Consider the following 72,089-nt stretch of genomic DNA (forward strand, 5'->3'; position numbering starts at 1 on the left):
TTACTGTTGTAGAGACTTCCAAAATTGGGAAGTTTCTGGATTTTTGTGATATTATAGCATAATTAGTTTGAACACTGAACAATAAAAGTGGTTTTGTTTGTTTTCGATTTGTATGTAGACTTAAAACTTATAATAACTTAAAGTAATGCTATTCAAAAAATACAACTTTGTGATGAGTTGGCAACACTTTTCATCCGGTAATATTAACCAATACGGAGCTAGGTGTCCCACTGCCTACAGTTGCTTCATGCAAGGTTTTGCTTCCCTCCCTCTTTTAGTTTTTCTGTTATCACGGTTGGACATTATAAATGACGCACCCTATATATATATATATATATATATATATATATATATATATATATATATATATATATATATATATATATATATATATATATATATATATATATATATATATATGGGAACCAGAAGGCGACCCGCACACTGAGAATTAGTCGATGACGTATGGAACCGGCCGGACTAGCCATTTATGTCCAACCCATACCTCCTAGTGGTACAGACTGGTAACTTGCTGTCCACGGTCAAACTTACAGGTTTCACTAACGATAGGAAGGCGAACAGGGAGGGCTATCACCAACATGCCTGGCCGACACGGTAATTTTTGCCAAATACCTCCAACTTGTTTAAACAATCATGATAGGACACAATAAGCCAAGATCCTCATTCTCCGGAAGCCGAACTGTGTCTGGGCAAGGCAACGTTCATAATCACATGCTGGCAGAGGGTGCTAAGAATTCCCGGAGTTACGGACTAGGTTGCCATTTAAAACTGACCATGGCTACATACAATGCAAGATCCCAGGCTTCAGAAGCAAGATTCCAGGAGCTGGAAGAAGAGCTACAGAAAGTCAACTGGGACATCGTCGGATTGAGCGAAGTAATCCAGTGAAACTTGTGGAAACCGGAACTTGAATAAAACGGAAATCTGTCTATAACGGAAACTCCTCACAGTCCTTTAGCGTATATATATATATACTAGGTAAAGTGCTAGTTCTTCGCACAGTATGACGAAGTTTGAGAAAAATATTTGAATCCCCCAACTCCCCATATAATGCTCATTTCAACGATGATTACCCGGTTTATCTCGACTGAATCTATTCTTTGTTCATGTCATACTCACAGTGACATTTTATTTTTAACTCCCCCTCACTTCCCATACCAGTGGGGGCTATATTTTACGGTAATGGCATTGGGAGTCACTATTCATCTCCGTGACCCAGAAAACTAAGAATTCGACACTAATACCAATCATTTTCGATTATTTGTATATCTCATCCCCCTGTGACCCTCTTGGGGATGATAGATGTATCTCACCCCTACAATAGTTTTTCCTGGTTACAAGTAATGTGTGTACCAAATTTCGTTAAAATTGTTCCGCGCGTTCCAGAGTTATGCTAGACAATATATAGATACATACAGACACAGCTACATACATTATTTTTTACATATCATCCTCCTGTGGCCCTCCTAGGGATGAAAGGGATATCTTTCGCCCATCGAAGTCCCCACGCGCGCAAGGCAACGACCCTCTCACTACCCTCGATTCTCGTGAACTGAGCTGCTTCCACCTGGCTCCTGGGTTTTGTTGTCCCAGTATCCAGGTGGCGCGCTCCGATTGGTCGAGGGCAGTAAGAGGATCGCGCCCCCAGCGCGTGAGGCTTCATCAGCTTTATTATTCTGAGAAGCTACAATTGTGAACATATTGTTATGTAAATTATATACAATTTGAGCAATAGGTAACAGAAACCAGACTCTACATATTCTCTTTTGAAAACAGTATATCACAGCTTGATTACGACAGATATTATTTACCCTACGGGGGTATGCGAAGATGACTGCAAAGGCAGCCGCGAGAAATTCCATCACAAATATAGGGAAGACACGTAAAGCTGTCCACTGAAAAATCACTGATCCTTCTTGATCCACCACTGCGAGATCTGTGGGTGTAGCATCCGTGTGCCAGGTGAGTTCCGGCGTGGAATCTTCCCAAATTGGAAGAGAACGAGATTGCACATTGGTGATCACCTGTATGACAAATTTAAAGATACTATATGGTATGTATGGTCATACAAGAACGTGGTATGTATAAGCTTTAATGTATGATATTTTAACGAACATTCGTAAGACATTATAATATTTAAACATGCCATTAAATGTGTCATTGTGACTCTATATTATGTTTGAAATTGTAAAAAAAAAAATACATTTTTATCTAAAAGAAGCTGCCTGAATGAGAAATGGAAGAAGAATACATATTGATTTCGAAGTTACGACTACTTACTTTATAAATTTATACTTTATATCTATTCTCAGGTTATCGAAATGACTAATGAAAAATATATAACTACAGTAGTTATGCAAATCAAAGAAATATCAGTCGAAATGTTAACTTTTGTGTAAATAAATTTATAGTTATAAATACATTTATAAATAAATTTGTAAGTGCAGAAAAAGGAACATGCCATACACATCGTTATTTTAGAGAACCTAACCTATTCATTGAAAACCATAGAGTGAAAATTGTATGTAAGAGAATAACACTTACACATATAGTAAGAGAATATATATACTTTATATATACTGTATTATAAGTAGGCAATCTGTGATACTTTTATTGAAGTTATAGCACTTGTTCCAAAGGACCAAACTGAACATGCCCATGAATATATTATAATGAAAGAAATACAAGAGAATATGAAGATAAATATGTGAGTAATGTATTGGCTTATTACATATTATTTAATCTTAAAAAGAATGTAAATGTATGTCGAGGAAATATTATCTTGTAAAGGACAAACTGCGTTTTTTTTTTTTTACTAAGATGACTGCAAAGCGGGTAACTGTAGCAAATATTGTTGGAAAGCGGGTCTTTGGGGAGCCAGTTTATTTTCTTCTTTATTTATTTTGTTTATTCAGTTATGAGTATTTCAAGTTTGAAGTTACCGACGAAGTGCCTGTGGTGCACCATCATATAAATAGCCCACTATGAGAGGGATGCACTGTACACAAAAGCTCTTTCAATTTTCAAAGGGCCTGTGACACATCCATAAGGTGTCTGGCCCACAACAATCGATTTTGATTGAACTTGGTAGACTAATAGGACACTTTGCAAAACTAATGTAATAGCAGGAATTTGTCGAAAGCTGTAGTTTCTGAGATACAGTCGATTTATTAAAGACGACATTTGTCGTGATATCTCGGGAACGGCTCCACGGAAAACTAGGAGGCGATGTGTCCTCATATCACTTTATTTATTCCTCACATTTATCGGTACATTTCTCTTCATTTGAGTCAGCAGTCTGTGCATCATCGGTCAATATCTTCTGTTGTATTTTATCATGATCGAGGTACCTTCCTTATTATGATAACTAACTTTCACCCTTTTTATAATTGCCATATTATTAATTAATAATGTCTCTTTGAATCATTCTTCCTTTTCCCGCCAGATTATATTAGTTGCTTAATTTTGTAAGTGAAATTTCCTCCCGCCGATACTCACTCATTTCTTAAGCCTTTAAGATCCTGGCTGGTACTCTGCCATTTGTGATGCTCCAACTTTTCCATCGTATGTGCCAAGAAGTGGACATCAACTAAATTCTTTCTGCTTCAGTTCACTTCTAAAAAGGTCAGCTCTTGGGTCGCCATCTTAATAGAAACTACACTGGTATAACGCATCTGATTTGCTTTCGAAGAACAGCAGCTAAAGGGAAGCGGATGGTCATCGACGGGCACTTATTATCTAAAACTTCATAATGTAACAACACGAATGCTTTACAAACCAAGAATCACTAAGGAAAAAAATGTATGTTCAATATTGAATACAACTTTCTTTTCTTCTACTCCCAATTTTCTTTCCTACGACGTGACATTTCAAGGAAGTGTTATGGCTTATTGGTTTCACAGGTTCTGTAATACATAAATATGATATCTTAATATAATAATTCTTCAAACTATTAAAGAACATAGAAAACAGCTAATTAATAAATTAATATTACGAACAAAGGAAAGGAAATTAAAAAACAAAATTTAACGATACTTTTGGAGCCGTTACATTGTGATGAGTAACTAATTGGAACTGGAGTTTACTATTGTTCGAGAATTGAGTTCTTGTAATTGAGAATCAAGAAATTTATGCTGGGATATGTTCGACCATTTGGTTTAGCGCTGTCCATGTGGTCTTAAACTAATGTGGCATAAACATGATTTATGAATGCAGTATTTAGATAGAAGGTCAGCTTAGTAAATTTAACTATCATCATTATGAAATCTGTTTCGAACAAGAAATATTTATTTTAAATAATATAGTTATGACTGATTTTGCCATCCCTCAAAACATGCCGCCTCATCCAAATGCACGTGTTGCATGTGGCTCTGCAAATTATTTAGCACAAGTTAATACATAATATACCAGTTGGGACCTATTTTCATATTCTTATTTCCTACATATGCTTCCCAGAACAACAAGAAATAAAAATGAAACCAGCTAATTTATGATTATCGTACTGTATCGAACAAAGGAATAACATATTTTTTTACTATATTAATCGAGGCATTCATTTTTTAACGTTCGTTTTTCTTTAAAATTATTTCTAATAAACGTTAGCAAAGGAAGTAGTATATTTCACACTCATAAAATAACAAAGAATTGGTAAGTTGATTTAGATTCTAACTTGAAATTAAAATTCCGTAAAAAGTTATTTGCCATGTTATTTCTATTATTATCAAGAAGTGATTTATAGTAATATCTGTAGTGATCATGGATCTTTTTTCTAAAATTTCAGTGAAATATATGACTGGGAAGATATTTATCTTGTGTTGCAATCAAGTATTTAATAGTCTTCAATTAGATATTGTAATTATCTAGGTGCTATAGTGCATCCAAAAGAATTAAAATAAATTCATACAAATACTTCAAAAGTAATTAAATTATTATCGTGTTTTGATTTTTAAAAATGTGTAAAACATTGGCACATAAAAATACTAAATAAGTTTATTGTTAGAAACAAATAATTTTCTTCTTTCCAAGATGTGGTTTCTATCACAATATAACTCAAGACTATTTGTAAAGTATATTAACTGTGCTCCAAACGAAAACAAAACTTAATTTGAAAAAACAACAGGTTCAGTTGGTAGTTTTAGCTACACAGGATGGAATACCTGAGGTATGTAATTTTTGATTATTTTTATCATTTGGATGAAAATGTAAATTATTATGTTTAATTTTGTTTGATTTGAATCTTGAAATACGCCGATTTAGTTTTTCGATAAAAATTAGCTATCCTGGTACATTTTGTGATATTAATCTACGACATTATAATTAGTAAGAAGTTGCATCCTTCGGCAGTGGAGAACATATAACACCTTTTCACATGTAAGTTCATAATGTCATAAAGTTCATAAAGTTCATAATTTACATGTGATTTTTTTAATTATACTATTAAATGTTTAATATCTCAACTAAACTAACAATATTACCTTTACTCTGAAAAGACCCCTTTTTCCTCCACATACCACATTAACGATTCCCTATAACTAGCGAAGAGTTTTTCGCAACAATTTTGATATTTTTTAGCGTTAATTATCACAATTTTCGCATTTATGTCGCATTTATTTTTTAAATGTAACACAAGTTTTTTTTTTAAAAAAAATTATTGAACTTGTAATCAGTATGTTTTTGGTAATAAGGTATATATTTAATACAAAATGAGGACATACCTTGATTAGGTGCACATTCTAGCTAATGTATTCACTGAAATATAGAAATTAATGCAAAAATTTAAAAAGTTTCTATAACCTCATCTTTACTTAAACGATAACATGCACAAAACATTACCAATTCCTCTTTTAAGTTTGTTCTCCTGTCAGTAACAATCATATTATACTTGGAAAAGAATCTCTCGGCATCAACACTCGAGACTTGCAACCATATAGAACGTAACGAGCTGACAGCAAACGCCCTGTGGTCAACTTTTAAATTGTTTAACAATGACACAATGTCAACTTATCCTCACTGTTGAGAACTTCTTCGATAACCTTGCTTTTAAGTTCATGGTAAGCAACCAACATATCGTGAACATTTTCACCACAAAACACAGTCAAGGATTTAAACAACAGTTGAGCTTTGTTGATGTCTACATCTTTATGAAATGAAACAGTTTCTGGAGTAAATAAATCGTAGAGCTTTTTCGTAAATGCAACGTTTTTTAAGTTAAATAATATTGGAAATGCGTTTTTTAGTTATTATTAGCAGTATTTAACAAAAATTCCTCTTCTTCGTTTTCATTTGTATTTATCGCTAGTAATGCCAAATTTTGCTAAAATTTGCGATAATATGATCGTGATTTCTAGCTCTGAAACGAAAACTTTGGGGTTTTCTGAAACGTATACGTACATATCACATTAACATTTTTTTTAACGTTTCGCACATATCACATTAACGAAAAAGTTTCGTCTCTACCTATAACACATTCTGCTAATTATAATGATCTTGGTGTCGTCTTTGATTCGAGACTCACGTTCTCTAACCACATCTCCTCAATAGTTAAGAAATCAATGCATATGTTGGGGCCTCTTTACCAATTTACTGAACTATGTACCGTGGTATGTTTAGCAACATTCTATAAAACTCAAATAGCTCCCAAGTTCGAATATTGCTCTTCCATATGGGCCATGACCGCATCTACACATCTCTCTAGAAATGATTCTGTTCCCAAGTTCTTTATTGCTATAGTGCGTTTTCGTGTTATGACATTTTCAATATTACCTAAGGGGGAACTCTTGCGATATCTTAATATAAAGACTCCGGGAGATCCTAGAAATAATCCTTACTTGAAATTTCTTCATAAAATAGTAACGGGAGCTTAAGATCAGACACCTACTTCAGGAACTGTCCTAACATGTCCCTTCCCGCATAACCCGGAATACCCACTTATTCCATGTTCCCCGCCGTAGGTCAATTATACAGAGGTCTCTTATTCACAGAATACCGAACTATGATAATTATCTAACAACTGATGTAGACATTTTTCTCGAGCTACCCGGTGTTTGACAGAGTAACTAAATGGGTATTGGCCAAATAATGTTACTTTTATACTTTTTGTTGTTATTGGGGGCCACGGTGGCTCAGTGGTAGAGCGTTCACCTCTCGTGGTTGGGGTCCCGGGTTCGATCCCAGCCCCACCAAGTAAACTTTGTGGTGAACAAACACCGTGTGCGTGGGTTTTCTCGGGGTTCTCCCGTTTCCTCCCACTTTCTTCATTCCACCATTTCATTCGTTTCTCATAATCACCGTCTCCTTTAGTCAAACCAGCATAACTGTGGGACGTAAAACTCAAAGATTTCATATAATTTTCTTTGTTGTTATTGTTGTTGATATTTTATTTTATGCTGTCTCCCTTTTTTTCCTGTTTGTTAACATTTCCTTGTGAAAATGGCAAAATTATGTTGTACTACTATGAGCAAAATAAATGACGCGTTTCTTTATTTTGAAGTTTTTTGAAAATATCCAGTGGGAGTGCTGTTGTGATTTTTATCACTATGGTTATTTTATTTATTTTTTACTTGGGAAAGAATCTAATTGTAACATATGTGTAAAACTCATGACGATACCAAAAAAAGACAAAATGTCGTTGCATTTGCATTAGTGTCTCTAATTTTTGTTTGCAAACAGTTTCGTAATTATTTCCTTTGTGCTGACTGATGCCATAACGAATATTTCTCAGTAAATGTTAATTCTAATTTGGAGAATTTTATAGTTTCACAATGTTTCTCACTATATAGTCATCTATCTACGTGTTTGCATATTTTGATAACCGATTTCCCTATTAAATGTTTAATTTTCCCTATAAATATTTGTCTGAAATTAAAATTGTTTTGAATTTACTACATAAGGAAAGTTGCCCGAAGGAGAACTCAAGTAATTGATATTCTACGTAAAAGCAACCTGTTGTAGAGTGATGATGCTTCTTACCTTCAGCACATAATCTTAACGTTAGAGAGTCAAAGGGAGAGAAAAATTCTTTTTTTTCCTCCCCTATGACCACTCATCTTAAAGCTCTACATGTAATGATGCGTGTCACATAATTTCGGGTCTCCAAAGACATTCATATTTATATTATTATTATTATTATTATTATTATTATTATTCCTGAATATGCCACCCTTACATAATGTAGTAACTTTAGACATCTTAGTTTAAAATGCTTTCTTTAGTAATAATTTGAGCAACCACGTCAAAAAATTTAAAATGTATGAGGGGGCACGACGTTTTATTTCCCCCCCTCTCTTTTCAGCACCCTCCAACAGAAAATATATAATTTCTGACAACCAGGGCAGACAAAATGAATAAGAAATATATTTAGAGTATCCTTTCCTCCTTCGTGAATGGAATATCACGTAGCATTTTTTATTCTACTGAAGAAGACCGTAGGACGTTATGGTTAGGTAACAAAAGAAATACTTAATATATTTATAGCGCCCCTTAACTGTAATATTACCTCTTCTTTATTTGTTCGAGGCTGCCCTACACAACCAAGGGTGACAAAAAGAATAGGAAAAGTGTCTAAAGATTGCAAAACACTTTATATTTTGTCAGAAACAAGGCAGTATATACACAGCATTGCTTTCGTTAACAAGTGTTTCACCCTGGAGTCGCTTATAAAATTAAGCAGAATAACTTTTGCCGGTCATTGTTCTAGAGGGATTGGTCCAGGATGGTTTGGTGTCGGGCTAATAATGATGAGTATGTTTATTTACATCACCGTTAAAGAAATAGCAAACTTTCTAAAAGGAACTTACTTAGGAAACAGATCTTACTTCTACTTAGCCAGAGCCCACTCGGCCAAAAAATATACGGAAAGTACGCAGGGGCGGAGCAGGTCAATTTTTCACACGAATAAAGTGACTAGTATTAACCTATATTTTACATTTTATCATAGTGTTTTTAATATTTTAAACAAGGAGCGTCATATCAGATTTTGCTTTGGGGAGGGCAAGACCTCTTGATATAAGTAACATTTCGCTTTTTTCACTGATTTACTAATATTCTAATCATAAAATCTATATACATCTCAAACTCAGGGGGGCAAATGCCCCTCACTGCCCTCCCTAAATGACGCCACTGTTTTAAGCCCATTTTTCAAAAAGAAATCCATTACCTAGGAAAACTTCTCAAAGAATATGGCCCGCTATAAACAATACGAACTCCGCCCCCCTTCGCTTGTTCTAGTGGCTACCACGATTGCCTTCTGTGGTATCGGGTCCAATTCCCGGTGGATTACTGTTGAACGATAAAAGTGTTTCAGATTCCACTATAATTAGTATCCACATCTGCCTTGGCCATTAAGGCATAACCATGGAACGCTAAACTCAAGCAAACAAACAAACAATACTTAATTCCCGGCATTCTTTATTCTACATGCGATCTCTCCATTTTTAGATACAGCTCGCTTAGTACTATGAAACTTCTTCCATAGTGAAATGGAAAAATATCATGTAATTCCCAATACTTTACAAGAATATAAAAAGTCAGTAGAAAACACATTATAAAATTTTATCTTTGAGGCTGGTTTGGCGCCCCTCTTTCCCTGGCGCCCCGGGCAGTCGCCCGGCCCTTGGTCCGCCCCTGAAAGTACGGACGAATAACTACGGACTGCGGAGGAGAGGTTAACCTTCATGTTATGCCACTGGTTTGACGTGTTTGAAATGTTCAGCAAGTGATCGGTTAGTGAAATAATTTCGACGGTTACTGATGTTTATAGTTTAGCTAAGACAAAGCTACCTAACCAAATACATTTGATATCGCGATGTCATAATTTGATTTTTCCTCACATAAAAAAGATAAAAACAATAGTAATAAAACCCCTTACTCGTACTGGGCTCCTAACTAACTAACAACCTAATTCGTACAGACTAGTTGCTCTGACCAACTGAGTTTCGATTTCTTACGCGAAAGTAGTCTCTTATATTAAGAGGCATGCTTTTCATTATCAAAACTGTTCGAAGTAATACGAACATGGCTTAAGAACAGAGACGGAAGTGAATTACCACTCGATTGACCCTGAGGGCAAATCACCAAAGGGTAGCTATAAACGTAAGTTCAGCATGCATTTCTGTGGAGTTCTGTTCAGTATTCCTATCTGCAAGTCATGCTTGTTCGTAGGAGTAATATTTTAAAAAACCTAACCTTTCGATAGAGCACAATGGCACAGAATCAGAGGAAAGAAATTCTTGCCTTTGTGAAAGTGGGATACCAGCATGTGCAATAAAACTGACGCGTCTTCTTGAAGTGATATTTTATCGAAAATAACTCGTTTTCCTTTATATAGTCTATCGGAAGTTTTTGAGGGTTTCAAAATGAGGAAACTTTACTGACAAACAAGGACGCATTTAGGGGTGGGTCCAGGGGGTAGGGACCCCCTCTGAAATCCCAACTTTTCTGTAAATGTAGCCTAACTTTTCTGTAAATTTTGGGGATTAGCTTTTAAAATTTTAATATAATTTTGTCCTAATATTGAAGTCGGACCCCCAGATAGCTTTGGACCCCTCCCGAAATAAATTCCTGAATACGTGAATGCTAACAAATATATTTTCAATATATTCGTTAAATAATAAAGTAAAATAACTAAATTAGGAGCAAAAAGCTTCAACACGGGCTAACTTTTGTCCACTGCCAATTTTGTTAAAAGGGATATTAATAGCAAAAACTGCTAGTCAATGCTGAACCTTGGAACGTCATCCCGAACAACAAGCCTATTATTGAGAACTACATATGAAACATGTTATCAAAACTTATCCAGCCTTTATCTGACATGAAATTATTATATACACCAAAATGCACTCACCTAAAATGTGTATCTAAACATTGCTCTATGAAGCAATGAAAATTATTTATCGAAATATGTGAGCAGGAAACTCTAACAGCCAGCCATTTTATTTAAATCGTAATAAACCCTGTAACCGTTCGTTACCGTGAAGACAAAGCTTGATAAATTGGTAAAGTGTTGGAAGAATGACAACTCAATGTTCGTAGGTTCGAATCTATCCAGTAACCACAACATTTTATTATGTCTAACGATGAAATTAAAAAAATGTTTAACCGTTAAGACAAAATTTTAAAAAAGTCTGAAGAGAACAATACTAAAATAGTAACACAATGACGTCAACCAAAAATTATTTCATGCAGCGTTTGGACGAAATTACAGCTGTCAACAATTGCAGAAGTAAAAACAGGCTGATGGGTGTCATGCAGTCTAGACTTCTGAATGCATTTACTTCCTCAAAACTTCCGTTTCGTCATTGGTATGCCGTTAATCATTGTAAAACCTTTCAATTGGAAGTGAAATGACACAAACTAAATCAGTTTTAAATAATAAATGTCTATGTGTCTCTTATATGTAGTTCTGAATTCCTTTTACTTTGAAGTGACAAATGAGAGAAGAAAGTATGGTGATCGAGAAAAAAATCAAATTTGAGATTTCAACGAATTTACATGTATTATAGCCCGTAATACCGAAAAAGTTATTTTTCTATACATGTCCATCTGTGCATTCGTCCGTTCGGTACACTTTTCTGTGCATTCGCCTAGAGGCCATACCGTTCAACTTATCTGCACCAAATTTTAGTTTAAGATTTTCATAGTATTTCCTATAGTTTCTTTTATTTCCCTCCTACTCCCAAAACAAGGATAGTTTCCTGTACGATGAAAATAGAAAAAATATATTTTCTCATAACTGGCTCTAACGATCTTGTTTTCTTTCTTTTTTTATAAATCAATATTTAATTAGCAACCCTATTTTGTGGTATAAGGCATTTATCTGAGAAAAATCTGCAAGGGGTAGCTTATAGTTCGGGGTGTTTTTTCTAAGTGATTTTCTCAAAATGGACTCAAGTGTTTTCGTTCATATTTCATAAATAAAAATTTCATTAATAACTTATCAATATGGCATAACTCGTTTGTCCTTAAAAAATGCGAGGGGTAGTTTATTCTTGGTGGAGTGTTGTCTGGGCGATTTTCTCAAAAACGACTAAAAAGAGTTTATTCATATTTCAAAAGTAAATATTTCGTTAATAACCGAACAATATGGCAAAACTCGTTTGTTCTGAAAAAATATGCGAGGGGTAGTTTACTCTTGGGGGTGTTTTTCCTCCACGGTTTTGTCAAAAATGATTCAAGCAATTTTGTTTATATTCAGAAATAAATATTCAGAAATAAATATAAATAAATATAGTACCTGAGAATAAATAAAAATAAATTCTGATTAACTATTTACGATATGTACTTTGTGTTGTACTACTATGAGCAAAATAAATGACGCGTCTCTTTATTCTGAAGTTTTTTGAAAATATCTCCGTTTTCTTTATATGTTCGAAATCTCGGAAAGTTTCCTCAGCAGGACAGGGTAATAACAAACCCATTTTTAATATTTGTGTTAGATATTAGTTTAAAATAAATAAACTAGAAGCTAAAAACATTAAATTGACAGAAATCTCGAGAATTACCAACTCTGCTAAAGTGAGAAATTTTGAAGAACGCGAGGGAATTCTGAAGTTCAACACGAAGCAGCGACATCTATGTCATTGAGAGAAACGTGGATTAAATCTACAAACGAAAATTTTAACAAAATATTTCTAATATGTCTTATTACGTGCATTATCTGCAAACTCCAAATATATGACTATATTCCAAGTATTAACGTAAAGATAGAGCAAAAAGTGGAAATTATCTATGGAAAAGGACGAATTGGTAGCGCGACCGTAATGAAAAATCGTCTTTACCGTAGAATAGGCTAAGATAACGTAAGAAAACAAATAGCTCAGTTAGTTAAAGCAACGGCTCAGTGTGCCGAAGGTGGTGGGTTCGAACCCCCTTGGAAGTGCAGTTGTCAATTTTATTATTATGGTTATTTTAATTTTTTATGTGGGAAAGAATCAAATTGTAACATATGTGTAAAACTCATGATGATACCAAAGAAAGAAAAAATGTCGTTGTCGCACTTGCATTAGCGTCCCTAAATTTTTTTTTTGCAAACAGTTTCGTAATTATTTCCCTTGTGCTCACTGCTCACCATATGCTCGCTGGCGCATAACGAATGTTTCCCAGTAAATGTTAATTCTAATTTGGAAAATTTTATAAAGTTTCACAATATTTCTCACTAGATACTCTTCTATCTACTTGTTTGGATATTTTGATAACAGATTTCCCTATTAAATGTTTAGTTTCCCCTAGATGTTTAATTACGAAAAATTTTTACAATGTATTTGTATTGGATTGAAATTGTTTTGAATTTACCACATGAGATAAGTAGCTCGAAGGAGGAAAATCAAGTAATTGATATTCTACGTAAACGCAACCTATTGTAGAATCATGATACTTCTTACCTTCAGCACATAATCTTTACGCTAGAAAGTCAGACAGAAAAAAACTGGTTTTTCCTCCCTATGACCACCCATCTTAAACCTCTACATACCATTGTTCGTCTCACAAAATTTCGGTGCTCCGAAAACATTCATATAAAAATAATAATAATAATAATAATCCTGAATATGCCATCCTTACATAATGTAAGTATATATCAGTTTTTTAGTTTAAATCTTAGATATCTTAGTTTAAAATGCTTTCTTTAGTAATTATTTGAGCAACCATGTAGGAGGGGCTACGACGTTTTATTTTACCCTTCTCATTTCATTACCCTTCCAACAGAAAGTAATTTCTGATAAGCAGGGCAGAAAAAATGAATAAGAAATATATTTACAGCATCCTCTCCCCTTTCGTGATTGGAATATCAAGTAGCTTTTTTATTCTACCAAAGTCGGCCCTGTGCGGTTAGGGGTAGGTAACTAAAGAAATGCCTAATATATAGCGCCCCTTGATTGTAATATTACCGCTTCTTTATTTGTACGAGGGAACCCCTACACAATCAAGGGTGACAAAAAGAATAGGAAAAGTGTCTATTCATTCCAGTGGTGGATCCAGCATGAACTCCAAGGGGGAAAGGAGTGAAAGATTCTTTGATGATGTGAAGCTGTCACAAATTACCACTTAACTAAACTAAACATAATAGTGGGGTGAACCGGAACCCAGTCAGTTTAAATTTATGTAAAAGTTTAATTTTTGGCTTCATATTAAAATTTTGGTTTCAAATGAGAATAACAGTCCAAGTGGTCAATTATCAAATCTCGTGGGGCTCTTCAGTGTAGGCCAATACGGCGCCCTTATGAGAAAAGGCAAAAATATTAAAATGTTTTTAACTTTCGAATTTTTCGTCTATTTTAAAGAAGTATTTGGCTTCGTATTAAAGTGTTGGTTCCAAATGACAATTTCAGTCCGAGTGAACAATGGTCAAATCCTGGGGGGGTCTCTCCCGTATAGGGGGCTACGGCTCCCTTATGGGAAAAGGCAAAAATATGTAAATGCTTATAACTTTCCAATTTTTCGTCTATTTTAAAGAAATTATTGGCTTCATATTAAAGTCTTGGCTGCAAATGACAATTTCAGTCCGTGTGGACAATGATCAAATCTCGGAGGGCTCTTCGGTGTAGGGGTTTGGGCTGCTTTATGGGACAAGATTCACGTAGTTGATATTGCAAAATTGTTTTGTATACATGAGTGGAAACTTGCGCCATTTGGTTAATTTTACCTCTTATATTTTACAGATTCAAATTCGAAGCAATAGTTACTTAGCAAAACTAAAAGCAGGCACTTACTAGTTGGACGATGGTTGAGTCGGACGGTTGAAACTCATTAAGCTCGCTTCAATTATTATTATTATTATTATTATTATTATTATTATTATTATTATTATTATTATTATTAATAATAATAATAATAATAATAATAATAATAATAATAATAATAATAGAGCATTCAGCTTTGGTGCATGGGGTCTGTGGCTCGATTCCACTTCGCGCCAAGTGAAATTTGAGGTGGACAAATCCCGTGATATGGGTTTTCTAAGGATTTTCCATTTTCCTCTTAATTTCTTCATTTCACCATTTCATTCATCATCATTCTCCCTTAGCGTAGGTGCATAATCGTGCAACGTTAAACTAGATATTCCATTTAATTTTAATTTTAATAATAATAATAAAAAATTAATCCAACTGAAAGGACTGTAATTTATGTTGACGGCAATTATCATAAATATGCAACCATTATAAAAACAATGCTTTGAGTAGAAAGATAATCCTTTTCAAGTGTTAACGAATGCGCATGAGATAAGGCATGTCTCGAGAAAGAGACGAGACACGCTTTGTGACATTCAAAATAAGACGTGACAAATGTTTAGGACACGAGATAGCTTTAAAAATGTATCGTCTTGTCTGGAATGTCTCGAAAACAAAAGTCTAAGTTTTAAAATTATTTTTCAAGATCTATTCTCTTAGAAGTAGCTCTCTGCCTTAAAATTATTAACGGCATTTGTGATTTAAAAAAGATAAACAATGCCTAAAGTCAATAGTTAACTTTTCGAAAAGAAGCTTCATTAAGGGTGAATCTGAAAAATGTCCACAAACTTCGAGAGATGATTCGTGACATCAAAAGGAGACAAATGGTCCTCTTGCAGTTTTCGAATTCAGCTTCGTTGTTTAGATACAGAGTTGCCAACTCGTCGTGTTTGAGAAACCCACTGGAAATAAATTCAAATCCAAGAATAAACTACTACTCACATATTTTTCAGGTCAATTGACTTATATCATGTTGCAAGGTTAAATATTTATTTATGAAGTGTGTACAAAATTTGCCAGTGTCTTTTCTGAGAAAATCGTCGAGAAAAAGTCATTTTCAAGAATAAACTACCCCTCGTAAATTTTTCTAAGAGAAATATCTGATACTGCAATACAGGGTTGTTAATTAAATATTGATTAATGAAAAATAAACAAAATTGTTAAAACCATTTTGGAGAAAATAGCTTTTTTCGATTTTCGGCTGTTAGTAAACCACACTTATTTTAGGCGGTAGGAAAAAAATTAAAAAATCTTCTGTAGGGATACTATATAACCCTAAGTTTAAAATTTGGTGTACATACGTTGAACGGTATGGCCTCTAGGCGAGTGAACAGAAAAGTATACCGAACGGACGGACCGGAAGGACGGGTATCGAAAAATCACATTTTCGGTATCTAGACGCCATGAAGTATGAAAATCTGTTGAAATCTGAATTTGATATACTATTTTCACAATCACCATATCTTCTTCTCTCTTTTGTTGCTCGAAAAGAAAAGCCAGTTTACCACAAAAAGCTAGGGAATTTACCAAAAAATATTCAATTACAGGGCTACCGCATTAAACTTTTTCAGTTCAATTTCTTAACTGTCTTACGCCGCAGTTGTTACTGAAGTGTGTCGAGGGGGCGCGGTGGCTCAGTGGTAGAGCGTTCACCTCCGTTGCTTGGGGTCCCTGGTTCGATCCCGCCTCGCGCCGTGTGGACTTTGTGGTGGACAAACACCGTGCTCGTGGGTTTTCTCGGGGTTCTCCCGTTTTCTCCTACTTTCTTCATTCCACCATTTCACTAATCTCTCATTATCACCGTCTCCTTTAGCCTAGCCGGCATAACCGTGGGAGGTAAAAGTTAAAGATTTCATTTCATTTTTTCAAATACATTGAATGGCAGATTATCGAATAAAAAGCTTCGATTGAAGAAAATCCACACTACAAAACTAACTCACACTTTGAGCACATTTTCATTAGACATATAATAGAGCAATTAATGCAATCATTGCTTATGAAATATGAAAAAAAATCAAATGAATCGTTTTTGAGAAAGTCATTCAAAAAGAACACGTCAGGAGTAACCTACCTCTTGTGAATTGTTTCGAACAATGAGATATACTTTTCGTTATTAATGAAATATTTATTTGCGAAATTTCAACAAAATCGTCTGTCGTTCGAGAAAATTGTCGGGGAAATAACCTTGACCCCCAAAATAAACTATCCGCTGTAATTGTTTTTCATAGAAATGAATTATACTAAAATATAGGGTTATTAATTAAATATTTATTTATGAATTATCAATAAAATTTCCGAGTAATTTTTTAGAAAATCGTGAGGGAAAAATAACTCCCCGAATAAACTCTCTTGAGGATTCTTTCAGGGTAAGCGAGTTATTCCATATTACTAGGTTTTTAATGAAATATTTATTTCTGAGTACGAACAAAATTGCTTGAATCATTTTTGACAAAACCGTGGAGGAAAAAAAACCCAAGAATAAACTACCCCTCGCATATTTTTTCAGGACAAACGAGTTTTGCCATATTGTTCGGTTATTAATGAAATATTTACTTTTGAAATATGAATAAACTCTGTTGAGTCGTTTTTGAGAAAATCGCCCAGACAACACTCCACCAAGAATAAACTACCCCTCGCATTTTTTAGGACAAACGAGCTATGCCATATTGATAAGTTATTAATGAAATTTTTATTTATGAAATATGAACGAAAACACTTGAGTCCATTTTGAGAAAATCACTTAGAAAAAACACCCCGAACTATAAGCTACCCCTTGCAGGTTTTTCTCAGATAAATGCCTTATACCACAAAATAGGGTTGCTACTTAAATATTGATTTATAAAAAAAGAAAGAAAACAAGATCGTTAGAGCCAGTTATGAGAAAATATATTTCTTTTCTATTTTCATCGTACAGGAAACTACCCTTGTTTTGGGAGTAGGAGGGAAATAAAAGAAACTATAGGAAATACTATGAAAATCTTAAACTAAAATTTGGTGCAGATAAGTTGAACGGTATGGCCTCTAGGCGAATGCACAGAAAAGTGTACCGAACGGACGAACACACAGATGGACATGTATCGAAAAATAACTTTTTCGGTATTACAGGCTATAATACGTGTAAATTCGTTGAAATCTCAAATTTGATTTTTTTCTCGATCACCATACTTTCTTCTCTCATTTGTCACTTCAAAGTAAAAGGAACTCAGAACTACATATAAGAGACACACGGACATTTATTGATTTAAAACTGATTTAGTTTGTGTCATTTCACTTCCAATTGAAAGGTTTTACAATGACTAAGGGCATACCAATGACGAAATGGAAGTTTTGAGGAAGTAAATGCATTCAGAAGTCTAGACTGCATTACGCCTATCAGCCTGTTTTCACTTCTGCAATTGTTCACAGCTGTAATTTCGTCCAAACGGTACATGAAATAATTCTTGGTTGACGTCATTGTGTTACTATTTTAGTATTGTTCTCCTCAGACTTGGTAGAAGTTTTGTCTTAACGGTTATACATTTTTTCTTTCTTATTTCATCGTTACACATAAGAACAAAATGTTATGGTGAGTGGAGAGATTCGAACCTACGAACATTGAGTTTTCATTCTTCCAATATTTTACCAATGGACCAAGCTTTGTCCTCACGTTAACGCGCGGTTACAGGATTTACTAAGATTTTAATAAAATGGCTGGCTGTTAGAGTTCCCTGCTCACATATTTCGATAAATAATTTTCATTGCTTCGTAGATACGTAGAGCAATGTTTAGATACACATTTTATAGATACAACGTTTAGAGTGCATTTTGGTGTATATAATAATTTCATGAGAAGTAAAATCTAGATAAATTTTGATAATATATTTCATATGTAGTTCTCAATAATAGGCTTGCTGTTCGGAGTGAAGTTCCAAGGTTCAGCATTGACTAGCAGTTTTTGCTATTAATGTCCCTTCTAACAATATTGGCAGTGGACAAAAGTTAGCCCGTGTTGAAGCTTTTTGCTCCTAATTTAGTTATTTTACTTTATTATTTAACGAATATATTGAAAATTGTCAGCAGGCGCGTATGCAGTAATTTATTTCGGGAGAGGTCCGACTTCAATATTAGGATAAATTATCATAAAATTTAAAAGTTAATCCCCAAAGTTAGGTTAAATTTACAGAAAAGTTGGGATTTCAGAGGGGGGTCCGGACCCTCTGGACCCACCCGTAAATGCGTCCTTGTTTGTCAGTAACGTTTCCTCATTTTGAAACCCTCAAAAACTTGGGATAGACTATATAAAGGAAAACGAGTTATTTTCGATAAAATATCACTTCAAGGAGACGCGACAGTTTTATTGCACATGGTGGTATCCCAAGTTCACAAGGGCAAGAATTCATTCATTTTGGTTCTCTGCCATTGTGCTCTATCGAAAGGTTACGTTTATAAAATATTACTCCTACGAACAAGCGTGACTGGCAGATAGGAACACTCAACAGAACTCCACAGAAATGCATGCTGAACTTACGTTTATAGCTACCCTTTGGTGATTTGCCCTCAAGGTCAATCGAGTGGTAATTCACTGCCGTCTCTGTTCTTAAGCCATGTTCGTATTACTTCGAACAGTTTTGATAATGAAAAACATGCCTCGTAATATAGCAGACTTTTTTCGTGTAAGAAATCGAAACTCAGTTGGTCAGAGCAACTAGTCTGTACGAATTAGGTTGTTAGTTCGAGCCTAGTACGAGTAAGCGTTTTATTACTATTGTTTTTATCTTTTTTATGTGAGGAAAAATCAAATTGTGACATCGCGATATCAAGTGTATTTGGTTATGTAACTTTGCATTAGCTAAACTTGAAACATCAGTAATCATCGAAATTATTTCACTAACCGATCAGTCACTGAACATTTCAAACACGTCAAACCAGTGGCATAACATGAAGGTTGACCTCTCCTCCGCAGTCCTTTGTTATACGTCCGTACTTTCAGGGGCGGACCAAGGGCCGGGTGACTGCCCGGGGCGCCAGGGAAAGACAGGCGCCAAAGAGCCACAAAATTAAATTTTATAATGTGTTTTCTACTGACTTTTTCTTTATATTCTTGTAACGTAGTGGCAATTACGTAAGCATGGAAGAGAGAGTTTCATAGTACTAAGGGGGCTATATCGAAAAATGGAGAGATGGCATGTAGAGTAAAGAGTGGCGGGGGAGTAAGTATTGTTTGTTTGTTTGCTTGAGTTTAGCGTTCCACGGTTATGCCTTAATGGCCAAAGGAGATGTGGATACTAATTATAGTGGAATCCGAACCACTTTTATCGTTCAACAGTAATCCACCGGGAATTGGACCCGGTACCACAGAAGGCAGGCGTGCTAACCACTAGACCAAGCGAAGGGGGGCGGAGTTCGTATTGTTTATAGCGGGCCATATTCTTTGTGAAGTTTTCCTAAACAATGAATGTCTTTTTGAATAATGGGTTTAAAATATTAAAAACACTATGATAAAATGTAAAATATAGGCTAGTACTGGGGGAAGGGAGCCAAAAAGTCACTTTGTCCGTGTGAAAATTTGGCCTGGTCCGCCCCTGCGTACTTTCTGTATATTTTTTGGCCTTGCAGCTTGTGCGGTCCCCACGCCATATGGTTGCGGGGGCGCTATTTACGCCTATGCTTCGGACGTAATTCAATAACTGCTTAAGAAATTCTACCATCAGCGTGAAAACGGGAATATATATTTTTCCAATAGTCCCATAGAACTTTCACTCAGAACGCCAGATGCAATTAAGTAGAAGGAGGATCTGATGTTTCCTAAATAAGTTCCTTTTAGAAAGTTTGCTATTTCTTTAACGGTGATGTAAATAAACATACTCATCATTATTAGCCCGACACCAAACTATCCTCGACAAATCCCTCTAGAACAATGACCGGCAAAAGTTATTCTGCTTAATTTGATAAGCGACTCAAGGGTGAAACACTTGTTAACGAAAGCAATGCTGTGTATACGCTACCTTGTTTCTGGCAAAATATAAAGTGCTTTGTAATCTTTAGACACTTTTCCTATTCTTTTTGTCACCCTTGGTTGTGTAGGGCGGCCTTGAACAATAAAGAAGAGGTAATATTACAGTTAAGGGGCGCTATAAATATATAAGTATTTCTTTTGTTACCTATCCATAACGTCCTACGGTCTTCTTCAGTAGAATAAAAAATGCTACGTGATATTCCATTCACAAAGGAGGAAAGGATACTCTAAATATATTTCTTATTCATTTTGTCTGCCCTGGTTGTCAGAAATTATATACTTTCTGTTGGGATGGTGCTGAAAAGAGAGGGAGGAAATAAAATGTGCCCCCTCATACATTTTAAATTTTGTTACGTGGTTGCTCAAATTGTTACTAAAGAAAGCACTTTAAACTAAGATGTCTAAAGTTACTACATTATATAAGAATGGCATATTCAGGAATAATAATAATAATAATAATAATAATAATAATAATAATAATAATAATAATAATAAATATGAATGTCTTTGGAGAGTCGAAATTATGTGACACGAATCATTACATGTAGAGCTTTAAGATGAGTGGTCATAGGGGAGGAAAAAACAGGATTTTTATCTGTCTGACTCTCTAACGTAAAGATTATGTGCTGAAGGTAAGAAGCATAATCATTCTACAATAGGTTGCTTTTACGTAGAATATCAGTTACTTCAGTTCTCCTCCTTCGGGCTACTTACCTTATGTGGTAAATTCAAAACAACTTTAATTTAAGACAAATAAATTGTAAAACTTTTCCGTAATTAAATATATATATATATATATAGGGAAAATTAAAGATTTAATAGGGAAATCGGTTATCAAAGTGTTAAAAAAGTAGATAGAAGAATATCAAGTGAGAAACATTGTGAAACTTTATAAAATTCTCCAAATTAGAATTAACATTTACTGGAAAACATTCGTTATGCACCAGTGAGCATGTAGTGAGCAGTGAGCACAGAGGAAATAATTACGAAACTGTTTGCAAACAAAAATTAGAGACACTAATGCAAGTGCGACAGCATTTTCTCTCTTTTTTTCGGTATCGTCATGAGTTTTACACATATGTTACAATTTGATTCTTTCCCACATAAAAAATAAATAAAATAACCATAGTAATAAAACTGACAATGGCACTTCCATGGGGCTTGAACCCACTACCTTCAGCATACAGACTAGTTGTTTTAACTGATTGAGCTATTTTTTTAAGACTTTATTGGCAATTTAATTACAGTTACATTAGGCAGTTACAAAAGTAATCCAGAAACAAAGTGCCGAAAAAAACTATATAGAAATATAAATTGGAATAAATTAAAAGAAAAAAATTAAAATTAAAAAAAATAAAAAAATAAAAAAAATAAAGAAGGAACAATTGACAATTATGAACAGTAAATGTAAGTGTTATGAAGGTAAGACTACCAAATTATTGCAAAGAGTTTATAGTCATCACATTAAGCTGTTATTCAGGCGAGACAAAACATATTGATTAAAAGATAGATAACAATTCAATGTAAGAAAAATACATACTAGGTTATGAAACTAAGACAACCAAATAATTGGCAAAATGTTTTCGTTTATATTGCACAGGAAGTTTTTGCAAATGGTGTCGCAGATAAGACAAATACACATCGACATGATACGGTCGATGTGTGGTAAGCACATATAGAAGAGTATATGCAGCGAGCCAAATTACACTGTTATTTTTTGCATTAGGGAAATAATGAAAATCAGGATAAATAAGAATATTGTTAGCCGTAATGTAGTGGGGAGACGAGCGACAAATCTTACTTATAAGTAGGCTAAAATGGTGCCAGATATTTTGGATCTCTGTACAAAATTGTAAGCGATGCTCAAGAGTATCTTTGTTATTGCAGTGAAAACACATATTGTGATCCACCATTCCTAAGTTAAAGAGGCGGTCTAGCGTTTCGTATTTGTTGTTGAGAATGAAATACCAGAGCGATTTTTGCTGAGTAGTTAAGAAAGGAGCGTTGATATTTCGCCAAATATAAGGCCAGTGAAGTTGTGGCTCTTGCAATTGAATATGAGGCGTGACGAAGTGTTGTGTCTGCACATAACGGCGATAAATTGCTCTAACAGGCATGAGGTCTAAGTTGCTTCGGGCAATCAGCCCATAGGCTATATCAAGAACTGGTTCTCTCAGGTGTGGGAATTTATGGCCCCAAGGAAAAATATTAATAGGTGTTTGAAGGTCGACACAAGCTAAACAAGCAGAGATAACGTTACTAGATACACTGCTCTTATCATTCGTGAACACGTCGATGGTTCGTTTCAATAGTAGTGCCTGACCTTGGAGCAATATGTTTTGAAATCCTATGCCACCTTGTGCCGGAGGTAACACGAGTTGCTCACGTGAAACGCGAAGCACTTTATTATGCCACATAAAGAACAAAGCTTGACTCGTGAGGAATTTGTATGTTTGTAGGGGGAGAGGAAAAATAGAGCAAACAAACCACAGAAGGCTGAACGTTTTTTGTTTGAGAAAGAAATTTCTACTGATCATGTCCATATTGCGGGGTTTATGTCGTATTAGAAGACCACGTATTTTGTGTGCTATGATATCATAATTGAAAGTAATGGTTTGTTTGATGGTATTGAACCATTCAATACCCAGGATTTTGACGGAATTAACTGCCGTGTAGTACGCACTATATTGATCCTGATATTGTGGATGAATACAGAGGAGCTTTGTCTTTTGTTTATTTAATCTTGCTCCTGAAATGCTTTGATACGCGTCTATAAGATTCTGAATATTTCGAGGGTGGAAATACTGTTCACATAGAAGTGTACATCATCTAAGTAACTCGCGACTGAAATAGAGGCGTGGTAAATTTTGATGCCATTGAGTTTGGTCTGCGCCGCGTATATTAGAGGTGCGATTGAGAGACTAAATAGAATACTGGACATGGTGTCAAATTGAAGAATTCCAGTACACAAAGGGATAGCGGAGCTTAAACCACCATTAAGTTTCAATTTCGTAATTCTGTTGTGATACACTCCCTGAAGCATGGACAGAAAAGTGCCATTAAATCCAAATTTGTGTAGGACTTTAAAGAGATAGTCGTGTGATACCCTATCAAAAGCTTGTGAAAAATCAGTGGATAGAATGGCCACAGGAGTGGGGGCGGCAGTCTCATGATAGGCTATAAAATCTCTTATGTTAGCTAAAGCTTCATAAAGTAACGCATGGTGTCCATGACCGTATTGACAGGAACTAAGCAACTCTCCTATATAATGGTTCATACGAAGCGCTAGACATCGTGTTAAGATTTTTAAATCGGCACATAAAAGACTGATCGGGCGGTAATGATCAATAGACGTAGAGTTAGACTTTTTAGGTATTAAAACAGTAATACCCGTAGAGAGAGATTCTCCTAAAGTAAAATTTTCTCGATATTCATTGAAGAGATCCGTGAGAAAGGGGGCAAGAATATCAATGAAACTAAGATAAAATTCTAAAGTAAGAGAGTCAATTCCAGTAGATTTGCCACGTTTACCTAATCTAATGGAGGTCTCAACTTCATCGACGGTAAAAGGACTGTTTAGATACTCTTGAGCATTAACATCTAGGATTGAAGGGATATAGTCCAAAAGAGATTCATCTTCATTATTTACAGTAGGTTTTGCATACAATTGTTTATAATACTGAACAAATTGGGGAAGTACCTGCAAACCTGCATAAATTTGGCCATCCTTGCCCCTAATGGATGAAATCAACTTTTGTTTGCCTCTGTATCGTTCTTTTTGAATTTGTACAATACTAGCCTGTTCCACGTCAGCGGCCGGGGCAATTTTGCTGCGAACAAAAAAACCACGCATTCGTTGGTTATGCAATGGCAATAGATGGGCTTTGATTTCTTGTATTTGAGGCCTGACCATTCGGCCTCGCAATTGTTCTTGCATGTATTCCTTGAGTAGGCGCGAGTAATAGTTATATTGAGTATTATATGCTTGGTCCCTTTGGATACAATATTGCTTACTTATGGATCGAAATCTAGGTTTAACTCGCTTATCCCAAAAATACATAAGTTTGCCCTGATAGCGTGATATTAATGGAGACAAGATTCTCCATTCCTCTCGAATTAAATGCTGATATTCAGGGTCCATAAGTATAGAAGTGTTAAAATACCAAAGAGGACTACTTCTCAAAAATTTTGACACTGGTAGGGTTATTCTCATAACAAGGGCATAGTGATCGCTAAAACAGACAGGTTCGAGGGTAACATCTGGTACTTGTGCTACTAGTGAGCGACTTACGTAAAAACGGTCCAAGCGACTGGATGATTTTGAAGTATGAAATGAGTGACCTGGGTCAGTGGGTCGAAAGTGACGCCACACATCAACTAGATTATATGTGTCTACTATTCGCTGGAGTTCAGGAGAGAAGTTAAAGTTGGGAGTCTGGTCAATAGGTTGTAAACGGAATTATAATCTCCACCTAAAATACAAGGGTTGGCACCATTAAATAAAGCCTGTGCAAGATCAGTGTTGAAGAAATCCTGTCTCTCTCGCTTTTTGTGAGACCCAGATGGCACTTAAATATTTCATAATTTGATGCGGTCAAGCATTCCAACGGAGATTCGTTCATTTGGGTGATCATTAACGGCCTTAAACTCTAGATCATTACGGTAGATGATAGCTGTACCTAGCCCATTCTCCGTAAAACGAGAATAGCATGTATGATGTGAAAGATAACTATACTCTGGAAGGGCTACTTCTTGAGCGAACAACACATCAATATCTGCTTTGTAGATAAAGTCTCTTAATGCTTCTTGTTTAACAGGAGAAGTAAACCCATTGAAGTTAATGGTGGCAAAAGTAAAACTATACATAAAGATAAACATAAACAAAAATAGAGTGAGGCGAAATGTTAAACACTGCATAAATGGCTGTAATATAGACCACAATATAACAAGGAAAATAATTATAAGTCGTCCCCAACGGGGATACCAGCTTTCAGCTTTTTCAAAGTGGCCCAGGTTCGGGCACCTGAAACTTGGGTAACATCGGAAGTATGGCTTCCTTTAGAATTTTTCGAAACTCCACTAACAGTTGTCTTTAGTTTGGAAAGTTTACGTTTTTCGTATACAGGGGCACTGAGATCAGATTCACTAGCAGAGTCACTGGTAAGGGGTTTTATCCTCGTCGCCAAAAGTGCCTTTACATCGCCGTGACGGTTATGTGACAGCGCAGTACTCTAAGGAAGGGATGGTTGCATAAGAATTTGTGATTAATTTTGAAGAGTTTTTATTTTGACTAGGGAAATAACGTAGGTATAGGGAGTAAAGGCACAGATTTGAAGCATCAGTGCACTGTCATCTCTGAAAAGATTCGTATTATTGCCTTATATGTTAAGTTAAACACCACAACATCTGTCACTGATAGCGTAGATCATCTTACTTTTAAAATTGCCTCTGTAGCCTATTTCTGCATACATTAATCTCCAGACATGATGTATAGAGAGGAGAAAGAAAGAGATACAACATCTGTAAGATTTATGTAATTCACTAAGGAACTATAGGAAACGACTGAGCTAATTACTGCTACTAGCGCTTTTTACTCTTCAGCGATTTACTACGACATGTTCCCAAGACACTATTGTAAATCCTAAATCTGTGCGTGAATTATTTCATTCGCCTCACTGTAACTATTTGAGAATGGAAACTGATTACGCTGAACGTGAATATGTTTCTCGTAAAGCAAGGGCCGTAATAAATGTAAATAAGGTTCTCAATATTATATAAAACACATAAGTATTTATTCCGTGTATAGAATAATATAATACAGTAACTAAGCAACATCATGATTACTAACGCCCGCAGGATTTTTCCAACGGGGGCAGGGGAAGTCCGATACAGAGTTTTTCGTTTTATTCCCTATATATATTAACAGTCATAACATTTATCATTGATAGCGTATATCGTCTTTCGCCACTGTAGCCTATTATTCAGAACATTCATCCTCCAGACATGATGTCGAGAGAATAGAAAGAAATAGATATGAACAGTGGTGTAAATAATTTTACTGCGCCCTGGATCGATCGATCATCGATTTACTCATACTCCCCCAGGCCCCCTGCCCCAGGTATTTCAGCTGCTGCGTTATATATATATGGTTCCATGTCAAAAGGGCCAGACAAAAGGGCAAAGACAGAAAGACCCGAGTCAAAATGGCCACATCTCCTTAGTTGGGGTAGAGAATAAATCCAATGATATCATTAACAGTGAAATGCCTCTTTTTGGCTTCAAATAATAAGTAGGGGTCGAGGGACCAAAGGCTCAGGTCGAAACTGAGTGCAATTGTTTGCTTCCTACTTATGAGATAAGTTGAGAGCAACACCTTTTGGATGCAAACCAAATATTATAGTTAACTATTATCCCGTTTCATTAGTCAGCTCATGTTAAGGACCCTTGATTTCATTCATGGTAAAGGCCTATTAGGAGGATTACTAGGAATACTAGTCTAACTAGAGATCAGGATAGTGTATTAGTGTTGTTAATAGTAATTGTTATTGGTAATAGAAGGGCAATTTCTACATCGAAGATAAGAAAAATTACGGCAATGAGGAAGAATCGTAGGGAGAAAGGAATTCGGGCTGAAGATTTGGGATCAAATCCGCACTCAAAGGGGGAGTTTTTTTCTCGATCGTTAATAACTTTCTTAGAAAGAAGAGTTGAAATGGCCATAACGATTAAGCAAATAATAATAGTTAGTAAGCCGGTTGTTAAGACTGTATTAATTGCCTATTTCATTTAATGATCTTTTTGATTGGAAGTCAAATATACTATATATATTAAATAGGCTTAACCTCCTCATAAATAAATAGAGATGTAAAGGAATAATCATACTACATCAACAAAATGTCAATATCAAGCAGCGGCTTCAAATCCAAAGTGGTGAGTAGGAGAGAAATGTGATAAAAGATGGCGTAATAAGCAAGTCGCTAGAAATGTAGAACCAATAATAACGTGAAGACCGTGGAAGCCTGTTGCTATGAAAAATGTTGAGCCATAAACAGCATCCGCGATGGTGAATGGTGCCTCATAGTATTCGTATGCTTGTAGAGCAGTAAAGTATAACCCTAGGAGGATTGTGAGTAGTAGGCCTTGTGTGGCTTGCGTGTGATTGCCCTCTATTAGTCTATGATGGGCCCATGTTACGGTAACTCCTGAGGCCAGTAGAATTGCAGTATTAAGAAGGGGAATGTGTATTGGATTAAATGGTACAATGCCTGCTGGAGGTCAGAAAGATCCAATTTCTACTGTTGGTGCTAGTCTACTATGGAAGAAGGCTCAGAAGAATGATACAAAAAAGAATACTTCAGAAATAATAAATAAAATTATGCCTCACCGGAGGCCTAATGTAACTTGTATGGTGTGTAATCCTTCATATGTTCCTTCTCGAGTTACATCTCGTCATCATTGAATTATAGTTAGTAGTGTGATTAGTATGCCTAGGAAAAATAGAGAGGGGTCATATTGGTGGAATCATTTAGTAAGTCCTGTAGTTGTAATTAAGGCACCTAAGGCCCCAGTAAGCGGCCAAGGGCTTTGATCAACAAGGTGGTAAGGATGGTTTTGTGGTGCTGACATAAGTAACTTCTCTTGAGTATAGTGTAACTAGAACTGCAAATACATATGATTGAATTACTGCGACGGCAGATTCTAATATTAGAAGGGCAATTTGTCCAATTATTAGTAGGGAGAGTATGGAGAGAGATAAAGAAGGGCCTGTATTACCTAGTAAGGTTAAGAGAAGATGTCCTGCAATTATGTTTGCTATTAATCGAACGGCTAAAGTTCCAGGCCGAATGATGTTGCTAATTATTTCAATGCATACTATGAATGGTATGAGAGGGGCCGGAGTCCCAGAAGGAACGAGATGGGCAAATATGTGTTGAGTGTGATAGATTCAACCATAGATTATGAAGCTTATTCAAAGAGGGAGGGCGAGAGTTAGTGTGAAGGTTAAGTGACTAGAACTAGTAAATACATAGGGAAATAGGCCTATAAAATTATTAAACAAGATGAAGGAGAATAGGGAAATAAATAGAAAGGTTCTTCCTTGATAACTAGTAGGGCCGAGAATAGTTTTGAATTCCTTATGGAGAGTTAAGGTAATTTTATTTCATAAAATGTTTGGTCGTCCCGGTAAGAATCAGAATGGAATTGGAATAATTAGAAGCCCAATTACTGTTCTAAGTCAGTTAAATGATATATTTATAATTGAAGTAGAGGGATCAAAAGTTGAAAAAAGGTTTGTTATCACTTTCAATTTATGGTTGTTTTCTTAATATTAGTGTCGCTTAAGGAAGGATCGGGGGTATTTGAATTAAAATATATAATAGATGCAAATAGAAGGTAACATAGGGAAAATATAATAAATAAGATAAGTCATTTTAGGGGGGATATTTGTGGAATAGAAAAATACTATTGAGTAGTAATTTAAGCTTGACATGCTTACGTTATAATTTAACTAATTTTTCCATTGGAAGTAATTGTTATTTTACTATCTTTTGGTTTAAGAGACCATTGCTTACTTTCAGCCATCCAATGAAAGTTCTTGTATTATTTTTGTTATTCATTTAATGAATACTGAATGAGGGCAGGCCTCAACAACAATTGGTATAAAACTGTGATTTGCGCCACAGATTTCTGAACATTGACCAAAGAATAGACCTGTGCGTGTAATGTTGGCTGCTACTTGATTTAAGCGTCCTGGGGTAGCATCCGCCTTAATACCAAAGGCGGGCATGGCCCATGAGTGAAGAACATCGGCGGCAGTAATTAGGATACGAATATCAATGTTAATAGGTAACACAATACGATTGTCTACATCTAGTAGACGAAATGAATTGGGATTTATTTCATTATTAGGGATTATGTAAGAATCAAATTCTGTTAAGGAGAAGTCAGAATATTCATAACTTCAGTATCATTGATGTCCGATTGTTTTAAGGGTGATTGCTGGTTGATGAATTTCATCTAGTAGATATAGGAGTCGTAAAGATGGGAGAGCAATGAAGATTAGCGTAATGGCAGGCAAGATTGTTCAAATAGTTTCTAGGGTTTGCCCTTCTAACAAGTTGCGGTTAATATATGTGTTTGGTAGAAGGGAGGCTAGTAGATAACCTACAAGAACTGTAATTATGGTCACAATGAGTATTGTATGATCATGAAAAAATGTTATTTGTTCTATTACAGGGGATGCTGCATCTTGAAGACCTAGCTGATTTCAAATGGCCATTTCTAAGGAAGACGATTATTCTTATATTTGGGGCTTAGGCCCAATGCACTTATCTGCCACCTTAGAAGTTTGTTAGTAAGGGAAGTTCTGCATAACTATGTTCTGCAGGGGGCAGGTTTTGAAATCATTCTAGAGATGTTGTTTGTTGATCTGAAAAGATTACTGGTCGAGCTCTTGCGAAGGCTTCTCATATAATAATTACAAGTACTAAGACAGCGATGAAAGAGAGGAATGAGCCAATACTTGACACTATATTTCATGTACTATAAGCGTCTGGGTAATCTGAATATCGACGAGGCATTCCTCTTAGTCCTAAAAAATGCTGAGGGAAGAATGTGATATTTACTCCTATAAATATTACTAAGAATTGAATTTTTAGTCATGTGGGGTTTATTGTTGTTCCTCTAAATAAGGGGAATCAATGAATAAGTCCCGCTATGATAGCGAATACGGCACCCATGGATAGTACATAGTGAAAATGTGCTACTACATAGTAGGTGTCGTGGAGAACAATATCTAAAGATGAGTTTGCTAGTACGACTCCTGTGAGACCACCTACGGTAAATAGGAAAATGAAGCCTAAGGTTCATAAAATTGAAGGTGAATAAGTTATTTGTGCTCCATGAAGTGTGGCGATTCATCTAAATACCTTAATTCCTGTAGGAACGGCAATGATTATTGTGGCTGCAGTAAAGTAAGCGCGAGTGTCAACGTCTATACCGACAGTGAACATATGGTGAGCCCATACAATAAATCCTAAGAACCCAATTGCTAGCATTGCATAAATTATTCCTAAAACACCGAAAGTTTCCTTTTTACCACTTTCTTGGGTTACAATATGTGAAATTATGCCGAATCCTGGAAGAATTAAAATGTAAACTTCAGGATGGCCGAAGAATCAGAATAGGTGTTGATATAAACTTGGATCTCCTCCTCCTGAAGGATCAAAGAAGGAGGTATTAAGATTTCGATCAGTTAAGAGTATTGTAATAGCTCCTGCTAGTACGGGAAGGGATAGAAGAAGCAATACGGCAGTAATTACTACAGATCAAACGAATAATGGTATTCGTTCTAAGGTTATTCCGGGAGTTCGCATGTTAATTACAGTTGTAATAAAATTTACTGCCCCAAGAATTGAGGATACACCAGCTAGATGGAGGGAGAAAATAGAAAGATCGACAGAGGCTCCGGCGTGAGCAATAGCTCTAGAAAGAGGGGGATATACAGTTCATCCTGTTCCCGCACCACTTTCTACAATTCTTCCTGTTAATAGTAGGGTTAGTGAGGGTGGCAGTAATCAGAATCTTGTGTTGTTTAGACGGGGGAATGCTATATCAGGTGCTCCTAGTATTAAAGGTACTAATCAATTACCAAAGCCTCCAATTATAATAGGCATAACTATGAAGAAAATTATAATGAAAACATGAGCAGTAACAATTACATTATAAATTTGATCATCACCAATTAGACTACCTGGTCGACCAAGTTCTGCTCGAATAAGAAGACTTAGTGATGTTCCTACTATCCCTGCTCAAGCCCCAAAAATTAAGTATATTGTACCAATATCTTTATGGTTTGTAGAAAATAATCATCGTTGCAAGTGAATTAAATAGGGTGGCCGAAACATTAGGTGATAGATTGTAAATCTATTTATGGTTAAATAAACCTCCTATTAGGTTTTATAGTCAATATTTATGATATCGGACTGCAATTCCGGAGTAGTAGTTAATATACTAAGACCTAAAAGATCGCCTTTTATTTATAGCTTTGAAGGCCATTAGTTTTTTTAACTTAAAGTCTTGTTTAAAGGATGTTGACAGTTAGAGGTAAAATGATTATGCCTCTTAATGAAGTAATAATGAATATTGATCTAATTGATGTTTCTTGATTTTTTTTCATTAAAGATGTTCATGTTTGGTTATGGTGATTAATAATGAAAGCAGCATAGGCGATTCGTATATAATAGAAAAGGGTAATTAGTGCTGTTATTACTATTAGGGTGAGGATAATAAATGATATCTGTTCTGCAGTTTTTATAATGATGATTCATTTAGGTAAAAATCCTAAGAATGGTGGGAGGCCACCTAAAGATAAAAGACTAGTAAAAATAGCTAATTTTGTTGTTACGACGATTTTATTAGAAAAGGTTTGGCTAATGTGAAATATTTTGTTTATTGCGAAAAGAGTGACTGCTATTGTTGAGAGTAGGGCATAAAATAGGAAATAGAGGGATCATGCTATATCACTTAATAGTAGGGCTATAAGTATTCAGCCGGTGTGATTAATAGATGAGAATGCTATGATCTTACGAAGTGATGTTTGATTTAAGCCGCCAATTGAGCCAACTACTAAGGACAAGGCTAAGGTTAGGTAGATTAAATTTGTGGGTTTTAAGCTGTAGGAAAGTAGGCCAAGGGGAGCCAGTTTTTGTCATGTTATTAAAATAATGCAGTCTATTCAAAGTATGGCTTCTATTACTTCGGGCATTCAGAAGTGGAGAGGGGCTGCACCTATTTTAAAAAGTAAGGAAATAGTGATTAAATAGTATGTAGTTTGCAGCCCTATGTAGAGTAAAATGATTGCTATTAAAAGTAAAGATCTTGCAATGGCTTGTACTAGAAAGTATTTTAAAGCAGATTCGGTGTGACGTTGATTATTAGTCTTTGAAATCAGGGGGATGAATGATAGGAGATTAATTTCAAGACCAATTCAAGTACCAAATCATGATGAGGAGGTTAGGGAAATAAGAGTTCCTAACACGAGTGTTCTAGAGAATAAAAGAGTTTTAGGATTAGTGAGCATTAGAAAAAGAAGAGTAATCTTCATATGCGGGGTATGAGCCCACTAGCTTATCTTAGCTTATCTTTCTACGCCTTAGTGTAGGGTGCACGTTGATTTTTGATGTCAAAGGTGAAAGTTTAATTCTTTTAGGTATAATAAGAGTATATTGAAATACTTGATTTATCCTATCACGATAATCCTTTAATCAGGCATCTTATTATTTAATAATTATATATAGCGGTATATGAGAATTTAAATAGATCAATATTGAGTTATGATAATTAAATTTAGAAATATTATATATTAATAATAATTAAAACTTGAAAATCTATTAAATCCTCTTAATTAACCTGAAATACCGGCTAAAGGTATATTAATAAGCTTAACGTATCCAGTATATGCTAATTTTTACAGCATATGTGTAAGGAGAAAATAAATATACTTGTATAGGATACAATTTTGTTTGAGGGGGGAAAAAACAAAATTGTATCCTAGACAAGGGGGAAAATAGGGTTTATTTAATACTAATTTTTATTAATTAGATTAAATACATAATTAATAATTATTTATTTTAGCGTTATGGATTAACAATAAAGTATTATCCTGGCTTTTCTTCTCTTGTTTAACTAGTTGTACATGTAACCTTTTGGGTAAGAAGTAAGCATTATTGGTCTTAAGGTAAATAATGGGGTATGATTAGTCGCAGTACTTGTTTTTGTTTATTAATTAGTGTTTGAAGCAGTTAAGGTTTAAGGAGACCCGGCGAAATTCGTGCCAGCCGCCGCGGTGAGACGAGGGGGTTGAAGGGAAGAATTAGTGACGGTTAAACTATAGTTATAAATTTAGATTGAAGGGCTTGTTTTGTTTATTTTTAGGTGAAATTATTATTTAAAATAATGAGTTCTATTTTTGAAGCTATGAAATTATTTTTTAAACTAGGATTAGATACCCTATTATTTTTAATGTAAAATGTAATACCTGGGTAATAGTAGTTATGTTCTTGAAACTCAAAGGATTTGACGGTATTTTAGGCTGTTCAGAGGAATCTGTCCCGTAATCGACAATCCACGATATATTTTACTTACTGTTGTCAGCAGTTTGTATACCGCCGTAGTTGAAGGTATTAGGGAGAGATTAGGGACTTTCATTACCTTTATTGAGGAAAACTTCAGGTCAAGGTGCAGCTTATCAGTAAGAGGAGATGGATTACAATAGAATGTTTATACGGATTTTATTATGAAATTATTTAAATGAAGGTGGATTTGAATGTAATGTTAGTTATGTTACTATTATGAGTGTGGCTCTAAAATATGTACACATCGCCCGTCGCTCTCATTTGTTTAGGTGAGATAAGTCGTAACATAGTGGGTGTACCGGAAGGTGTGCCTAGATTGAATTGATAGCAAAATAGAGCTTGTTAGTTGAGCTATTCGTTTACATCGAGGAGGTTTCTGTGCAATTCAGATTATTTTGATTGAAGGAGATACTTATTATATGCATATATATTAGTTAAGATTAAGTGAATCAACTTTAATTGATGTTATTGTATAGGGTATAGAATTAATTTGTTAGTATTATAGTTAATTAGTACCGTAAGGGAATGTTTAAATAGGTGAAAATTTTTTTGGAGGAAGGAAACATGAAATGTTGTACCTTTTGTATCAGGGGACACTGAATAATATAGTTATATAATTATTTCCCGAAATGGAAAGAGCTAAAATATTATGATATTATAGGTGGCATATTATTTATAAATTTTATTTTAGTGGTGAGATGCCTTTCGGTTTCCATTATATCTGGTTGTACAAGAATTGAATTTAATTCAGCTGCAGTTAGACTTGTTGTGAGGTCAGTTCATTATAGTTTTGCTGTGAGTAACAGTAAGGGGGATTTGCTCTTTACTTTTGTTTATTTATAATGTGGTTTATATTAAATGAAAGATGTGGGCTTAGAAGTAGCCATCATTTGTAATTTTGTTATAACTTATTTAAGTTATTTATTATATTTTATTACATTTAATTTATTATTGTACTATTTGTTTTAAATTAGTTAAGACAATTTATAATGGTGTTATTAGTATATTAGTGAGAATGATTAAAGGAATTCGGCAAAAATTTCCTCCGCCTGTTTATCAAAAACATGTCCTTTTGTTAAAATAAAAGGTCTGACCTGCCCAGTGAGGTTTTAAACGGGCGCGGTATTTTGACCGTGCGAAGGTAGCATAATCATTAGTCCTTTAATTGTGGGCTTGTATGAAAGGTTGGACGAGTGGAAGACTGTCTTTATTTGTAATATTGAATTTTACTTTTGAGTGAAAAGGCTTAAATGATTTAGGAGGACGATAAGACCCTGTAGATCTTTATATTTAAATATTAATTTTTGTAGTTGATAATGAATAAATTTATTTGACTATTGCGTTGGGGCGACGAGAAGATAAATAAACTCTTCTTAATATAATTACTTTTAAGTATTTCTGTGATCCTTTATTAATGATTAATAGACTAAGTTACCTCAGGGATAACAGCGTAATTTTTTTTGAGAGTTCATATCGACAAGAGAGATTGCGACCTCGATGTTGGATTAAGATTTTGTCTAGGTGCAGAAGCTTAGCATATAGGTCTGTTCGACCTTTAAAATCTTACATGATCTGAGTTCAGATCGGCGTGAGCCAGATCGGTTTCTATCCTTTATTTAGAGAGTAGTACTTTAGTACGAAAGGACCAAGTACTAATAATATTTATTGTTAGAGAATAAAAATAATAGCTATTACTTTGGCAGATAAGTGCATTAGATTTAGGATCTAAGAATGAATGAGTTGAGTCCAGGTAATAATGTATTATGATTATATTATAGGTGTAGTTTCTTACTTGATTTTAATTATTTGTGTTTTAATTGGGGTTGCATTTTTGACTTTATTAGAACGAAAGGTTTTAGGATATATTCAAATTCGGCGAGGTCCCAATAAGGTAGGTATTTGTGGTTTACCTCAACCTTTTAAGTTATTTACTAAGGAACAAGTTTTTCCTACTATATCTAACTATTATCCTTACTATCTAGCCCCTGTTTTTAGTTTATTTTTGTCTTTGTTGGTATGATTAAGAATTCCTTATTTCATCAAAAGGGCCCGGGTCGAAAGGTCTCCGCAACAAAAGGGCCCGGGAATCGTTTGTTAACACAACGCAAAAATTTGAGATTTAGATAGCAATAATAAATATAACAATTATAATGATATCTGCAGAATTTTTGTGTAGACTGGTACGGAATGACAAGCAACGTCAGTAACAGAGGCGACTCTTGAGCGAAGTGACATTGGTAAAAATTAACATTTTACGAACGCAATCCACAAGAAATTAACTGCACAAGTGTATGATGGAATTTCATTTACTGTGGAAAACATTAACGGTCTCAAAACAAAAGATAAAAAACACATCAACCACTTTTTGTTCATTGTTATGCATATTGTGATTATTATTATTATTATATTACTTTTATTATTATTACCATTTTTATTAATAATAGAAATATGCAAGGTCAGTGGTAGCCCATGCCTTCAAACCAGTATACGCCACTGTTTGAAACTATGAACTCTACAGTAACGTCGGTCGTCTTTCGATCATTTTATGTTCGAAGGTGTGCAAGGGTGTCTTACCCCTTCCCCCAAAGCATGAAAAGCAAACAATATTTTCGCGAACATAGCTAGAGGCAGAGAGGGAGTGACACAGAACACACACAACTCGCTGTGTAGCTGCAAGAGACCTATGGGTAATTATAGTTGCCCTCTTGTTACAAGGCGTTCAGTATCAAGGTCAGTTCCTGCAGTTGAACACGAAGTTGATTGTTAGAAAACAAAATCATACAACTAGTCTCTTCTGTCTACTTTTCACGAATATTTTTCACCTTTATGCGTACAGGTCACGTCTGGCATAGATTTAAAAGGCATGCTATGTCAAGTATATATTCCCAAAAAGATATGAGTACTCAAAAGGCAAAAAACTGTAGCTACTTTTGTTTTCCTTTTTCTATTAGCCAGTAGAAGTGTTGTTTCAATATCCTTCTTGTAGCTTGCTTAGCATTCACTCCCTCTTTTTAGTTGAGCTTTCGGCTATGAATACTAGGGATGGCCACATTTTTTTCGAAAAATACTTTTTCGAAAAATGAATTTTCCGTAAATGAAAGGGGAAAACGAAAATTTTTTCGAAAGTATGACAAATTTTTCGAGAAACGAAAAACGAATTTTTTCGAAAAAGGGAAAACGAAAACTACCGAGAAACGGAAAACGGATAATTTTTGTAAAACAAACTGAATTTATTTCATTTGTTAGTACTTCCAAACTATAGTATACTATGCATACGTACAGGAAGTCTTATAGAACGGCTATGTTCATCAGTCTGCCTATCCATCCGTTCGTCTGTCAGCTGGTATCAGAGCAAGAACGGTAAGAAATAGAAAGAAGCATAGGTTTGCAACACGAATAGATTCATCTAATGCATTTGACTTTTATTTAATCCAGAAGTGGTAGAGATCTATCGCTTTCTGCTACATTGTTGATCAACACAGAACACAAACGGTAACATATAGAAAGACGCGGTTTTCCAGAACCAATTCAGTGTCCCAAGAATATATTCAATGTTCGCCCTTATTACACTTGCAGCTTAAGCTATGCCTAAGTGTCGGAAGTCTTTAGAATGGCTTTGTCCGTCTGTCTGTCGAGAGGTGTCAGAGCAAAACAGTAACAAATATTGAGAAGTTGTTTCTTGCGGTCGATTTAGAGCCCCTAAAATAGGTTCGATCTCCTAAATTAACCCTCCATTTAAAACCGTAAGTGGTTCATATACCATTTTTGTTTTCAATTTGTATCGCTATAGAACAAAAAGAGTAATAGATAGCGAGAAGCGATTTATTGCAAACAATTTAGCGTCTTAAGACAACATACAACTATCCACAACATTCAATCAAAACCAGAAATTGTTTATATTTACTATTATTTCCGGTTTCAATACTGAATTACGAGATATCGAGATGTAGATTTTTGCAATCAATTCAACTATCTAGAATTAGCTCTATCTTTTCCATTAATCCTCTATTCAGATCGGAAGTTGTTTAAAATAATCATTTTCGGTTTAACATTGATCGATATAGAACAAAAATAGTAATAGATAGCCACAAGTGTGCTTTTTTTTTAAACGAATCGACACAGCGTCTCAAGAGTATATAAGCTATATATCATCTCAACGCACAATACTATCGAAATTGAAATTGGCAGAATTTACTGGTATATTCAATAGGGATTCAATACGGATTTTTATAAAGCAAAAGCTTGAAGAAATAGTGATGCGGTTTTTCGCGATCGTCTAAGCGTTCTAAGAATAGGCTCTACCTTCTCTCTTGATCTCTATTCACACCAGAAGTGGTTCAAATTAACGATTACAAGTTTCAACATTAATCGCCACAGAACAAAATTAATAATAGATAGCGACAAGTGGTTCTCCTACAATCGATTCAGGTTCTCAAGAGGAAATACAATTACAATCCGCAACACTCCACAAGGGCAGAAATGGTTGAAGTTTATTACTATTTTTGATTTTATAGGTAATACTAATTTCTATAGAGCAAAATCGGTCAGATATATCGAGATTCATTTTTTAAAAAATTAATCCAGCATCCCAAGAATAGATTCCACCTTCTTCGTTAACACTTTATTTGAACCGAAAGTGTTCAAATTAACCATTTCCGGTGTTAACACTTATCGCGATAAAACAAAAATTGTAATGGATAGCGACAAGCAATTTTCTGGAATCAATTCAGGGTTTTAAGAGAACATATCGTCATAACCTGCTTCACTCTGCTGTAACCGGAAATGCTTGAAATTTACTACTACTTTCGGTTCTAATACTTATATTCATAGAACAAAACTATAAAAGATACACTGTTCAACAAATTTTAATCGAAAGTATATAAATTCTTTGAAATTGCGATTTTTACATTCATTTAAGCATAATATGAAAGGAAATGATAATAGAAGAACTTTCTTAGCTCAGGTTGTGAAAAAAACGCCCTTGTACAACAGTAGCTGTATATATACAAATGTATTAATATTTATAGAACATTTAAGCAAAATCCTTGTAAAAACCTACATTTCACTTTTTATCTATTTCACTGTGATGTGATAAGCTGGGGAGTTAAGAAGTACCCTAACCTATAGCTTTCTATACCCTTGTACTTCCTTTTTCAAAATTGCGCAAATACCAGTTTCACAGCGATACAGAAAATAAAGTAACCGTGGTCAAGTTAAACATTAATAATTCCGTAATAAAAATCAGTATTAACATCAAAACATGAAAAATATGTACAAATACCTTTTTGTGCAAGAACTACACTGCAATGTAGACAAAAGTTTCAAGTGATCCCTTGTACAGGATTATGTTTATTTTATTTTGAGCGTCTTCGTTTGGCTTGCTTTTTGTAGGTTACATCTGGAGCATCCCTTGCAATAGTCCAACAGTAGTAGGCCAATATGTTAGAACTCCACTTTCCCTCATATCTCTTCTCCATGGCTGCAATATCTTGATGGAAACGCTCACCATGTTCGTCACTTACTGCTCCACAATCTTCGGGAAAGAAGTTTAGATGTGAAAGAAGAAAGTGGAGTTTCAGAGACATATTACAACCAAGATTTTCGTAGCACAATAACAACTTTGCTACCAGTTGTTTGTAATTTGTTGCTCGGTGTCTTCCCAAGAACTGTAAACAAACACTCTTCAAGCTTTCCCACGCAGCTTTCTCCTCACCTTGGAGAATTTCGTCGAACTTGTGATCTTTGAATAGTTGCCTAATCTGTGGCCCTATCAAAACACCATCTTTAACTTTGGCATCACTTAGTCGAGGAAATTGTCCTCTTAGGTACTTATAGGCCTCATCCTCTTGGTTTATGCTCTTAACAAAACTTTTCATAAGACCTAATTTAATATGTAGAGGGGGAAGCAAAATTCGGTTACGATCTACCACTGGTTCATGCTGCACATTTTTCACTCCCGGCTGAAGAGTTTCTCTGGTACTCCAATCACTTTTGCGGTAATGAGATCCACGATCTCTACTGTCCCATTCACATATAAAGCAACAATACTTTGTATACCCTATTATACCTTTGTATACCTACTATTACTTTAAGGTCAGCACAAATGAGCCACTGAAAATCGTAATATTTAATGGCTTGAAGTAAACGTTTCAAGTTTTCATAAGATTCCTAAATATGAACTGCGTAACCCACAGGAATTGAAGGAAGTTCATTTCCAATGTGTAAAAGCACTGCCTTTAAACTCACCTTGGACGAATCTATAAAGAGCCTCCACTCCGTACGTTCGTAATTAATTTTAAGTGCCCTCATGAGACCATTTACATCTGTACATGCCACAAGTGTGTCTTCCATAGTAAAAAATGAAGTGAACATCTTCTCCCTATTCCGATACACTGAAATATTTACTTTTTCCTGCAATAAATTCCATTGCTTTAAGCGTGACGCTAAAATTTCGGCTTTGCTTTTCGAGAGGTCCAAGTCTCTGATTAGATCACTTAGTTCCTCTTGAGTAAGTCTATGTGGTACACATGGAGGTTCTTCTACAACAAACGTAGGGTCCTTCGAAGTACTTGATTCAGGAGCTTCAACTTCTTGATCATCATCAGAAAAAAGATCGTATTCTTTAGGTGGGTCAGGAACAGGTAGTCCTTCTCCATGTGGAATAGGGCGCATTGCAGAAGGAATGTTAGGATAGATCAAGGCCCGCTTCTTCTTCGTGGAAATTCCCTTTTTGACGGAAGGAACCATACAAAAATAACAGTCTCTGATGTGGTCGCTTGGCTCCCTGCAAATAATGGGCACTGCAAAAGGCATTGAGCACCTTTCCCATTAATCCAATTTCTTTGATTGCTGGCACAAGTGCTACAATGTGGGGTGCCCAAGATTTATCTTGGTCTCCAATTTTACAACCAAAGTAATATTGATAGGCTTTTCTTATTAGTGGTGTTATAGTCTGCTTTTGTGAGAAAAATGTCATTTCCCCACACACGTAGCAGAAGCTATCCGCACTGTTTACACAATTTCGCGACATTTTTGTTTATTGAAATCCTCAAAATGTCACTTGAAATAGTTCCGACAACTATTTAAAAATACACATTCGAAATACCAGTATTTTTTCGTACTTGTAGTTGTATTTTTATGTCCTGCACTACACAAACGTCACACCCAAAACGCTGATAACTGCACTAAACGTATCTTTCCTAACAATAGCAGAACACTACTGAGATAAGGAACACAATGAAACCAAGCGTTCATATAGTTTCTCCAGTGTTGCCGGATCAGTGTAACATTTTACCCCAAACGAAGCGAATATATTTATTTTTAAAGCGTTATTATTAGACAAGCCTGTAAAACGAAAAGTAGAGCTAATATTCGAAAATAACTTTCAAATTCGTGATCAGCACCACAAAATCAATAAGAATTAGCTGATTTTGTTCAATTTACATTTTCGTTGTTGAACAGTGATATCGAGAAGTTTTCTGAAATTAGCATCCTAAAAATAGATTCCGTCTCCTCCCTTAACCCTCTATTCAAACCGGAAGTGGTTCAAATTAGCCATTCCTGCCTTCAATCTTTATCGGCATAGAACAAAAACGATAAGTGATAGCTAGTAATGGCTTTTTGATACGGATTCAGCATCCGAGGAACAGATTCTATCTTTGATCTTATTAATCTATTCCAACCAAGAATTTTAGTTGTGCCACTTGTTGTACTGAAGTTTGAATATTCAATCCGCATGGATTGCAAGTCTGCCGTAGTTTTACACTGTGAAACGAAACTCATTTGCTTCTCTACAAAAACAGGAAGTAGGAAAAATGGGGTCTAGGTCAAAACCCCCACAGTCAAAACCCCCACACTCAAGAAATGTCAAAACGCCCACACAAACGGTCATAACCCCCACACAAATGAACAAATCTCCCAAACGGACGAACGGTCAAAACCACCACAGCCAAAACCCCCCACACTCAAGAAATGTCAAAACGCCCACAAAATCGGTCAAAACTCCCACACAAATGGACAAAACAGCCACACATAGCAACGGTCACAATCCCCACATAAATGGACAAAACCCCCACACAAATGGTCAAAACTCCCACATGCAGAAATTGTCACAACTGCCACACAAATGGACAAAAACCCCACACAATCGGACAAATCCCCCACACTCTGAAATGATCGTGATTGCACGTCTTTGTTGCGGCTCTTTATGACGCCCACTTTAGTGTTTCTGTCATTAGAAAACAGTGCAAGAAGAATAGTTGCAACATCAGTTTAAGTGGAATAAAAAATGTTATTAAAAAGTACAAGGGCAAGATATGCAACCAGGATCTTTTCAGAGTGTGGGAGATTTGTCCGATTGTGTGGGGGTTTTGTCCATTTGTGTGTCAGTTGTGACAATTTCTGCATGTGGGAGTTTTGTCCATTTGTGTGGGGATTTTGTCCATTTATGTGGGGATTGTGACCGTTGCTATGTGTGACTGTTTTGTCCATTTGTGTGGGAGTTATGACCGTTGGAGGTTATGACCGATTAGTAGTGTGGGGGTTTTGGCTATGGGGGTTATGACCGTTCGTGTATTTGGGAGATTTGTCCATTTGTGTGGGGGTTATGACCGATCGTGTGGGCGTTTTGACATTTCTGAGTGTGGGGGTTTTGGCTGTGGGGGTTATGACCGTTCGTGTATTTGGGAGATTTGTCGATTTGTGTGGGGGTTATGACCGTTTGTGTGGGCGTTTTGACATTTCTTGAGTGTGGGGGTTTTGACCGGTTCCCGAAAAATGTATCACAATCAGGGAGGATCCAGGGGTCGATCGTCTCCCAGAAGAGAACACTCTTATTTTATATATAAATAAAACCCATCTCAGACTTGGAGTTCGTAAAAATAGCTCTAAGTAGCAGTATTACAACCCCCCCAGAAGTCCGTCCTGGATCCGCCCCTGCTCACAACTCCCGGTTTCAGTATTGATCACTATAGAACAAGCATGATAATAGCGAGAAGCATGAATTCATGACCTTCGCAATAGACTATCTCTAAGTTTTATACTGTGGTAGAAATTTACTACCACTTCTAATTTCAATAGTGATCACCATAGAGCAAAAATAATAAGAGATAATGAGATATGTTTATATATATGAATCCAGGATTCGAAGATTGTCATATCGATCGCTATCCCTCTATGTAAACCGGAAATAGTGAGAAACTACCATTTCCGATTTCATAGAAAAGACGATAGCCGGAAGCAGTTTTTGATATGGATTCTGTGCCACAATGGTAGTTTCCATCTCTAAGTTTAATGCAACCGAAACTGATAAATACTTACTATATCTCTGGTTACAATCTTTTTTTCTCATAGAACGAGAGAAGTACTAGGAAGCGACAAACGTTTCTTTTAAATATATAATTTCATAATTCCAAGAAAAGATTTCAAGCCCTGTAACTGGTCTAGTGGCTAGCGCGTATTCCTTTGATGCACAGGGTCCCGAGTGGGAAAACATTGAAGGTGTTATGGTGGTTCGGATTCCACTTTAAGATGTAGGTCCACGTCTTGTATAGTCTTGCTCGATACTGAAAAAGGACGCTGAACTTCAGCAAACAACCAAATAAAAAATATTTCATCTTAGTAGTATTCTTCTACTGAAGTTAGTAGCAGTAAAAACTAATACGAAAACGAAGACCCACCTATTTAAAATTTGAATTCTCGTTTGATGAGATTATTATAGTCAGATACTTAGTTGTTTGTCCTACCGTATATAAAACATCTTTAGAACAAATAAACCATTCAATAGTATTTTGTTAGGAATTAAATTGCCTATGTTTGAAAGCAATCAAATTGTTTTTGATACTGACTTAATTAGTTATAGAAAATAAGAGAAATGAATGGGGGATCTTAGTGAGAAGTCTTTAGTATCAGTACATATAATCACTTCATGTTTCATATTTTGTTAAAATCAATTGTTAAAAGTCAATTTATTACAGAGTTGCCTGATACTATCACGATCAGTTTATACAGGATCCTCCTATTTGGTAATTTGTTAGTCTTTTTACATTATAAAATATATTGTCGGGCTAATTGCTGTATCGCCGGACCAATTTTAGGAAATTTACCGGGTCAATTGGAGAATTTATTTAAGTTTATGAGGTAGAGTGATTGAAAGTCAGGTAAGGGGAATAGTAAAAGCTCAGATAGTGATTATATTTGCTGGTTGTTTTTGATATTGTAAGCGGCACTGTATGTGGAGGCGGATGGACTATTTCGCGGAGAGGTACATTTGTTTTACTATACGGATCCATAGATTGTAAAATGTATAGATAAATTTGAGCAAATTTTTAATTTGCCCATTTCATGTCGAGAACAGAAACCAACAAACCCCTGTGGGGCTTCTAACCCGTTAATACTACTATCACTACCCCTACTCCTCCTCCTCCTTCTCCTCCTAATACTACTACTACTGCTACTCCTACTCCTACTTATACTATGGATCCGTATAGAAAAACTGCGCACCTAATAACATAATCTAACGTAACTTAATGTAATCCAACCAAATATAACAGAATGCAGTGTATTTTGCTCCACTTTTTCGATTTTCAAATTGGTCCGGCGATTCAGCAGTAATGCCATATTGTCGATAACACATTAATAATCACTATTAGTAAATAATTATTTTTTAATATTCTGTAAAATATAAATTTTACACTGTTTACCATCGTGAATTATTATTTCTAATTTATATCCCTCAAGAACCGAGAACCAAGGGTCTGTCGATCACAATATTTCATGCTGAGCTCGCACGCGTACCAGACTCGTTAAAGTCTATGACCATATCAACGTTGGCCAATATCGGATGAGATTAACGCGTTTTAATGAAATTTATTCATTTAACTAAGTTCAAGTCCAAATTTTCTGGACAGTATTTTGAAAAAAAAATACTGCTACAGGCTAGTCAGAGCATCAATGCAACTGTGTACTGTCAGCAGTTGAGCCGTGTTCAAGAAAAAACTCAAGACTCTGGAGCCAGCACTTCTGAATCGCAAAGGAGTCCTCCTGTTACAGAACAACGCTAAGCCCCACCCTGGCTAGGATGACCCGGGACACCATTCTACACTTTGGATGGGAAACACTATTGTATCCGCCATACTCCCCGGACATTGCACCGTCCGATTACCACCTGTTCCATTCCTTGGACAATCAGCTTAGAGGACGCCAGTTCAAATCCCTAGTAGAGGTGCAAAATGCACTTGATACCTTCTTCGAATCACGGTCCACCAAGTTCTACCGCGATGGAATACATGGCCTTCCAAAACGTTGGCAGAAGGAGACTATTTTTGATCTTCCAGGTATGTTTTAGGTTAAATATCGATGTTTGAAGGTGTTGGGTGAAAAAGCGATAGATCTTTCTTGGTTACCATTATAGTTACTAAGCTCGTCAAGATCTACCGCCTTACCAAGTTTGGTAAAAATTGGATGAGTTCCATCTTTCACGCTTTAATGAAATTTCTTGATTTCACTTATTCCAAACCTAACATTGATAGCTAATAACTCAGGAATAAAAAGTCTGTACATCGTAATATTTTATATGAGCTTCCATGCATACCAAGCTTGTCAATATTTACGATCCTACCAACTTTCATCAAGATCACTTGAGTTTAATCAAATGCGACTTAGTGAAATTTTTTGATATCACTAACTTAAAACACAAATTTCATTAGCAATAACTCTGGAACCAAATTCCCAAACACCATAATATTTAACGTGTGTACTAAATACATCGCAGTCCATAACCATACTAATTTTGGTCGTGATTGGATGAGTTTCGTCAATAGTAGGCACTACACACTATCCTTTCATTAGATCCCAATCCAAGGAGCACGGTAGCTCAGTTTGAACGCTTTCCTCTTGTGCATTTGATCCCAGGCAAAGTAAGTTCGTGGCAGACAACATCGTGTCCGTGTATTTTCCCGGAGTACTCCCATTTCCTCTCACATTATCATTCCACGAATTCAGAAAAATTTTCGAGAAACTAAAAATCATCGAAAAAGGGAAAACGATTTTTTCGAAAAACGATTTTTTTCGAAAAAACGAAAAACGATTTATTTTTCGAAAAACGAAAAACGAAAGATCTTTCGAAAAAACGGAAAACAATTTTTTTTCGAAAAATGAAAAACGAAAAAATTTCCGAAAAACAAAAAACAATTTTTTTCGAAAAACGAACGAAAAAACGAGAAATGAAATTTCCGAAAGTCGAAAAACAGATTTTTTGAAAAGGGCCATCCCTAATGAATCCCACCGCGACAAGTCGTGGTTCTTATGATAGTGGCGTATTTTCGTCCGGAGAAATTATGAAAATAATAAATAATGTAGAGTCCAATGCGTAGTTTGTACGAAGATTCTAGCATCAATTTATGTGACACACATACCTCTTTTCATATAACATCGCTGCTGAACGGGACGTTAAACTCTAAATCAAAACTCAACACATACCTCTTTCTACTTAAAAATATTGTGTGGTATACAATATTCGGAATTCAAGATGGCTGCCATGATGTGCACTAAATCATTTAACGCAGTTTATACACCAATGCCAAATTGTAACATTTGCTTTTCCTCCGTCTATGCGTCTCTTTGTTACAGCCCTGTCATAATACATTCCCTATTTGATACATATGTAAAACATAGCACACCCTGTCTCAAACAGATGAAGTGTCAAAAATGAATTCACATTCTCATTTGTGGGAATATTCAAGTCTAAGTTGAAGTGTAAAATCATAACCTTTTACATTTAAAACAATATTGTGTGATATGTGATATGGCGGAATTCAAGATGCCTTCCATGGAGACCACGCTCCAAATCAATGCAATTGACATGTCGTTATTATTGTTTTGTCCCAATACTTTTCAGTAACCCTGTATACAGATCCACATATGTCTTCTCACAGCAAAATTAAACTAATGTTTTCCACAGAATATTTTTCATACTAATATGTATTTTTATACTTTGATCCAGGAGTAGAAATGAAATTTTAGAAGTAAGGTAAAAGTCAGCAATAGATAAAGTTTGATTGGGCTATGTCACGAGAATACAAACTCAGAAAGACGGTAGTTAGGGGCGGACTGGCCAGGGCCCCTAGGTCGCAATCGCGCCGTAGGACCTCTACGAAAACAATGATGAAAGAATAAAGAAAGAAAGAGAAAGAAAAGCTAAAGCAAAAGAGAGCTAAATAATTCGGTAGCTCAGTGTTATTATGCTACCAACACACACTCCTCTTCCATCTTTCCATCAATCAGTAAGTTATCTTTTTTAATAGGGTCCTTTTGTTACTAGATTTGTGGCTAGCCCATCTTTCACTATGGTCTTTTATTATCAGAAACTGTGATTTAGTTTGCACCTGGGGCCTTGGGCCCTTCTTTCAATATATTGGACAGTTGAGGCCTTCTTTCATTTCATTGAGCTGTTGCTGTCCTAGGCATGTTTTTCATCATGTTGAGCTGTTGGGACCTGGGACCTTTTTCCATAATGTTGGGTAGTTGCGGCCCTTTCAAGGTTGAAGTCTGGTGCCTGGTTTGTAGCTGGGTTCATATTTAACCATAGGCTGATTGGTTCTTTATGGATCTTAATACATCTTGTAGGTCTATATTTGATAATTCAAAAATGGAAAAACAGCGCATTTTAAAAAATTTATTTTCTATCAAAAAGTTTACAAAATAACAGGAGAAAACAGTGGGAGACGCCAAGAAAGCAGACATTTTCAACATAATGGTTGATTCTATCCAAGGTGTTTCAGGGCTTAATCAGCTGGCTATAGTAATTCTCTACGTTATAAACGGTCAAGTATTTTAGCGGCTGTTAGCAATTGTCATAAACAGCTTGGGCGTCTCTGGCGAAGGAACGAGGGGGACGCGTCTATCCTATATTTTGAAGTACAAAATATTCAATATTTTGTTTTAATTTAATTTATTTACTAACGACAGAATAACATATAAATAATAATAATTATATTTATTTGTCATATAATATTCAGGCTGTGTAACAATTATAACAGAGTTCTTGATATACCTCACGGAGTCCGTGAAGGTAAGCAGAAATATAACAAATGGAATTAAAGATAATAAACAGGTTGGGCTAGATAGTATCATTTAAATAACTTTCTTTGATGTCCTCCCCAAATTGTATATGCCAGAGACGCCAGTGGTAAACAGTGACACTACAAGACAAGTAACTTATAATGAAATGAAAAGAGTACTTTGTGACAAAAATGTTTTGATGTCTGGTATTGTAAGTTGCTCTTTTGATGGAGCTGCTAACTTCAGTGGATGCTATTAAGGAGTTAAAGCATTACTGGAGAATGATAATCCTAAAAATCATTTACACCCAATGCATGGCTTATGCTCTTAATTTGGTTATGACAAATTCGACTGAGTAGATCCCTGAAGATGCAAATTTATTTGAAACCAGTGCCGTGTTCTGTCTGAATACTACAAAAGAAAGGACGTTTGTAACAAAATGATTGATGCAAGCTACGAGGGACATGACAGACTGCGAAAAGTTCAACAAGTTGGTACAACACGATGATGGAGCAGAAACAAGGCACTGAATGCAGTAGTGGACACTAAGGAGTTTCGCTACGAAACATGAAGCCAAGACGAGGATGACTGCCTATCATCAAGATTATTTAAATTTTTATTGCTCCTCAATGATGATGTACAGGACAGAGGTTTTAATGCGAAATCAAAATTTTAAGCTAAAATTTGCGAATAAATGGACAGAATTTAACACTGTAATGAGGACTTCTGTGTTTCAGGACTTATTTACGGAATCGGAGCCTGTTTCAAACTACCTGCAGTCTCACGGATTGGACTATCTTACAACCTGGAGACTTCTAGACAATTTGCAGCAGCAGCTTCAGAAGAAAATAGAGGCAAAAGATGTCTGTTTAATGCTTTACGAAAATACAAAAATATTTTGTGTGAAAATAAATCAACAGCTTGCGCAATCTGGTGTAGAGATAGCAATGGAAAAAGACTTTCTGCACAGAAGAATCTTAAAGAAGAAGAAAATGCCAGGAGAGCAGATGAACTGGAAAAGAACTTAAATATAAGTGAAAATTATTTATTCATAACAAAAAACTTCAAAGAAAATTCTGAATACAGCTGTTACATGTGTCAGTGATAGATTTCAGCAGCCAAAAGAACTCCAAATACTGGAACCCAAGCACTTTTCAGAAATCAAGAAGAATGGTGTATCTGCAAGAGCTTTCAGAGTTCTTGCGAAAAGAAAACTAAATATAAAACAGGAGAAAATATACAAAGAGCTCCAGCAATTCTCTGTCGTGTATTTCACTGTCACAAAACGTTCTGGTTTTTGATGATCCTGAAGAGAATGATGCCCCTGAATCCGTAGAAGATGATGATGATTATGCATCTGAGCATGCTAAGGGAGATGAAACATCTTTGGGCGAGATTCACGGTAAGAGTGATAATGATGCTGCAAACACCTTGTATAAAAATTGTCATGTGCAGGGAAAATTTTGTACCAATTTCTATCAGTCTAGTTCCTTTAATAATTTATACATTGTATACAAACATGCGTTGTCTCTACCATGCACACAAGTGACATGTGGAAGGTGCTTCTCAAAGTTAAAATTAGAGTAAACAAATCTCAGAGCTAGTTTGTGTGAAGACATTTTGGACACATTTTTGCTAATGAATATGGAAAGAGACATGTTAAATTTAGTGTCTGTGAACGAAGTTATTCAGGAACTCCGCAATTCATAAGCTGAACTGCAAAGAATCTTAACTTTTTAAAATTATTAGTTGTTTAGTGGTTCAGCAGTGTTTATCATTTTCAGTAAAACTGTCGTGTTCATTCCACAGTCAAAAGTTATTACTAGTTGTTTAGTGTTACAATTTTTAGTAAGCTGTCCTGTTCATTCCATAGTAAAAGTTATTCGCTATTATTTTTCTAGTGTTTCAGCTACTATATAGAGTGTCTCAAAAGTCCCATGACATACGGTAACTCTCTTATTATTAGAGTTACAACAAAATATAGGTGAGGAAACGGTCTACAAATATGATGTTTTCAATCTAAAGTGAAATAATTTTACAAATCGGACAAGCCGTTTGGGCTGTACACTCTATATGCGACCAATGTTACATGAAAATGAACGTTACCATTTACCTGGACCCACAACATAAATGAAGTTACTGTCTATTAAAAACATTATGATTGTAGGCTGTTTCTCCTCTTACATTTTGTTGTAACTCTGATAATAACAGAGTTATCCATGTCAGGGGACTTTTTAGACACCCCGTGTGGCAATATAATAATAATCATAAAATATTATCTTGAAAGTTTATGTTTCTGGAAATCCTGTGCTTGCTGTGACATCAAATTTCCAATGACCAATGATAAATTATAGCTTGCAAAAACTATCAAGTAACAACGAATTTACAACTGCATAACGCGATGGCTCATCGCAGATGTTCATTGTACGCAGTGGCGCAACCAGGATTTTATTTCGGGAGGGGCCAAGAATATCCAGTACAGTAGTCTGCAAACGACGTGCTGCACCATTTGATATGGACAAAATTGAAATTTTGAATTCTCCTCATTAAAAGCAATTTAGTTATCTTTATTATTAACATGCTAAAAATCCTTAAAATGAAAATTCCAATTCACAAATTTCGTATTATTAACGGTTACAAGTTTTAAAATTTGCGCTATAATAATTATTTTGAATATCTTTATTTTTGCATAAAATGACACACTCTTTACTAACATTTATTACTCTAAGAAATTAATGTACGGGTTTTCACTGGGTATTTCTCCTTTCGTACAGTGCTTTGACTTAATTCAATATGCATTTATGCATTGATCTATTTTGAAATTTCACCAACATTTGTCTGCAGCGCTACTGTATAAGATAGACCAGGTATGTTTCGGAGAGGGCATGGGCCTCGCGTTCATAGCTGGTTGCGCCACTGATTTACGTTATTTTAGAAATTGGTGTTATAGTCTGAGGGCCCTTCATAGTAACCGCGGCCTAGGCCCTAATACACTTAGTCCTCCTATGACGGGAGTGCAAGCAAACTTTCATGGAGAACGACTTAAGCGATAGCGATTGTTCCAAACCAATCAACAAGCAAACAAAACTAATATTACCATTCAAATTTCCTATTTGTTACTAATAACCACAGATATATTTCCTTCATTTGCACAAACACTTCAATTTACTAAGGGGACACAATCCTCTTGTGCATGCCTGATCTCCACTCTTGCTTTGATCTCAAGCTTTTTACCAGTGGAACCGTATTTACCGGGCCCTTTTGACGCGAGGTCTTTCTGACTTGTGCCTTTTTGACTCGGGCCCAGTTGACGCCTGGAAGTTTTGATCCGGGCCCGTTTGACAAGGGAAAGTTTTGCCTCGGGCTCTTTTGTAGCGGGACTCTTTTGAGCTTGGCAATTTTCATGAGGGACGTTTCGTTTCGGCCCATTTTGACTCGGGCCCTTTTGTTGCGGAGACCTTTTGAACCGGGCCAGTTTGACGCAGGTTCCTTGGTACTCGAGCCCTTTTGTCGTGTAACCCTTTTGACTCGGTTCCTTTTGATGAAAGGCGTTTTGAAACGTGCCCATTTTTACGGAGACCTTTTGAACCGGGCCATTTAGACGCCGGGCCGTTTGACTCGGGCCATTCTGCAGCGATGCCACTTTTTGACCCGGGGCCTTTTGACTCGGGTTATTTTGTCGTGGGTCCCTTTTGACCCGGGCACTTTTTATGGGGGTCGTTTTCATTCGGCCCTTTTTGACTCGGGCCCTTTTGTTGCGGAGGCCTTTAAGCCCGGGAAGTTTGATTCGGCTCTTTTGTAGCAGGGCTCTTTTTCAGCCGGGCTCATTTGAGGCAAGTCCCTTTCTACTCGGGCCCTTTTGCCATGGACCCTTTTGATGAGGGTCGTTTTGATTCGGGCCCTTTTGACTCCTGCCCTTTTGTTGCGGAAACCTTTTGACTCGAGCACTTTTGTTGCGGGGCCATTGTGTTCTGGCTCTTTTGTAGCATGGTCCCTTTTCACATGGGCCATTTTGACTCGTGCCCCTTTGTAGCGGGGCCCCTTTCAACCCGGGTCCGTTTGAAGCAGGGCCGTTTTGACTCGGGTCCTTTTGTCGCGGGCCATTTTGACTCTGGCCTTTCGGTCTTTTCCCTTTGTCGGGCCCTTCTGGCATGGAACCATATATATAACGCAGCAGCTGAAATATCTGGGGAAGGGGGCCTGGAGGAGTATGAGCAAATCGAAGATACATCGATCCAGGGCGCAGTAAAATTAATCACATCACTGTTTATATCAATTTATTTTTTTCTTTCGACATCATATCTGGAGATGAATGTTCTGACTAATAGGCTACAGCGGCGAAAGACGATATACGCTATCAATGATAAGTGTTATGACTGTTAACTTAATATATATAGGGAACAAAACGAAAAACTCTATATCGGTCTACCTCCCCCCCCCCGTTTGAAAAAAATCTTGCGGGCGTTAGTGATTATGATGTTGCCTAGTTAATGTATTATATTATTCTATACACGGAATAAATACTTATGTGTTTTATATAATAATAAGAACCTTATCTATATTTATTACGGCCCTTGCTTTACGACAACGAAACATATTCATGTTCAGCGTAATCAGTTTCCATTCTCAAATAATTACAGTGAGGCGAATGAAATAATTCAAGCTCGAACATGTCGTAGTAAATTCCTGAAGAGTGAAAAGCGCTAGTAGCAGTTGTTAGCAGTTTTTAACTTAACATATAAGACAATAATTTGAAAAACTGAGAATACAAATCTTTTCAGAGATGACAGTGTACTAATGCTTTAAATCTATTCCCTTACTCCCTATACTTACGTTATTTCCCTAGTCAAAATTAATCAACTCTTTAAAATTAATCACAATTTCTTATGCAACCATCCCTTCCTTAGAGTACTGCGTGGTCACATCCCCGTCACGGCGATGTAAAGGCACTTTTGGCGACGAGGATACATTCCTATCGAGAGTTATGTTTGAGTCTGTTTCCAAGTGCACGGCAGATTGAGTATCATGGTCCATGGGAGCACTCGGAACAACTTTTAAATCCTGAACTGACGGTTGGTCACCTACCTGAGCAAGTTGTCCTTCCTGGGTAATTTCCTGGGCCTTGGGATCAGAATTAGTTGGGGGTACTGCAGTAGGTTCCGAAGGAGCAAGAACTTCCGGGTCAGTAGAACGAACTCCTTCCATAGGTGGGTCGGGGCGAATGTCCAGATCTAGGGATGTTTCAACTGCTGGAACATCTTGACTTGAAGCACCAGGGCGAGCAGAAGTAAGCAGCGGAAATTCCGTGTAGTTATCAGTATGCAAAGTATCTTTATCGTGTGGAAGATTATGAGGTATACGGAGCGGTGGCAGTTGGAAGCTTCTAACTTGCGGATTAACTTTGATTTGCTGAACTTTTTTGCGGGGGCACTCTTGAACAAAATGGTCCTGTGAATTGCACAACGCGCAAGTTTGGATTTGTCCTGAGTAACTACCAAATAGCCTTAAACCACACACTGTAATAAATGAAGGAATATTTTGTTTAACCCTCATCTTAATTAATTTACGTCCAGTACGGGTGACATACACATGGTTCGCAGAATACTGTTCGTCTATGATTGACTGTATTTCACCATAATGAGAAAAAACCCGAGTTAACTGTTGGTTACTAAGTTCCATGGGGCACAAAGATACTTTAACGACTGTAAAGCTGTTGTCAGCAAGATCAATAGGAAGTAAATGTTCCTTGTCACTATCGGTGTATTTGACTTCACCATTAGTTGAAGCGAGAATTCGTTCACACAGCACCTTGTTGACTAGTTTAATATACAGTTGTTTCCTTATGTAGTCTAGTTCTATACTATGGAGTTGATCAATTGTTAATTTGAATGTGTTTCGTATCCACTCATGGATAAAAATTGAAGTAGGCTTTTGACTTACTTGACCAAAATTAATACGTAAGGTATTCTCACGCAAACAACTCATGTTGAATTTTCCGTCGAAACACGACCCACAAAAATAACTTCGAAAGCAATATATATATATATATATATATATATATATATATATATATATATATATATATATATATATATATGTAGATCCAGAACACTAACACAAACTTAAGTATCTCACTGAGAATTAACACAATACACAAACTAATTTCGCAATTTGTCCTGTGTTATAACGATGTTACTAGCACGAAGTCTCACGAACGTATGAGCTATTTGTTTTCTAATGTGATCTGAACCTGTTCTACGGTAAAGAGCAATTTTCATTACGATTGTGCTAAGAATTCGTCTCCTTCCATAGGTAATTTCCACTATTTGCTCTATCTATACGTTAGTAGTTAGCATAGATTCATATATTTGGAGTTCGCTGACAATGCATGTAATAAGACATATTAGAAATATTTCGTTAAAACTTTCGTTTTTAGATCTAATCCACGTCTCTCTCAATAACATAGATGTCGCTGCTTCGTGTTGAACTTCAGAATTCCCTCGCGTTCTTGAAAATTCGAACTTTAGCAGAGTTGGTAATTCTCGAGATTTCTGTCAATTTAATGTTTTTAGCTTCTAATTTATTTTTTCTAAGCTAATATCTAACATAAATATTTAAAACGGGTTTGTTATTACCCTGTCCTGCTTGGGAAACCTTCAAAAATTTTGAACATATAAAGAAAACGGAGATATTTTCAAAAAACTTCTAAATAAAAAGACGCGTCATTTATTTTGCTCATAGTAGTACATTAAACTGTGTAATTCGTAGCCTTTTAAGTGGCTCCCATTTCCACTTTTTCTAGTACTTTTGACCACAACTAAAAATACAATACAAGACAAAGTAGCTAAGGGTGTACGTGAGTCACGTCTTCATTGTTTAATAATTATTTTTAAAAAAATGTTTCGGAAATGTAAGCAATAACATCAAATATATCTGAGTATTTATTTATGCTATTTCATTTACTTAAGTTCGATTAAAAGAGCGAATTATAATGTCATATGTTTAGAATATAAAAGAAATACGTACAAAAATAGTTGACCTTATTGGAAAATTGGACTAAAACTTAAATCTAGCGATTCATGAATATGATTTATGAACTAGAAAGATATCATTGAACCAATTAAAGAAATGAATGTAACGGATGGGAGCACCTTTCTTTAAAGAAAGAAAAGAAAAAGAAATGAAATTAAAAAATGTATCCAGCACAACCATGTATTATGGTTTCACTTGTAAAAAAAATTAAATTCATATGTTTTAATGATACGAAATAACGAAATAACTGAAAACATTGATAGTCCAGTCATATTGTGCTCATTTTAAGGATAGTTTGTTTGATGCACAACCTTATGTTCCAGAGTTTTGTTGGCACTTTCATGTTTCCTTCCACTTTGTCATTCCAACAACTGGATGGCACGGTGGATCTCTCATATCTGGTACGAAAGGAAGGATCCTGATTCTCTTCCGGCCATGAGAATTTGTTGTGGACATTTCTCCAGGTTTCTTCCGTGTCCTCAGACTTTCTCATTACACTATTCTTTCTTACTCATTCATTTTGATTAATCATCCGTCTCCTTTTGTCTGAAAAGCATAACACACGACGTAAAACTTTAAAAAAAATCATTTAAATTTTCATTGCAGCAATTAAAGATTTCTCTCAGTGACGGCCATAAGCCACACTAAGCGAACTTTAGAGTGCAGAGAGTTTTACAACCTGCTTATGTTAATAGAGTAAACATTATGGGATAGAAAAGCCCGTAATAATGTAGACGTTTACTGCTAGTTGCTGAAAAAATGCATCTAGTAATTAGTCGTTGTATTATATAATCTAATTAAAATAAAATACGATTTATAGCGACCTATGACGTGATTAACAACTACCTCTCCATTACCCTTCGTTTTGCATGTATCAAATATTCTCCATTTACTTACAGGGTTTAGTCACGAAACACTAATCTAAATAAATAAACTGAAATTTATAAAACCGATACACGTAAAAGTATTAATTAGCCAAATAAAATTCTTATTTTACTGCAAAAAGAATGCACTAAAACGAATACAGACCCACTTATAATGATCATTAGATATTATGTATGTCATAAAAATGTTTTATCATGTATTGATTTTAACCAGACTAAATATGTATCTGGATATTTCATCATATATTCTGCATGTGTACAGTGCGACCAACGTAATTGACACTTTTCTCCAATGGATTGCTGTTAATATCGTTATTTCGCAGTCATCAACTTCCTTTCGAGTAGCAAATATTTTAATGGTAACGAGTTATCTAATTCATAAATCATATAGTACCAGTTAAATGCTAAAGACTTCGCTATGAGCCTACTTACCTAGGAACAATATTGAGAATGTAAAGGAAACTTGTGTAAATCCACGAATCTATTATAATATTTTAAGAAAATATTAAGAGCGTATGAGGAATAATAGAGTTATACTAATTGAAATCCGTTATCGCAATACACATGATGCAATACAGTTCCAGAATGAAGTGCTGAAGAATAGCTGTCACATAGATTTTTGCCATTGCAGATATTATTTGAAGCTGAAAAACAATAATAATATTATGGAGTTTATATCAAACAAACAAAAAATAATCATCCAATGTGATTCAAAAGTGTAGAATCTTCACAATATGAATGTAGTAGTTTCCATTTTAATGTTCTCGTACATGTGTTAGTCTTCCTATAGAACGAGTGATTCAAATGAACCATGAATATTGCGTAACACACAATAGTCATGATGCACATCCTTAATTTACAGTTGTACACATAGCGGTTAGCAATAGACAAGTGCTTTATAGAGGGATTTTTTTCTCCATTCGCGGTGAAAAACGTGTCAATTAAGAAGAACTATAAATTTAAAAATAATATTACAACGTATTACACTCTGCTACATGTTTTGTCCCTGACTGTGATCACTGTAATGATTGTTTTAAAAATACACATATTTTTGGTCTTACAATCACTATTTACAAAATATTAGTTGCCGCTTCCAAAACTTTTAATGTTCTTATTCATATTGAATATAAATTACGTAATTTTGAGAGCAAACTTATTTTACAGACAAGCTTCAACGAAGACGGGTTTAAAACAGTTCGGTGTTCATATGAACTGTCTGCATATTTTTGTATAGATATTTATTTGACGATCCAATTTGCAAGCTTGTTGGCAAGGAATTAGTATATTTATCTTATTAATTCAACCACAGTTCAATGCCATTTTTATTTTGACGAGGCGAAGAGTTCACATGCAAAAAAGGCGAAAAATGAATAAACGTGTTGGAGCAAATATGCAGTTATTGATATACCTAGATGTTACTGTTATAATTTGGTAATGAGATTTAGTATGATTACTGAAAAGTGCTTTTGGGATTAGAAGCCTTGGACTAAGGTTACTCAACAAGATACTGGATGACACAGTAGAGACTTAAACTATATACAGTGTGTTTCAAAACAACACCGACAACGTTTGGGAAGTAATTCCTGACACAAAGATAAGACGATAAGTATACACCAACCTGGTGCACAAATGCATCCTTTCGGAGTTATAGACAGCTGAAAACATGAAAAAATGAACTTTAAAGATCAATAGCTTTCGTAATCGGGTCAAGACTTCATTTGGAAACTAGTATGTTTCTGCCCAAATATCCACTTTTCAGATCCCTGCGGTACTTCCGCAACATTTTTTATAGAGATAATTGGTGAATACTTCAAATTATATGCCAGTAGCCAAACTCCCTCTATAAAAATTGTTGCTTGAGTATCTTAGGATTCTGAAACATTTATTTTGGATAGCGCACATATTAGTTCCTAACTGAAGTCTTGACTCGACTACAGTACGTTTTGGAGCTATGGACCTTTAAAGTTCTTTTTTTATGTTTCAGCAGCCTATATCTCCGAAAGAAGCATTTGTGCACCCAGGTTGGTCTATACTATTTGTCTTACCTTGGTGTGAGGAATCACCTCCCAAATGTTGTCGGTGTTGTTTTGAAACACCCTGTATACTGTGTTTAAAGTGCATACCAAAGTACTCTACCATTGATTCACTGCGTACTTTTAAACAATTCCTAATCTTTCATTCCCACATGCTACTCAAGAGCATTTCAAACAGTTATAAGAACAACAGGCAGAACTTCGTGAACTAGTAAGAATTTTTTATGGTGGCAAAAGCATATTATGTAATTTTACTTCATTTATTTTCCAGAGTTCGATGTTAAGCGCACTGAAGTTAGTCTAAGATTACACGAATGAATAAAAGTCTATAGAAAAATCTTTTTTCTTCACTTATTCTTGTAATGAAGTCAGAATTCTGAATCATTTTCTTTCGTTTCAGATGGATGACAGATTCGAATTAGTTTTTGTTGCTTCCATGAACATTACCTAATAAATAAACCCTGAGGAGGAACTGATATGATTTCATGATGCAAACTTCGATCATTAAATTACTTATCCTTAACTTACTAACAATCAAGGTAAGCAAATCTCCAGTATTACACAAACAGTGTTGACCTCACATACTTTTAGCAGGGGTTAGAACATTCGTAGTTGTTGAGAACTATCATATATATATATATATATATATATATATATATATATATATATATATATATATATATATATATATATATATATATATATATATATGCACAAGGTATAACTAAGGAACAGAAAAGTTTTCTATTAATCTAATGGAAGTTTCTTTTTAGTTCAATATTTATATATACTAAATTTATTGTTCGATAGATCGAGTGTGTTGCTAATTTTCTCTATCTGACAGGACAGTATGCCTATATGTTTCGTAACCTGCAACCTCTTTCCACATCCCTACAGTTAAGAGTAATTTTTGAGAAGGTCCTTCATCCCCATATTGAATTACATTTTATTCGGTTAAGTCGATTTTTTTGAGGTAACTTGTTGAAATGAGGACTTTTACAACGAATATAATGAACTACTTATTAGGGCACAAAGTTTATACTTTAACACATTCCTCATTATCGCATTGTTCCACATAAAAATTTGTGCAAATACGCTAATTTGTGTGATTACATATCTATATTTCGAAAAGTTGTCTATCATCTCATATTTAACATTGAAATATCATGAGGAGAACTTCGTGCTTTGACCTTTGACCCTGTAACTCATTAATCCTTAGTACCCGCGATCCCGCTTTAGTGCTACGCCTATCTTCGGAAATTTATCCTCTTTGGAAATTAAAGGCGCTAATTGTACACCATCATCATCTGGTTAGTTAAGTCCACACTGACGTGCTACTCTATCCTACGTAGTATGAACTTTGCAATAGCACACTATCACCGATAGTCTCGAGCACTGTCAACCCAGAAATTTGACTGACTTCCAGCTCCATACTTTTCAATTAAATCGGTAGGTATATATGTTGATGAACCGTGCGGACAAACTGTATTTTTAAATTTTATATTTTACGTTTTCTCACGTATAAGCATATATTTCACGTCATATTTCACAATTTTTCACGTATAAGCGTGAATAAAACATCGCAGCACGCGTTCTTCCTAACACGTGCTGGTAACTTAGGCTGGTGTTCCCTAACACTTACGACTTTCCGCTGAAGAAACCTTGTTTCTTGTTGTCAAGGCTTGTCTTCTGCCTAATTTGGACACACCTTGATATCACAGCTTATTTGAGAATGCTACTGAGAGCGTGTCTGGAGATTATACTCTTAGAGAATACCTTTCACACTCATTGCATATTTTATTGATGAAATATGCATTTTTCGATTGTGTATGTGTGACTTCCTTTGCACTAATACGGACCGCAACTAGACGCACCTCGAACTAGCGAGTGTGGAAATTTAGCTTTTCGAAGATTTTCGACAGCCCTAGTTCTGAAACTATTCTCTTTTCTCCACAGGTCCATATGAACGTTTTCTCTTCTTTTGATATAAGGAATCACCTCTTACAGTTTGTCCGTATTATTTAATTTACAACTTATATATATATGGGATCGTAACAAGTCTTATGCGAGAGTAGTAAGAAGTTGGGGATGTCCTGATAAACTACATTTGATCGAATTAAAGGAACAAATTCAATTTTATACTTTTTACACTCGAATTTATTCCCTTCTTAATAACAAATAAGCCTATTTGCCTAAGGTGAAAGTCATATCATACTCAGAGAGACTTTGTGTACATACCTCTTTTCCTTTCCACACTGGGCCCACCACTTTTCCTTTTGTGGAACGTCTTTTATTAAGTATCACCAAAACGTCGGACAGAGGTTCTAATAAGAATAATTCTCCGTCTTACTGTAGTCTGGATTTTATTCAGAAGTCACTTCCTAGGTTCAATTCAGCAGTTTTTTTTTTTTTTTTTTTTTTTTTTGTTTTGTTTTTAACATTGAACCCGGCAGTACACTGAAGAATGCGGAATTCAGACAGGGTAGTATGATCAGGGTAGAGCAATGTACTCATAGAAAATACAGTTAAACTTCAATGGATCGCTCTCTCCAAGTAGGGTTAGGGAACATTGCTAGTATCCAGCGCTGAATTAGTGTCGTCTGCAACACTTCTATGCGACGTGGAGGGTGGGTACCGAAAGAATTCTCAGCGCAACATAAGGCACAAAAATTGGACATCTCTCGTAAACATTTGGCCCGTTATCGTCGCGAGGGAGAGGGATTTTTAGGGAATTGTTACTAGAGATGAAACTTGGGTACATTCCTATCAACCGGAAAGTATGGCTGGGAGCATGGTTTGGAAATTCCCTTCATCACCAGAAGTTAAGAAATATAAACGTCAGTCATTAGTTAGTCATTGATGCGGCGCAAAATGGGTTACAGATGCAACCGAAAAGCTTTTTCCGACGGAATCAGAACACTTGTGAAACATTGGGGAAAGTGTGTTAAAGTATAGTGAGATTATGTAGAAAAATAATGTATGTTTCAGTTTTCTATCGTTAGAATAAATGTACCTTTTGTTAAAAAGTCCTTGTACTTTTTGACTTCTCCTCGTGTGTATATATATATATATATATATATATATATATATATATATATATATATATATATATTGATTATAATTATCTGCAGGTAGTGCACATGAATGTTACAGTCTACATATGAGATCTAGGTCAGCTTTAGAGTTCTGAAAATACTTCTTTGTTTACATTGTAGACATTCTGTGTATGTTTTATTTTTCTTGCTACTTCTATGAAATGCGTCCTTATACCTAAATCTAGTCTTATCAATTAAATTGTAAGTTTAAAATATCTCAGGATATCAGGTCAGGATGGATAGCATCTACCTATTTAGTCTACAAAATAGATAAATTTCATTTTCAGTATCATGGCTATATGAGACGTAGGCATGTAGTTTTTCGTCAGATCCTAACATAAGCAGTCACCTTGAGACCAAGATAAGTCTTCCACTTCCAACGCAAGAACCGTAGTCCGGGCCGAGGAAGAGCAATTTCCTGGCAAATGCAGGAAAACCCTCCCTGTGTGTGCATGTTTCCTCGACATAGTGAACAGGACAAAAAAACATCCTGGTTGTTTAGCTATTGCTTAATTAAGTATTTCGGTTAATCTCATTATTCGCCTTACGTCATTAAGAAAGAGAAGTAATTCAGAGAAATGCAAACCAAAATTTCTAACGAGTTACCAAAATTACCAAAATACGGAACTCGAATAGATCAATCCACCTCTTCAATCATACAATAAAGGTGGGCCAGATAATACAATATAACAAATCCAACGTAGAACATGAGAAACAAAACAACACTTTCCCGCACACAGCAAAGGGCAAAGAGGAAGGAATGTAGAAGAGATAGTTCATTGTATCCTAGATGGAAAGCAACCTATATAAAGCCATAACCAATACGCCATCTATTTTGTAGTATCTACTGAAGCTCATATTCTTAAGTGAATGAAATGTTCCCAAACGTATTTTGCAATGAAACATATATATTCCTTCCATTGTACAATCGAAATCGAAACAGGGTTGCTACATGGTAAAGATCATTTCTCTACTTTTGAGACACAGTGTTCTGTAATGAAATTTTTCGAATAGATTTGAAGTGTAAAGATAAGAGAGATAATACATTATCAACTTTGATATTAATTTTGCAGCGATTTGTCACCTTGACAATAAGTATTATTGATATGTACAAAAGGTCGTTTTAGGTTTATGATAACAAATTTGGCACCCTTACTAGATACCGCGACACCACCAGTCCTGTGTTCAATGTTCAAGTCCACTCTGCTAGCTGCTGACCTATATCTAAGTGTTGAAGCACATTTTGATTACGTCTGTTCAATTCCTCTTGACAAACTGTCCCAAAATATTCAGTATCCCAGGTTTTCGATGGCACAATGCCGTTTCAACAATGGGAACTTACAAAAATCCATTCGGACACATTTGACCACTAACACTCACAACAACCATTCTTTTTGCAAATCAACACACAATGCTTTAGAACTACTCGCAATACTTTCTCGTCTGCTGCTACGTTGTGATCTCATTTGTTAAAATAGACCTCAAATGACCTTCTCCCGTTGTATTGTTGAAATTAAAATAAAATTAACTTACAATTAGATTATGCCAGGCTAAGGAGCAAAATAGGTCAAGTAATTGAATTTGTGGATGTTGATGGCCGTGGTAAGAAGAAATTTGAAGCGAAAACAGTATATCTTGAGACAAAGTACAAAGAAGATAAACAGGATTTACTAAAATTATTTCAATCAATTAAGAAAGAAAATTTATCTTATAAACAAAAATTAATTTTAGGAAGAATTCTCAAATATTATAAAAGTCTGAGTGAGACCGATGGGCAAGGTATACCACAACATCTGGAAAGCTGTATTGACTGTAATGCCACTAGCAAGAATGATGGACGTCGACATTTAGGGTGGTTTTATGGTAAGCATAAATGGGGATGGAGTTATGGGCATAAACATCGGTGGCACTACCGTCCACCTCCTCCAGAACCACCACCATATTACCCTCGTCCAAGACCACTACCATATTACCCTCGTCCAAAACCGCCACCAAATTCCCCTCGTCCAAAGCCACCACTATATTACTTTCGTCCAAAACCACCACCATATTCTCCTCCTCCAGAACCACCAACATATTCCCCTTCTCCAGAACCACCACCATATTCCCCTCCTCCAGAACCACCACCATATTCCCCTCCTCCAGAACCACCAACATATTCCCCTTCTCCAGAGCCACCACCATATTCAACTCGTCCAAAAATACCAACCTATTCCCCTCGACCAAAACCACCACCATATTCCCCTCGTCCAAAACCACCACCATATTCCCCTCGTCCAAAACCACCACCATATTCCCCTCGACCAAAACCCACACCATATTCCTCTCGTCCAAAACCAGCACCATATTCCCCTCGTCCAAAACCACCACCATATTCCATTCGTCCAAAACCACCACCATATTCCCCTCGTCCAAAACCACCAACATATTCCCCTCCTCCAGAACCACGAACTTATTCCCCTCCTCCAGAACCCAACATATTCCCCTCCTCCAGAACCACCATCATATTCCCCTCCTTCTGAGCCACAAACATATTCCCCTCCTCCAGAACCACCAACATATTTTCCTCCTCCAGAACCACCAACATATTCCCCTCCTTCTGAGCCACAAACATATTCCCCTCCTCCAGAACCACCAACATATTTTCCTCCTCCAGAACCACCAACATATTCCCCTCCTCCAGAACCACCATCATATTCCCCTCCTTCTGAGCCACGACCATATTCTCCTCCTCCAGAACCACCAACATATTCCCCTCCTCCAGAACCACCAACATATTCCCCTCTTCCAGAACCACCAACATTTTCAACTCCTACAGAGCCACCACCATATACCCCTCCTCCAGAACCACCACCATATTCCCCTCGTCCAAAACCACCAACATATTCCCCTCGTCCAAAACCACCACTACGTCCCTATCCCCCTCCACCACCAATTATTATTCCCCATCCATTACCACCTCTTCCTCTACCACCGCCAATCCCTATAGTTAATATTAGTGGCCAATGTGAAATTAATATAGGGGACTTAATTTGGGACTTTGGTGGCGTGGACATCGATATATGGACCATTCTTCAAATCGTTCCAACATACTACCTTCCGCTAAACGTAGAAATTGAATTTGAGCTAGTAAAACGATTCATTATTACAGAAAGTAGCATATGCGAACAATGTACCACAAGCATCAACATAATGGAAATGAAAACTCGTAAGGACTTTCTCATTTCACTATTCAGTAAGTTAGCCGCATGCGATAAGGTTGAAACAGGTATGCAACAAAGGTTCCAAATGTTATTTGCTTACATTACAAAATTAAATATAGGATCAGAACCAATGCAATCATTGCCTGTCCTAAAAGCAACCGTTAAAGAAGGATATCTAATAACTGCAATAGATTCCAGAAATTTGGTTATTGACCTCGAAGATTTGTTTGATTGTTTTAAACCAGGCACTGAATCGGAAATATCGGAAGAGAAAACGAGTGTGTTAGAATTTATCAAAAGAAATCCAACGGTAATATCTACTTTTCTAACCGGTTTCAATCTTGCTAAATATTCAACAAAGGGATCATTTTTGAAGTCATGTCTGTCACAAATTGCCGAATACATGGGTGTAGATTCCTCAGTGAAAAAAGCAATTCAGAAATTAATCTTTCGTATTGATATCAGTACAACTGGGTTCCCATTCATTACTTATTTTGATAGTGTTGGAATACGAATTGGAAACTAATACATACAAAAATGCAAAGGACAATTTTTTTCAATAATCTCAACTTTTGCTTTCTTACCATAAATGTTTCAGATTATAGTTTCAAATCGAAGATTTTTATCATAATCATAGTTAAATTGTAAGGGTAACTGATAAACAGAGTTGTGGAATTAACTTTCGTCTAGTTATTACATTGTAAATGTAGACTATGTATGAAAATAGAAAATAAAGAGTTTATGATGCATCAGCTCGTTAAAGGTTCTTCGTTAACATCATTACCACCTTTATGAATTTTAGTGGATAACGTAAGAGGCCTAATCACTGCGAAATTAAAATACCGCTAATTTTACAGTAATTATGTGACATCTTCAAATAGATAAAAGATAATCGAAATGTGGTACAAAAGCGCCCTAGACAATATTATTTTCAATGAGATACCGTTATCACAAATCACCTAGTAGCTTTCCGTTTGTAGCCATTTAGAAACGCGAAAATAAATCCCGATTTTCTAAATGGCTGGAAATCGAAAGCAGATAAGTGAGTCGTGATATCTGTATCTCATGTAAAATAATATTGTATAGGGAGCTCTTGTTTAACTTTTCGATTATCTTTTATCTATTTGAAGGTATCACATAGTTACTGTAATTTAGCGGTATTTTAATTTCGCCGTGATGGGGCCTCTTAAACGCAATAAAGAATATAGAAAGTAAACCAGATAGCATGTTGAAATGTTATTACGAAGGATGCCCAAAGAGTAACAGACATTTTGAAATAAAAAAATTAACAGCACGAACAAATCAAATTGTATTATACACATTTAAAAAGTACACTCTTAAGGTATTTTTCCAAACAATTTCCATGCAAATTAAGGCACTTATGATACCATGGCACAACTTTTTCAATATCGTCTCGGTAGACATCTGCCGCCTGCGAATTAAACCACTGGCTTACACCGGCATGCAGTTCGACATCAGTATCAAGACGTTGTGTAGCGAGAAAAGTTTTCATCGCTGGGAAGAGGTGGTAGTGGCTCGGCGCCAATTACGGGCTATATGGTAGCTGATAGAACACTTCCCATCAAAAACCATCCAATAACTCTCGGGTACCCTTGAATGTATGTGGACATGCCTTCACTCGCCCTTCACTCATTATTCCATATCCATACACTTCATGCAATTGACGATGGATTTCAATTGGCTTGTGGTGTTTTGCCAACAAAAGCCTAATCACAGGAACGCACTTCACAAGAAGTGGGATTTTCCATTACAGCGCACATTGTCACAGAAAGCACTCAATAAGAGCGTCATAGTCCTCACACTACCACAGCTAGATGTGTACTGAGTGGACAGCCCTCGTATGAACTAATAATTGTTTTCAAGATCTTCCGTATAGTTTATAAATATGGTTACCCAACAATTATGACGTCCTAAATTTCTAGTATGTAAAAAAAATAGTTTGTAAGTAGCTTATTTAATTACGGTTTGTATATAGTGCCTAATAATGACAAAGCAACCAACAACTGACTTCATTCAGAAATGACATATTTGAAACCTAGTTTCAGGTTTGTGTGTTTTGGTTTGAGTCACAATAATACGCGCATCTGTTAATGTTTTGAGCCATTTTTTTTTTTACTGTTGCTTAAACACATCATAAGAGTGTGCTGTGAAGAGCAGCAATTTTGAATCCTCACTGTCAGGCAGTTAAAATTTGTACCTTCTAATTATACCCACGAGTAATTGGGTGCATGATGAGGGGGTAAATGAGAGGAATGCCTTAATTCAACACTTTTGCTTAGATGTGGTGCTATCTTTGTCTTTTGTAATGTACATTTTGTTTCATAGTGCATATTGTAATAATTGATAGTTATTTAGCGTTAGTCTTATTAAATTCTCCTATGTTTGTTTTGAATACCATTAATTCTTTTCTCATTTCGGCTGAAGTTTTGACCGCTTATAGTTTTCTTTCGTATGTGATACATTTTGGATTAAGTTCACAGGACAACATACTGTGCTACAAACAATAAGTGGAAGGCTTGAAAAGGCATTCAAATATCTTTTGAGATTTAAGAATAAATTACTCCTTATTTTGCGTATACAAAGGTATAACGTTTACATACGCTACATAAAACTATTAATTTTTAAGTGGAATACAAGTTATATACACCAAATGAAAGCTTGAGTTTTCTTCATTTACACCCAATCACCCCTACGTGTTTATGTACACCGGCAATGGCTTTAATAACTTTGCACCCAATTACCTCCAAGGTGATAATTGAGTGGAAAGCAGACCAACAACAATAAGTAATGATCACCTAGGATCAGGACAATATACACTGGGAAAATGAAAAAAAAATTAAAAATTAATTCCAATATTAAAGAAAAAACCAGTGTTTTCCTATAAGTCAACAACAAACCGTTGGAAAAGTTTCCGTGGCTGTATTAAGACATGGAACAAGCTAAAAAAATTAACTTCCTAAGTAAAATTTAGTTACAGAAAGTAGCTCGTGGCCTGAAAAGCCAAGAACAGCAAGCAGTATTTAAACTTCGGGCTTTGAGGTCACGGTGGTAGTTCTCGGATGGCAGACCACAGTGCTGCAGGTTATCCGACGAGTTCTTGGTCAACAGGCTCCCCAAATTGATTCTCGATTCCATGCCTCGAAATTTAGGAAGAGAGAGGTCCAGAGTTCAATTAACTTTCATCCAGCTCCATGATCCACTCAAAGAAGTTTACTGTGGGCCGTGAGTGTTGCCTACCCCAGAGATCCTGAGATACATACCGTTCTATATAGCTAAACAAAAAAGTTTGCTGTGGGCTATCACTGATGCTATCCTTAGAGGTCCAAAATTTGATCGCGACTCCGTAGCCACACAAAGAGATTTGTTGTTTCTGCACCCGGATCGCTGCTCTAGGCTTGGAAGAGAAAGATGTTATACATCTAGTGAATTATAGTGACTAGTGACTATAATTAGTGTGCGATTAAAATAGTTACCGTGTGACATGAAAGGAAACGAGAAGCTGACTTCCAAAACGAAGCTAAAACGTGTAAGAAGCCAGTAATGGAATTAAATGCATAAATGATAGAGTAACTCTTTAGACAGATTTAAGCGACATAGCCCAAGGCTTATCATATGCCTGGCGTATTACTTCAAATCACTTTGCTAATATGAAGATCTTTGTAAGTCAGACAGAAACTATATTATTTAATTAAACTCTGTTGAACTAACTTTTATGACACATAGAATCTGGTCTTGATTTACATTCAACATTAAGGGCCTTATGCAGAGTCGTTATGAAGGGTGATTAGTGCCATCCTAAAATTTAGACTAACATATGTTTCCTGCAGTAGTCAGGCCTTTAGTATGACGCTAATCATAGGTCAAAACGACTCTGCATAAGGCAGAAAGAGTCTGACCTTGGTTTAGCATGCTTCCTGAATATTGAACATAAGCAATAATGTTCCCTGCAATAATGGGACCAACTGATTCCCTTTTGTTACATGTATAGCTTGTGTAAATAGTCATCGTCATTATATGTTTTCTCTCTTATTCCATTGTGCAATTCTCAAATAAGGTTAACGAAAGGTTGTGAGAAGAAGTGGCGTTATATTAGCGAACGTTCACCAACTAGTTTATAAAATAATTACGTCCTTATTTATGATGAACTTGCATTGCATTGCTGAAGCTTTATTGCATTGCAGATATCATACTTTACAGGAGAATCGAACCATAGGTCACTTTCTATCACTGTGCTACCACACCGACTCAACTAATAATAGTAATATTCGAAGTCAAGAACCATTGCCTTGTTCTAAATAAAAATGTTGCAGCATCAAAAGTAAAGATGCAGAAAGCTTACCAATACCAGAGTAGGTGTAGAAGAACCTGCGACATAAAATCAGTTCTTAAAAAAAAAAAAAAAAAAAAAAAAAAAAAAAACTTCATTAGTATTTATTTCCGAAATTATCCTTCAAACATCAAGAGCATAGATTTATTTTTCAGCTGCATAAGGACTATTCAAACTAAACTGTACCATTTTCTGCCGTAGGTAAGTTACTTCTGTAACAAACACCGTCAACATGTTCTTACGCAAGACTTACTGCTTTTCAGCTGTAATACGTCTAAAGCTTTGGTGAAAATACGATCCACTTTTCTAGGTTACTTCACTAAATATCCCACATATTTGGTCTCGTATGATATAGTTAATGCAGTATTATGTGTACAGTGGGCCACATAAATTTTTGATGTAGAAAGTCCGCTAGATAGGCAACCCAACTAACGCCTGTTCCAAGTTTAATTACGCCTGGTAGCTAGCACAACAGTGTGAAGTTGCCCCACCTGTTAAAAGCACAAATCGTAAAGAGTATTTTAGTGCCGAAGTGGAGCAAAACGCTGGGTGACGAAATGACAAGAAGGACTTTTTGGATGTTTGTACTCACAGTAAACAGTACAATACAAGAAAAATATACACGGACACCAGAGGAGCCGATGAGAAGATAACAGTCAGGGGACTTAAATAATCTTACAATTAACTCAAGTGTGGGATTATACAAACAAGTTAACTTACTTCAAATGACTATACATATATACGTAATAATATACGGATAGATCATGCGGTACATATAGTAGGTTATTCTTTTAAGTAAACACAAAGCATTGCGCTGAGTTTTGAAACTATTAACAGTAGTCCTACCTGCAAATCAATTAAAGTATGAATGGATCATTCACGGGAAGAACCCAGCCTCCAATGAAAATTTTCGGTGTCTAACAGGGCCTGAGCTCCTAGGTTCCGGCGCCACTGATTGATATGTAATATAACTTCGAAAGAAGAACTTATCCGATTTCATTATTCGTTTGACTTTTGAAATTGCTAAATATTGGTATGCAGTAATTTATTTGTAAGTATTAAAAATGCAAATTCGATAACACTAAAACGAGTTGGAGAACCTATCCTTACTAAGCGTATTTCCCGTTAGGTTGTAAATATAATTGAAGGTTCTCGATTTGAATAATATTTGTGAAAATTTACACATTGAGACACAACGAGAAAGTCAATAAACAACAATGTAAAAATGCACGAAATTAACGGTTAATATCAAATATAGAACCATTAACCGAATTAATTCTGTAACTCGTTTCCTCCATTCATTTTTTCCTTTATTTTCAGGATTACATCATCACGGAATTTATCCGCTGGAGATTATATTTCATTTAGCAGCATCCAACTGGAGCTCAGCCTTGTAAATGAAACATTTTTAAAAATTGTAAATGGCCAGGGATAGACTCGAACTCGGATCACCTGTTTAGAAAACCACAATGCTAACCACTTAGTTTTATTGTTCATGTGCTTGTCTTTATACAAAAAGTCTACAAGAACCAGACTGACTCCTAGAGTAATACAATACAATATGTCTTACATACAAGAAAAGGAAAATAATCGAGAAAAATTAAAACAATAAAAATAAAAATAAAAACGAAAAGATAAACCTACATCATGAGTTGTAGCTTTTTTTTTAACGAGAAGGAAGGAGATTACTGCAACACCACTTCTAAAAACCTACTAAAATACTGCCTGTCCAACTCGGGGGAAAAGAGCTTTCGGCGAGTGCGTTTTAAAAAATCCAAATAGGTGCGAGTATCCAGCAAAGGCACATGGCGATGGATATACACAATTGTACACGCCAGTAGAAAAAGCACAGCGTGGTGTTTGGTCTGTGGAAAATAACGAAAATCCGGAAACAAAACATAGGATACTGTGAACTGGTGTGGAGGTCGACGACAAATTCGTCCTAAGAAGGACGTGAGACAGTTCCAGATAGCTGGAACACCCACACACTGATCGTACCGGTGGGAAAGTGTATCTTCTTTGGCGCATCGAGAACACAGTGGGTCAGGAACACGTTTCAGCTCAAATAAACGAGCGCGCGTAGGCAACAACTGATGCACCACTTGAAACCATTCAACCTGTAGGTATGAAGGTAATACTGGGGCAGAGATATTAGACAATACCTGAGACCACGTAGTCTGAGGATATCGGTGAGGCGAGAATTGTATCCCATAGGGCAGAGAATCACACCACTGTATGCCCAATAACGTATTAGTGAAGTAATGTACGTCGGACAACAATCAGCAAAGTTAATAAACGGGGGGCTCACAGGGAATTCATAACTAGGCCAAAAACATCATATCCATTGCTGTGTGAAGGATTCGTTAATAGCAACTGCAGCATAGAAATCGAGCATAAACAGAGTTTGACATTTCAATCTGAGATGTACTAGACCCAACCCTCCCTGTGAACGGGGAAGATAGAGTCCTGCACGTGGAATACGAAAATAGAAGCCACGCCATATATTCCATAGGAATAAGGAGTCAAACCGCTTAGCGAACAATTTCGGTAAGGGGAAAATTCGAGCCCGGTACCACAGTTTGGGTGCAATGTAAATATTAATAAAGTGAATACGATGAATTAAATGAAGGCGACGGAAACGCTTAGAAAACAAAAGCTGGCGAATTTGTAACAACAACGGGGACCAAATCTCCTCGAAAAGGGGAGTAGGTTGTGACGTAAACGGGATACCTAAGATCTTCAAGGAAGTAACGTGAGGTACACACGGCACCCCAGGCTCGTTAGCAGGTAAATGAAAACCATTGAACTGTAATAGGTTAGTTTTCTGTACATTATATTGTAATCCGGAACAAAGTGCAAAACGTTGCAACACTGCAAAAACCCGCGCCATAAGAACAGGAACCACTCCGGTGATGGTGACGTCATCCGCATACCCGAATATATTTTGACTCAAGAAACGGGAGGGTCCAGGGGGGGTGCAGGGTGGCCAACTCTCGAAGTAAAGGATCTAATGCGAGTGCAAAAAGTATCGTTGACAAAGAACATCCTTGCCTTAATCCACGTTTCAGCGGAATAAGAGCGGACAGGTGTCCGTTAATCTGTATACGGAAATTGGCCGTGGTATATATATTGTTAATGACTGTGCGGAAGGCTAAAGGAAACCTCCAGGCTTCCAGCACCTGCAACAAAAAACTGTGATCTAAACTGTCGTACGCTTTTTCTAAATCTACAGCTAATGCACCCGTAGGCACCTGCCGAAAATGAAAATAAGCAAAAATATCGCGCAAAGAGCGAAGAGTATATGAAAGGTTATGCGTAGCATGGAGTGCTGCCTCATAAGGACTAATGTAATGACGGATGATTGGTCGAAGTCGGGCTGTAAGCACTTTAGTGAACAACTTAAGATCGACGGGCAATAAAGAAATAGGTCGACAGTCCTGAACATAATGCGCTGCGCGGGATTTTGGAATGAGGACTAAGATAGCGGTATTACGACCCACTGCTTCGCCTCGTAACCAAGAATTGAATAAAGCGGTAATAGAGGGACTGAGGTGAGACCAATAC

General features: G+C 36.0%; 4 pseudogenes; all 4 read right to left on the bottom strand.

Annotated features, from left to right (window-relative positions):
- Positions 1-27,612: 27,612 nt before the first annotated feature.
- LOC145692239 (cytochrome c oxidase subunit 3 pseudogene) lies at positions 27,613-28,362 on the bottom strand (annotated as a pseudogene).
- A 1-nt stretch (position 28,363) lies between these two features.
- LOC145692240 (ATP synthase subunit a pseudogene) lies at positions 28,364-29,056 on the bottom strand (annotated as a pseudogene).
- Positions 29,057-29,311: 255 nt separating this feature from the next.
- Positions 29,312-30,016, bottom strand: LOC145692241 (cytochrome c oxidase subunit 2 pseudogene; annotated as a pseudogene).
- Positions 30,017-30,077: 61 nt separating this feature from the next.
- LOC145692242 (cytochrome c oxidase subunit 1 pseudogene) lies at positions 30,078-53,915 on the bottom strand (annotated as a pseudogene).
- Between the last annotated feature and the right edge of the window lie 18,174 nt (positions 53,916-72,089).

Source organism: Thermobia domestica, chromosome 8, assembly GCF_964235325.1.
Source record: "Thermobia domestica chromosome 8, izTheDome1.hap1.1, whole genome shotgun sequence".
Taxonomy (NCBI): Eukaryota; Metazoa; Arthropoda; class Insecta; order Zygentoma; family Lepismatidae; genus Thermobia; species Thermobia domestica.